This window comes from Perognathus longimembris, chromosome 11, assembly GCF_023159225.1.
Source record: "Perognathus longimembris pacificus isolate PPM17 chromosome 11, ASM2315922v1, whole genome shotgun sequence".
NCBI lineage: Eukaryota > Metazoa > Chordata > Mammalia > Rodentia > Heteromyidae > Perognathus > Perognathus longimembris.
The window spans coordinates 13,077,101-13,149,189 of NC_063171.1; positions in this window are offsets into that span (position 1 = coordinate 13,077,101).

Consider the following 72,089-nt stretch of genomic DNA (forward strand, 5'->3'; position numbering starts at 1 on the left):
GCTTTTCTGTGCACTGCAAATTAAGTGTCATTAAGCTTTCTCTGACATCACAAATCTCGAGTTCTATCTCTTCATAGTAATTGTTACAGAGCCTCTGTTTATACCCTGTTTTTCCTTGTCACTTGAGAGAATTTTGCCTTGTTCTTTGGGTTGTACATAAGTCACAAAATGTGAAACCCTGTGTGGTAAATTATTATAGAGATTCTTGATCTTGCTCTAAGTTGGTGCTCAGCGTATGTCCTCCATATGCAAATTATAGACTCTATTTTTCCTTTGGGTTGTTATATAATTTACTTTACATAACTATGCATTCATTTTATGACCTTCGTAGTCTCATTCAAAATCAGTATGTATGTTATAATGGCTAGTGCATTAGTACATACCTTTATTTTATGAAAAGTCAAATGAAAACCTTGGATTTGACTCTAATTTAATAAGAACGATATGTTTTCACATAAATTTGTTAGGACTTACACAGACAGAGACAGCCATCTACAAACCAATCAGAGAGAGCAGGACAGAACTAAATTTATCAACATTTTATTTTATATTTCTACATTCCTGAGAAGTGAAAACATTAATTTTTATAATTTAAGTCAGAATAGACTTCCCTATGGGAGAAAACAAATACAGTTATACTAATATATTATTTTTTCTTCTTTATTGTCAAAGTTAAGTACACAGGGGTTACAGTTTCATAAGTAACAGAAGTATATTTCTTATCCAACTTGTTACCTCCTTCCTCATTTCTTCAGCAGTCCCTCTTTTGGGAATCTACACAAAAGCTTACAAGCAAGACCACACTAAAGCCACGAGCACAACCATGTTCATTGCAGCACAACTTGTCATCGCTAAAATATGGAACCAACCCAGATGGCCCTCAGTAGAGGAGTGGATCAAGAAAATGTGGTACATATACACAATGGAATTCTATGCCTCTATCAGAAAGAATGATACTGCCCCATTTGTAAGGAAATGGAACGACTTGGAAAAAAATCACACTAATATATTATTACACAGGTATATAATGAACTCCTAGATATTATTAATGAAAGAGCTCAGGTGAAAGCACATAACTGGCATCCAGATTTCCTATTTTATTGATGAACAATGTGTGAAAAACTTGCACTAGGATCTCAATAGTTAATTTAGAAACATGCCACATATATGCATTAAAATGTATTTACAGTAATTAACATTAAAATAAATTCCAATTTTAGACCATTTCAGTTGTTTCATATTGATTGCTTAATATCAAATATCAATTTGTTTAATATTTAAATATTCCCATTGGTTATTGTATCAAAAACATAAATTTGTAGTTCTAAAATTGTTAAGCTACAGAGAACTAAGGTAGCCATTCACAACAGGACACAGATTTTTTCTAAGGTAAAAGACAAGGAAACAGCCTGACAAGCTTGATTCTACATAAGAGTCATTAAAAAATATTTCTACAGAGGTGCCATTTTACAAATCAGCACATGAATACAATGCATCTCAATCAATTTCATTCACTTCAACATTCTTATCCCCCTTAGAATCACCACTTACCTTACTTTTCTTAATCTTGAGTTACATACAATGAATTGTCAACTTCCTTTCCACCCCTTCCCCCCTTATTCCCTTCATTTGTCTTCTTCGCCCATATAAGGGACCGATTTTGAGAGTAGATCACCTATTTCCTGTTGGTAAATGCTAGTCATTTCTCTACTATTCACAAATTAAACAAGATATTACACAATTGGGACTAGAAATAATATTGGGACATTCATCTCAACATAGGTGATACAGTAGGAAAAATCACAGGCTCATGAGATCATGGAACTTCATGATCCACAGGACAGACAACAAAGTACTTATATTTATATTCTCACTGAGTTCTTGTGTTGTATTAGGATAAATAGCCAAGTTATTTTGATTAGACTTTGACAAAAATAAGTTATAAAATTTTCTAATTCAAAGAAGGGAATAAGCAACTAAATTGGAAAGCACATTCTTCATATCAAAAAATGCCTTTGTGGTAAAGAAGTACTTTTTTACTGTTACCTTTCTTGGATAATTCAGTTATATTATCATCTGAAAAAGATTCAGAATGGGTTCATGTCATGTTTAACTTAATTTAATTGTAAAAGTGTAAAAGTGATATGTAGAGGGATTATGGTAAGTAGGTAATTAGCATATTTCTTTTTTTTCTTATTTATTGTCAAAGTGATGTACAGAGAGGTTACAGTCTCATACATATAACTTTGGGTACATTTCTTGTACTGTTTACGTCCTTCCTCATTCCCCCCTCCCCACTCCCCCTTTCCCTCCCCCCCATGAGTTGTTCAGTTGGTTTACACCAAACAATTTTGCAAGCATTGCTTTTGTAGTCATTTGTCTTTTTATCCTGTGTCTCTTGATTTTGGTATTCCTTTTCACTTTCCTAGTTTTAATACCAGTATATACAGTTTAAAATGTACTCAGATAAGATACAGTGATAGTGCAGGTACAACCACAGGAAGGAGATACAAGAGGATCATCAACAATAGAAGCTGCGGTTTCACCTGTCATGTTGAAAGTAATTACAACAGTGATATAACACTCATTTCCATAACATGGAGTTCATTTCACTTAGCATTATCTTATGCATTCATAGGGGCATAGCTATTAGGCTCTTGTGATCCTCTGCTGTGAGTAGCCTAAACTTGTGCTAATTATTCCCTATGAGGGAGACCATAGAGTCCATGTTTCCTTGGGTCTGGCTCACTATTTCTTGACAATAGTGCTACTGCCTCCATCGTTTTCTCCCATTTCCCTCTCACATGACTCCCCTACCGACCCAGTTTTAAAGTTTATTTCCAGCATAGTGTCTTGTGAATATTGCTGTTGTATTGGTTCACCCTATGTCCTTTGTCTCACCATTTTCTTGTTCCAATTCCCTTCCCCAAAACAGATAAATGTATATACATGACACCGGGTGTTAAACTCAAAAACAGTGATAATGGGGATAAACTAAAGGGAAAAAGTGAAAGAAAAATAATTTCACACAGTACATCAATTACAACAACAACAAAGAAAAACTTATTTTTTTGATTTCTTGGAGTTCATTTCTATTAGCATCACTTTATATGGTCATATTTACATTGGCTCTTGAACTATGTGATACTCTCCTAGGACGATCCTAGACATATACTAATTATTACCAATGAGGGAAACCATGGGGCCTGTTTGTTTAGGTTTGGCTTACTTAACTTATTATGAGTTTTTAAGTCTTTCCATTTCCGTACAAATGGGGTAATGCCATTCTTTCTCATAGAAGCATAGAATTACATTGTGTATATTTATCAAATTTTCTTGATCCATTCATTCACTTAAAGACATCTGGGTTGATTCCAGTCTTTGCTATGGTAAATAATGCCACAATGAACATAGGTGTTATAGTAGCATTAGTGTGGACATTTTTTAGATCATTTGGGCAAATGCCCCAGGCTGTGATTGCTGGAGCATAGAGGAGCTCCATGTTTAGTTTTTGAGGTACCGTCATAGTGCTTTCCAGAGTGGTTGAACCCATTTACTTCTTTCCAACAGTCTAGTAACATTTATTTTGGGCCATGTCCCCAGCAGCACCTGTTATTTGTTGTTGTGTTTTGTTTTCATTTTTTTAATAATGGCCACTCTAACTGAGATGAGGTTGAATCTCAATATAGTTTTGATTTCCTTTTCTTTGATTGCCAAAAAGTGTTGGACATGTTTTACTGTGTCTATTGTCTTTTCTTTGGCAAAGTTAGCAGCGTATGAAATTAACCCACAAAACTCAGTAGTTTATCTGTAGACCATAAATGAGAAGAGCAAAGTTGAAATCAGAAAAAAAAACATCTGTTTTTGTAGTATCCCTACAAACAAATACCTAGGAATTAACTTAACCAAAGAGGTGAAGGATTTCTATGATGAAAACCTTAAAAACCTAAAAAAGGAAGTTAAAGCATATTTAAGGAAGTGGAAAAACCTCCCATGCTCCTGGATTGGAAGGATTAACATAATAAAAATGGCAATATTGCCAAAAACTATCCACAAATTCAATGCAGTATCCATCAATATTGCAACAACATTCTTTAACAAAATAGAAGAAGAAATCGAAACACTCATATGGAATATTAGAAGACCCCGGATAGCAAAAACAATCAATAGCAGGCAAAACAGTGCTGGAGGAACATCAATACCAAACTTCAAAATCTATTATATAGCCACAGTTACAAAAACAGTTTATTACTGGCATGTGAAGAGGCCTTTGGGCCAATGGAATAGAATTGAAGACCCAGATATGATCCCACAGACCTATAGCCACCTAATCTTTGATATGGGAGCCAACATTAATAGATATAAGAAAGATAGCTTCTTCAACAAATAGTTCTTTCAGAATTGGCTATACACATGTAGAATACTGAAGTTGAGTCTTTATATGTCACATTGCACCAAAATCAAATCCAAATGTATCAAAGTCCTTAAGGTAAGAGCAGATATCTTGAAAATATTACATGAAGGGATAGGGGATACACTAGGGCTCTTTGGCACAGGTCTATACATCCTCAATGAAGATCCAGAAAAACAATAAATCAAAGAAAGGCTGGATAAAAGGGATCACATTAAACTGCAGAACTTCTTCATGACAAGGGATATAGCTGGCAAAATAACTAGAAAGTCCACAGACTTGGAGAAAAACTTCACTTACTATAAAACAGATAAGGGCCACATATTAAAAATATACCTGGAGCTCAAAAAATTAAACCATCAAGTATCAAATCCTCAAAGGAAAAACCAGTCCATTAATAAGTGAGGTAAAGAAAAAGAGACATCTCTGGAGAGGAAATAAGTATAGCCAACAGAAACATGAAGAACTGTTCAATACCTCTTTTGTTTTTCAACACAAGCTATGGAGCTATAGTATATCTAAATGTTATTAGATGTTCAAAATTGATTACTAATTTAATAATTCTTATTTAATCTCCCTAAAAAGAGGATATTAATGAAATTGTTATTCATCACTTAATGAAGAATAAAAAGACAATATACATTTTAAAAGAAAAAAGAGGAGGAGGAGGAGGAGGAGGAGGAGGAGGAGGAGGAGGAGGAGGAGGAGGAGGAGGAGGAAGAGGAGGAGGAGGAGGAGGAAGAGGAGGAGGAGGAGGAGGAGGAGGAGGAGGAGGAAGAGGAGGAGGAGGAGGAGGAGGAGGAGGAAGAGGGGGATAGCTGAAGTCAATAAAGAGGAGGGATGTGCTTGAGAAGAAATACCCTAAGAGAAGTGTGTGTTTTGAGACTGGGAAATAGTCATGGCTTTGGACACAGATATCCTGAACTTTAACATTTAATTTAAACATAATAGTTACATTTCATTCCAAGGGAAAAATAACCATTTTAATTGCTTGAACCCAGAGTTTTATTGGTCATCTGATGTTAATTTTCTAACAAAATTTTATAGATAGCTTTTGGAATTGGGCTACCAAATTTAGCAGTACTATTTGCTTCTACAGTGTTTTGGAGATAATATACTCTTCAGTGAATATTTCCAATTCTAATTTGAATTTGTTTTCTTTATTTTATTGTCAAAGTGAAGTACCAGAGGCATTACAGTTCCATCCATAATACAGTGATACATTTCTTATCCGATTTTTTAATCTCTTCCCTCATTCCCCCCCATTTCCCTCTCCCTCCATTAGTTGTACAGTTGGTTTACACCATAAAGTTTTGTAAGTGTTTCTGTTTCATTGATTTGTCTTTTTACTCTCTGTCTCTTGATTTTGATGTTCCCTTTCCCTCTCCTGTACATATATATACAATATTCATGGTATTAAAATCAGTTACAGTGCTTTCAGGGGTAAAACCACATGAAGATAATATGGAAAAAGAAGAACAAAAAGAAAAGAAAAGGAAAAGAAGGGCACAGTTACACATGGCATGTCGAAAGTAACTACAACAGTGATATAGCACTTGTTTTTATAAGTTGAAGTTCATTTCACTTATGATCATCTTATGTGTTCATACTGGCATAGTTTTTGAGCTATTGTAATTTTCTGCTAAGACTATCCTAGACGTGTACTATTTATTTCCTATGAAGGGGAACCATAGAGTCCATGTTTCTTTCCAATACAGCCACAAGTTCAATAATAGAAACTGAATTTCCAAATGGCTTTGAACTATTTATTCTTCATAAGGTAAATATTGAAGGTCAAAAGTAGCAAATTACTCTACCATTAACCTAAATTATTTACATAAATCTTATGATTCTGTTAAATATTATTAGCTTATTATTATGTTTATTTATTATAGTGAGCACAAGAAATATAGCAATAAGCATAATCAAACTCATTTACTATGAAGAAAATAATTCCATGTACATCACCTAAAACAAAACAAAAAAAAGAACATGTAAATTAAATAAGGGTCCAAATCCATATTTTTGGATTTTAGGAAAAAAAAAAACTACAAGAAAAAATGAATAGCATATTCCAATATCTAATCTGGTAATAGTAACAATTCTGGAATTGTGGAACTTTGAAATTTAGTTTGAAAACACTAATTTATTATTTACATAAATATTTTGAAATATAAATCTCAAATATCTTGGCCTATAAAATTATAACAAATTTTCAATCAGTTCATATACACATAGCATACTTGAAGATATAACCATTTCAGACAAAAAGTATGACAGAATAAATTTTTGACAGCCATAGCCTGATTAATAATTAATCAAAAATCAGTAAAAATTTCTGAAAATAATGGTAAAAGCAAAAATAATATTATGGACAGATACAGCTTTTACTATGTGCTCACTTTCATCTCGATGTCTGTATTATATTTTCTAAAGGTTATTTAAGGTTTATTTCCTAATTGTAATAGCTAAAAAAACTTTTATACTTTTCTCTTTCAAAAATTTTATTTTACATATATATGTATATATGTATACAAACACATACATATATATGTAGGCACACACACACATATATAGGCACAAAGTGATACTATGGCTTATCAATATTAAGTGGGTTGATTGTTAAACTATCTCATATATCCATTACCTGAAATATTTAGTCTTAAATGTTTTACAGATTTAAAGCACATCCTCAAAAAAAAAAAAAAAAAAGGTTTCTTCTTTCTGAGCTCTATCCTTCTGTTATTATTTACCTATCTGTCTAAATCACTTCTACTGTTTGGTCTATTATCATGTGCATAACTATTTACATTGTCTATATAAGTGAGAAGATATGGCATTTGTCTTTTCTACCTGTGTAATATTTTTCAATTCCATATTTCTTATTGCACAAAAACAGAATTTTCTTTTTTTTAAGTTATATTCTACCATGTATAATTAATAAATTTCCTTTGTCTGTTCTTCTGTTACTAGCTACTTGGATTTACTTCATCATTTAGTGATTTTACATGCCACCACGAATGGGCAAATATAGATCTTTTTAAAAATTGATTTGAAACTTGGATAATTACTTGAAAATGATATTGCTGAATCATGCAGTAACTCTCCCTCATTTTTAATTTTTAGGATATTTCATACATTTGTGTACCATAGTTGTACTGATAGACACTGTTTTTAATGTTGGTCCTCGGGCTTGGTCTCAGTAGCTAAGTGATCTCCTTAAGCTTTTGCACTCAAGGCTAGAGCTCTATCACTTGCAAAACAAGCCACACTTTCTGCCTTTTGGGGTGGTTAATTGGAGGTATTCATTTCACAGACTTTGTTGCTCAAACAGGCTTCAAACCAAGATCCTCATATCCCAGCCTATGAGTAGCTAGGATTATACGTGTGAACCACTGGCACCTGGGGCAGTATTCTATTAAAGGATGAAGCTTCTCTTTATCCACTTTTATAAAGTGTGACTTGTAAGACATTTTATTCTGCACTAGCCTATTTGATATAACATATTGCAAAATAGACCAGCACAATGACTTACCATTTATCCTCCATTGTTGCATTGTTAAATTGGACATTTATCCTTACTTGCAAGAATTAATTAAATGGTAATTAGGGAAAATGTCTCTGTTTGGTGCAATGCTGCTTAAATGGAGATTTGAGATTCAGCAATATATTTGTAAATAGAAACTGGAAATGTGACATGGGCTTTTAGTAGATATTTTTCTCCTCTTGAGGGAAAATCAGTGTTTTGAAAAATACAAGCCAAAGGGGGGAAAAAAAGAATAAAATCTATGACAATTATAGACTCACTGCCAAATTGTGAGGATAGTGCCCAGAACTCTTATATACTGGACATCCAATATCTTATTATTATTAACATCATAAGTTTGTGTGATTCACTTGGTGCAACTAAGGAAACACTCATGATTTTTTTTTTCTTTTTCCTCTTTTTTCCTTGTAATGGGCCTTGAATACTGGGATTTGCCCTCGAACTTGGCCTTTTTGCTCAAGGTTGGAACTCCACCACTTCTGGATTGGCTTTGAACATTAATCCTCAGATCTCAAGTTCCACTTTAAGTGGTTAAGAATAGTAGAGTGAGTCCCATTGCCGGGTTTATATTTTCTTGGTGAAAATCCGCATGTGGTTCTGGTGTTCTTAGCTTTTCTCCTTAGGTTTAACCTGATGTTTGTATTGTTGCATGATTCTGCTCGCTCCCCCCCGCCCCCGCCCCTGTCCCCTTTGGCGACCAGTCAATAAATATTTTTATTGTAGATTGAAAAAAATACACGAATGTCCCTAGATATCCCTAGACTCCTCTAACCTCCCCTTCCCCAGGCACAGGGAGCAGCAATTATGTTGTTCTTTATAATTACCATTCCCCTCTTTTGTTTTATTTTTCTTTAATTTCTTTACTGTGCTGTACAGAGGGGTTACAGTTTCTTATGTAAGGCAGTGCATAAATTACTTATCCAACTTTTTCCTTTTCCCTCATCCCCCCCTTCTCCCTTCCCCATTCCCTTCCCCCCATGAGTTATGCAGTTGATTTACACCATATGGTTTTGTAAGTACTGCTGTTGCATTGGTTTCTTTTTATCATTTTTCTCTCGATTTTGATATGGTCTCCCTCATTGGGAATAATTAGTACACGTCTAGGATAACCCTAGCAGAAGATCACAATATCTCAATAGCAATGTCCATGTGAACACAAAAAATGATGCTAAGTGAAATGAACTCCAACTTATGGAAACAAGTGGCTTATTATTGTTGCTGTTATTTTCAACATACCATATGAAACTATGCCCTTTTTCTTTTGTCTCTCTTTCCCATGGTTTTACCCCTGATGTCACTTTAACTGATTTTGGTATCCTGGATTTTGTTCTAGGATTTGATACAAAGTGCCACATTAACTTTCTAACGTCTTAGATATCTTTTGGTTGTGATATGATAAAATTGGAATTTTGCCACAAATTTGGCACTTCTGTCTACCTAAATGATATGAAATACTTCTGCAAAAGTATTTACATCTTCTCCATTGATTTAAGTAAATGCTTGTATCAGTGTGGATTCACGGATATTTATTTTATACTGTGGAGTAGAACCAGATGCTATTAACATCGTGTTGTTGCTCAGATTTGACATGGAGTGCTATTTCAGTTCTAATGTCCTTTTGATATTTTATTTTTGGGGCCTGAGCACTGTCCCTGGCTTCTTTTGGCTCAAGGCTAGCACTCTACCACTTGAGAGCCACAGCGCCACTTCTGGCCATTTTCTGTATATGTGCTGCTGGGGAATTGAACCCAGGGCCTCATGTAGATGAGGCAAGCACTCTTGCCACTAGGCCATATCCCCAGCCCTCCTTTTGATATTTTCTTAACACATATACTTATTACCTTTTTTTACCATTGAGAACTTGAAAATGTTCAATAGTTTCATATTTCCAGTCCTATAATCAGTAGATATATAAGAAGTTTTATTTTCCTTTTACCAGGAAGTAGTTTAAAAGCCAAGAACTTGTTGCTAAATGTTCATTGCAGTTGTAGTTATTCTTCTTTTTAAACCCTGTTATTGAAAACGAAAGGCACTACACGTGTATACAAGTAACTGTGGAAACACTTGAATTATTAATTACTTCTATATGACTCCCATAGAAATTTTAATCAAGTGAAGAATGATATTTTTCTATTATTTTCAATTATTTCATTAACAAATGAATTATTTGAGCTCCATTTTTTTTTTTTTTTTGTGCCAGTCCTGGGCCTTGGACTCCGGGCCTGAGCACTGTCCCTGGCTTCTTCCCGCTCAAGGCTAGCACTCCGCCACTTGAGCCACAGCGCCGCTTCTGGCCGTTTTCTGTATATGTGGTGCTGGGGAATCGAACCTAGGGCCTCGTGTATCCGAGGCAGGCACTCTTGCCACTAGGCTATATCCCCAGCCCTGAGCTCCATTTTTGACTTATCTGTAAACAGTGAAAAACATCCCTTCATACTTTGGTATTCATTTTCTGCTATCCAGTATAAATGTTTATCAGTATCACATTGGTGACCCACACTGCCATGATAAATAACAGCATTCAATAAAGTGTAATATTTCAGGGCACTTTTCTCTTTCTCTGTAAGGATTGGAAATACTTCTCATCTCAGACTTCCTTAGACCCCCTACTGTTTTTATTACACACACATACACACACACGGGTACATGCACACACACACACACATACACACACTATATTATAAAAGTTTTAAATTTTTGTATACTATAAAACCCAACCTTTAATACCTAGTGTTTTATGGGTTCAGCAAATGCATAATATCTTGTGATCACCATTAGGCTATTGTAAAGAATAGTTTTGCATTCTTAAAAATCCAACATTTTCCTTACCCACAAACCTCTGGCAGCCACTGATTCTATAAACTCTTTTAATTTGCCTCTGTCAAAATGTCTATACCTGGAGTAATATAATGTGAACCCTTTGAAACTCGAGTATTTGATTTAGCATTCTGTATTTAAGATTCATCCATGTCTATCCATGTCTCTTTGTCTTTTGAGGCAGATTAGTTTTTATTTGAAAATAATATGTCATTGTATGAGTATAGCACAGTTTATGTATTAAGCAATTGAAGGTCATCCTAGTTGTTTCCAATTTGTGAAGAGTAACAGTAACATTTCTATAAACATTTGAATGTAGATTTAGTATGGACATAATTCTTCAAATCAGTTGGTTAACTCACCAGGCACAATATTGGATCTGATGGTAAGAATGTATTTCACTATGTAACACAATGCCAAATTGTTGTCTAAAGTTGCTGTTATATTTAACTGGCAATGATTAAGATCTCCTGCAGTTCTGCACCCCTGCCAAATTGGATATTGCCAGTGTAATTTTCATTTCAACTAGTCAAACAGATATATACCATATTCTGAACAGATTTTACACAATTTTCCAAGGACCAGTGATAGCCAGTAACACTTCACATGTTCTTTACATGTATGTCCCCTTTAGTGAGGTTTATATTCAGATATTGCCCAGTTTTTAATGATGCTGTTCATTTCCTAATAGGCATGAGTAAAAGATTCTGTGTGTATTTTGGATAAGAGGTTTTATCGAATATTTAATTTTTTCTCTGTCTCCACACATTTTTATTCTCTTATCAGGACTTTTGGCAATTTATGAGTTTTCAATTTGGTAAAATCCAGTGTACCATTTTCTTTTCTGACGTGTACCTTTATTTTATAATTATATTTTAAATCTTGTTGAAGAATAAAGCTACTTATATTTTTCTCTTTATGTCTTCTAGAAGTGTTTAATTTTGTAATGTATTTTAATCTACAAATCTACATTTACTCATTTTCAGTCAATTTTGTTTCTAAATGGCCTATGAATAAAGTACCTCAATTGTTTTGTATCTTCTTTAATTTATTCTATTAGAGTTTATATTTTGCTGTGTGTATGTGTACACAGGCACATGCGCACACATGCTTGCATGTATGCTTGTACATACTTTGTATGTCTGTTTTCTTTTCTTTTCTTTTTTTGGCCAGTCCTGGGCCTTGGACTGAGGGCCTGAGCACTGTCCCTGGCTTCTTCCAGCTAAAGGCTAGCACTCTGCCACCTGAGCCACAGCGCCCCTTCTGGTCATTTTCCATATAGGTGGTGCTGGGGAATCGAACCCAGAGCTTCATGTGTTGGAGGCAAGCACTTTTGCCACTAGGCCATATTCCCAGCTCATATATGTCTGTTTTCTTTTGTGTGTGTTTCTTTGGAGTTATATAGAAAGCCCAGTCCCAGTAAATCTATACTCATTTAAAACAACTTCTCTGGCTTTCATACAAACTTTTATTTTATTTCTTTCAATTATTTTGCTTTACAATTATAGAAATACAAGATGACTATAATAGAAAGTGTGTCTTCTAGGTTCTCAATACACATCTTTAACTGTTTTTAATAGTTTGCTAGCTATGTCTACTTACAAATATTTGAATAGGACTATAAGAAATTGTACCCATAAATCTTTTTTTTTTCCATTTAGGAGAAGCCTACATGATTCTGTTAATCATAAATTCTTTATTAGGTATTCTTTATGTTCTTGGGGATTTACTCCTTTTTTTCTTTATCCCTGTTATACTTAGAGTATTTAGTTATTTTATTTCAATCATTCAATATCAAGGTTTGTCATATATATATATTCATAAGGTTATTGTTCATCTTGTTGATGAGTGGTAATTTATACTGATTTTCAAATGACAATCCAACCCTATGTTTGAGAACAAATCACAATTGTTGGAAATATACACATATATATATTGTGTGATGCAACATGTTATCATATTGAGTAACTCTGCATTAATATTATTCAGAATTCCTAGACAATGATTTTCATTCCTTACAATTTCTCTCTTGCATTGGTACTCAGGAAATACTGGACTTAGAGAATCAGTTAGCAAGCACTCCATCTTCTCTCTCCTCCTAAAAGAAATTGTGAAGGATTTGGATTACTTTGTTTAAAATTTTGATCATCTATCAAGTATAAAATACAGGTTAGGTTTGGGGGAAGATTATTAGTTATTAACTCATTTTAAAAGAAATACAAGTCTACACATATTATGTAATTCTTGTGTCAATTCTGATAGCTATGGCTTTCAAGGACAGCATTTGTTTTGCTGAAATAATCAAATTTGTGACCTCCTAGTTGATATTGATACACATTCATTACGTGTCAGTCAAGTTAGTCTGAGTATAGACTGCTTTTGTCACTCCAGACAAGATGTCTATGAAAATAGTGATATTGGTGATGCATGTTTTCTGGGCTTTAAATTTTTATTAATAGTTTTTAAGTGGTGTAGTTGCTATTGCAGTTGTTTTTCTTGAATTTCTTTCTTCCCTCCCTCCCTCCCTCCATTCCTCCTTTCTTCCCTTCTTCCGTTCCTTCCATCCCTTCTCATTCTCTTTCTTACTTTCCTTTTTTCTTCATTTTTCTTCCTTCCTATCTTCTTCTCCTTCTCTCTCCTCTCCTTCCCTCCCCTCTCATCCTCTCCCCTTCTTTCCCTTCTTTATTCTCCTCTTTCCGTTTTTTTTCTTTCTTAATCATTTCAACACTTTCTGTCATCCTCTCTCTTCAACTCACATTATTACTTTCCTTTCTTTCTTTTGTTCTCTTCCTTCCTTCCTTCCTTCCTTCCTACATTCCTTCCTTCCATCCTTCCTTCCTTCCTTCTTTCTTTCTTTTCTTTCTCTTGGCCTTTGAACCTCCACAACATGAAACAGTTAGACTTATTGACTTAAAAAAATGATATTTCATTTTTATCTGTTTTTTCTACATTAGCATTTATTGTTAATATTTATGTTTGAGTGTCATTTTCTCCTCATTCTCTAAATGCTTTATTTAAAATTAAATGTTTGAGTTTAGTTTTTTTTGTCTCTAGTAGATGCATAATAAATTGCCTCTCCAATTTTCCTGTAAATAATATTTTTAATTTAATGTTAAATTATTTTGATTTATTTACTACGTAGGGATATCTTCTTTTATTTTTGATAATGATGATATTTTGCAATAACAATGGGGTTTTGGTTATTAATTTTGTAGTTAAAATATTTTTGGTTCACTAACATACTTTGTGTGGTTTCTGTACTCTCTGGCCACAAAATACAACAGTCTATGTATTACAATAAGACCCAGTATTATCATTCTGTGCATATATCTAAAAAATATACACATACACCAGACAGTTATATATACAATATAATTTTAACTGTGGGGCCATTTAGAAGGACATACCAGAGGTTTAGAGAGTGAAAGAATGAAGAATATACCTTGTGTAAGGAAACTGATTGAGAGCAGATGATTAATACAGGGCTTAGAAGGCTTTGGGAAAAGAAAGAAATACGTGAATTTGACTAAAGTATAATAAATTCATGTATGAAATACTATAGAGAAACCCCTTTATACAATTAATATGCACAAAGGAAAACAAGAACAAGTTATAGAAATGAGTAAGAGTATGTTTGGATATGGGTATAAGTGGCAGAAGAAGGGAAAAACAGGAGAAAGGAGGGAGAGTATTGTCCAAGTAGTTTATAAGTGTGGATGCAAACAGAACAATGAAACTTAATGAAATGAGAGAGAGTGATAAAGGAGGTGAATTTAGTCAGAAGATATAATATGCACATATGGATATTGCACAGAAATCTCTTGGCCATTTAAATTATATATGGTGGTGTGTTCTGGTAGATTGTGTGTGATGTTACACAATTTTAAATAAGGCTGGTGAATATCTACTGGTTTAGATGTCCTCATGGGATACTGCAAACCACTCCTGTGTGTATAAGTGCATTAGAAAATCTGGGATAAAAATATTGATATGAAAAATTTTAATGATCTTTATTTTTGGTTAGGCTAGAGCTTTTGGTTTTTTTAAATTAAATTTTATTGACAAGGTGCTGTATAGAGGGTGTACAGTTACATAATGAGGTTGTGAGTACATTTCTTGTCATATTTGTTACACCTTCCCTCATTTTTATTTCCCTTTGCTAGTTCAGGTAAGCATATATACAATATCCAGAGTACCAAAATTAACCACATGGGGTATGCCAGAGAAAATTCACCTAGTACATTAAGCATAACGACAACAATAAAATCCTCCTGATTCCATTCCTTCTCTTGGAGTTCATTTTGCTTAGCCTCATCTTATATATTCATATATGCATAGCTCTGGAGCTATTGTGATCCTCTGATAGGTCTATCCTAGATCTTTTATGTTTATTTAGTAATTCTTTGGGTTTAGATACATAATGCAAAGTTGCTGACCCAAACATGTGGAAATAACATTTGAAAAGAAGTTTGTAATTTTACAGACATGATTTCTACTTCCCTCTCCCCAACAATCATATATCAAGGAGACCATGCGCCTTTGTTCTCTGTGTTCTAGGCTTGTCTCGATCAACATTATTTGTTCAATATCTGACCATTTCCCTGTGAATGCAATTATTTTATCATTTCTAATCGCTATGTAGTATTCCATTGTGTGCAAGTACCACATGTTTTGGATCCATTCATCTGTAGTCGAGCATCTGGATTATTTCCATATATTGGCTATTGTGAACTGTGCAGCAATAAACATGAATGTGCAGGTGTCTTTATGGTATCCTGGATCCTGTTGTTCAGGATGGATGCCTAGGAGTGAAATGGCTGGGTCATAGCATATGTCTATGCTGAGTTTTTTGAAGTACTTCCATATTGTTCGTCAGAGTGGTTGTACTAGTTTACACTCCCACCAACAGTGGAGAAGGGGTCCTCTTTCTCCTCAGGTTAGAGCTTTTGTAATGGCATTAATGACTTGAAATGCTGGAGTACTTTAAACTCTGAATTAGTAAAGTTCTTTCCAGAAATACTAAAGTTATTTCTAATTTCATCTACAGTGTAGAAGTTATCAGAGGTAACATAAAATTATTGTTCTAGGTATTCACTTTACCCTTCCCTATCATTTCCTTGCCTTATGTTCTGTCTTGCTTATCACTTCCTTGCCTTATGTTCTGCTATGTCCTTGCTTATTTGCCCTTCTACCCCACATAAAGCAATATGTCTATTTATTTACACTTACTTTGTATTACTTTAACTTTTTTCTTGCTATTATTTGCATGTATGTTTACTAATTTTTACATTGGTGATTAATAATTACTCTCTCCTTGGTATTTATATTCATAGTATTCTATCCTTTATAATTGTATCATAAAATCTTGGTCACCAGCATGTGATGCTATCAGAAGGTAGCAGAACCCTCAGGAAGTAGGGCCTAGTGTGAGAAAACTGGGAATTTCATGTTGCGACCTTGAAGAGGAAATTGGGTACATGGCCTCATTCCTTTCTCTCTACACCTGTGGGTCACTAGGAATTGGATAGTTTACTTGTACCTCACAGTTCTTCCTGGGTGTATTACCTTTCTGAAGGTCTATTCAACAGAAGCAAAAGGCCAACGACTCTGAAAACATAGGCCCAAATAAACCTTTCTTCCCATTAAATTGATAATTTCAGGAATTTTGCCACAGAAATTTGCCTAGGTGGGTAATTTTAACAGGAAGCTCAGTTTGGATACAATATGTACTCCTTTCGTTTAAATTATGATACCTGTGACATGTGCCATAAGTTTTGTTCTTTTTGATAGCATGTCCCTGTCAAATGGCAGTACATCTCACAGGCTTATTCTTTTTTTTTTTTTCTTTTCAAATTTTTATTATCAAACTGATGTACAGAGAGGTTACAGTTTCATACGTTAGGCATTGGATATATTTCTTGTACTGTTTGTTACCTTGTCCCTCACAGGCTTATTCTCCACCTGGCTACTGAAGTAACTACAGCTGTGTGCATTTGGGACCCCACAAAATAAGTAATTGCCTTTGGAAATGGGAGGTGCTCTGTAATCAAAAAGTTTGTACATCAAAGTGATGAGATATGAATGATCGCTCAAATTTTAGCTTGACTTTTGAAGACACATTGGCACTGAAGCAGCTGAAGGAAGTCTGTACAGGCTCGATTGAGCAGCTGGGAAGCCTTAATTGAAGCTAATTGCTGATTGGAGACTGTCAGTTAGTAATTACTCTCACCTGTAAAATTGGCCTATAAAAAAACTTTAGGAAAGTTAAGTAGAAGATCCAATTTAAAAGCTTCTTATGTTGCATCTTGTAGTAGACAAAGCAAGTGTTGAAGCTCTCGGATGAGAGAAACTAAAGCCAGTATTAAACTTGAGCATTCTTACTTAACAGATTATTACCTGAGTTTACGATTATTGGGGTCTTTGGGACAAACTTTTGTTTACCCTGAAAACTGGTTTCCATTATGTCTTCATAAACACATATATTCTCCTAGTTTAAGAAAGGACCTCTCAGAAAAAAATAATTTAAGTATATTTTAGAAAACAGGGAAGATGATAACATTCCATAAGTGTGAGAGAAAATAAACATGATTTGAAATATATATATATATACATATATGTATATACATATTATATATAAATATATTTTATTTGCATAAATATATACATATAATTATATTTTATTCTTATATTTTATTTTATTTGCCTAGACAATGGCCTTTGATATTGGATTTTTAAATTTCTTCCTTTAATGCAGCTTGCAAAAGAATGCTCTGTTGTGGTAACTACATTATTTGAGGTTTTGAATATTCAGAGAAATGAAAATATAAGACATTCTGTAGAAACAATTACTGATTAGAAGTTTTTCTGTCCTGGGGAGGAGGGGAGTCCTGGGGCTTGAGCTCAGGGCCTGGTTGCTGTCCCTGAGTTTCTTTTGCTCATACGTAGCACACTAGTACTGGAGCCACAGCACTACTTTCAGTGTTCTTTGGGTAGCTTATTGGAGGGAGATAAGAGTCTCACAGACTTTCCTGCCTGAAATAGCTTCAAACCATGACTGTCTGATCTCAGCCTGATGAGTACCTGGCATTACAGGTGTGAGCAAACAGTTCCAGGCATTTACTAAAATTTTTTATTCAAGTCATACTGAATAGGAAATTATCCAATTGGAAAAAAAGACATAATACAACCATAATTTTTTTCATTTAATTTTATTGCCAAGGTGATGTATAGAGGGATTACAGTTACATAGGTAGGGTAGTGAGTACATTTCTTGTCAACCATTTTTTATTCACTTATGAACTAATGAGTGTCAATAACTGTCACATGTGGAGTAAGCAAAATTCAAAGTGCTTTTATAAGCTAACATGTTTAATATCCACCACAACCATTCTAACTGTGTCAGATAAAGATTAAAGAGAAATAATTCAATATCACTGTTGCAAGCTGATCACATTTAGAAATTCTGAGTAGATTGACTCTATAACAAACAGGACTTGAAAAAAAATGAAGTAAATTAAATTTAAATGAAACCCTGAACATGATAAAAGTTAGCATGAGGATATGAAAAGACTATAAGAACTAGCACAGAAAGAAGGAAAGGTAGAATAAGAAACTAGGTGAGTGAAAGGATAAGAATAAAATTTGAGCTCCACCTATCCATTCCTGTTAACCAGTTCCATTTATCTTTTTCACATATCTACATTAAATATTATGTGTTTATTGGACAACCCTTCCTCTCTCCTTTTATCCACCTCTCACTCCCCTTAATTCCTACCCCTACCAACAAAATATATTTCAGCTTTCTGTTTTTCCTTTTGATAAACTGTAAGTTAGTTGTTCAATGGAGTTATACCACTGGAATGATAGGAAGAGTAACACTAATCACCTTACATTGTACTCATAAATTAAAATGTCAAACTAAACCTTCCACAACTACTTAAGGATAACAATTAATAACAATAATCATCAAAATAAAGTTTTGAAAAGAATAAAAGTTTTATAAGTGATACGGGTATATTTACATAGTTCAGAATTCAGACGAGTAATATATATATATATGTAAATATTCACACTCGTGTAAATTGATATTCTTACATAATACATAAGTACATTTACACAATTCTTTCATTGAAAGCTAACTAAAACTTATGCCTCCTTTCTCTCTAATATCCAGTCTCAGACAAAACATAGCACTACTAAAATATTTTTTAAAAATACTAAAATTTTAAGAAATTATTTTCAACATAACCATCATTTGTTACCTTGCTTCAGTAGATACTGTACCAAGAATTAGCAAAAGCATGTAAAACATGGGTACATATTTTCAAACATGTAAATATTTTGCTAAATGTATGAGTAGCTTAAAATACTTTAAGGTATCTATTGGTGGTTTATGCAAAATTAAAAATAATAAGAACACTTATTTTCCTGAATTGGTTGAAATATCTAATGAAGTATAATAAATGCAACTGGAAGATCTATTATGAAGTCCCAAGATCATGTGGTAGCCAGTTTGCTATATTAACATTTCAACATTAAATGAATGATTTCTGAGGTTTCCAGGGAAGTATCATTTGCACATGTTATTTGTCACTTACTCACATTCTAACTTAAAATTCTTGTCCCCCCAAAAAAATCTTAAAAACAATTTCTTTTCCCTTGCCATCCCATAAATATCATAACTTCTTATCATAATTTCAAGCAATTTTATAAAATTTCAGAAATACATTTTTAAAAACTGTTTTGAGGATGTTATGGAATTTCTTTATTTTTTAATAGAAGAATTTAGCAATATATCTACCAAACTATAGTGCAGCATGAAGAAGCTTAAATATGGAAAATCATTGTTTGATCAGCATAGGTTCATCCTTTTACATACATGATTGGCATTTTGTTGCTTTAAGAATTATTAAAATTTTACACATAAAAACACTTATTTTTATTAATAATATATACAAGTGAGGTCATTAGTTTCCCTCACATCTTATTCTTTTCCAAGATGACTTATTTAACAATGTGTTATTTGCTAATGCAATAGATGGACACAACCCAAATCTATCAAAGATACTTAGTCTATTTGTTCTTATATTGTTGTAAATTTATTTGCTAAGTGAATCTTGTAATTTCTGTCATCTAAAGTTAATTTCTGAAATGTTTAGTTTATTGTTTTCCACACAGTAGTGAATTTGCTAATGAAGGAAAGAATAGTATTTTAATATTAAATTTTACTTCTAATGTTACATTTAATCTTAATATTTTATTTTAATGTTAATATTAAATTTTAATTTATTTTTGATTATATATTTGAAATTTAATTTTTAACATTGATGCTTACTATTATTGTAAGAAATCTTTAGATCTCAGACTCCCAAATAGCTACAACCCAGGTATGAGTCTGTAATAAGCATCTGACTGGTTTTCCAAATATTTTCTTCTAGTTCATTTTTGTGTTTGTGTTTTTCTAACACTCACCTTGAAGAGAAGTTTCATTTAGCTTTCTTGATCAAATGCCAGAATATTCATTCATTATTTATACTTTTGTGTCCTATCTAAAACATTTATCCTACCTCTAAGCAAAGCTTTTCCAATATTTTCTGCAAGTTGTTTTAATATTTTAGCTTTTATATTGAGATCATAGGTCCTTTTTAGTGACTTTATGAATAACGCAAGAAAACAACTTTGGTTACCTTTTTCTATGCCATTTTTCTTTTTTCATATGTACAAACTTGTGTGGTTTAAATTTGATCATTTTGTTTGCTTGTTTGAAGTAAGTTAATTGGCTTATACTGTCCTCAAGTAGAAAGACAGCCCAGTACAAATTCTTTATTGAAAGGTAAAGATGTGAGACAGGAAAATAAGACAAAGCAGCCAGGTAAGGGTCTTTAATAAGGGGTTTTAACTTCCTCCTGAAAAGTAGAGAGCCATGGAGAGTTTTACAACAAGTACTTTGGACATATTTACACTGTAATACAACCTCTGGCTTCAATGAGCAGGAACAGCATATATGACTGTGCTATCTCATTCGTAGTACTGAATGTTTATTATTTCCCCACAAGCTTAACAGAGCAATATAAAATCAGTCAAGGAATAGTTGAAGTTATAAATCCAACCTCTTTTTTTTCTAAGTATGATTCAGTTTCATGTTTGTTTCCATGTTAAATTTCTAGTAACTTAATTTAAAGTATTATTTTATTCATAAGTTACATTGCCTAGGATGCTAAGCTGAAAAGAACAAATGAAAACAGCATAACCGAGAACATAAAAGTTGAAGCTATATTTTTGTTATTGGTAAGATTTTAATTTAATGGAGAATGAATATATGTGAATATAAAACATACATCCTACAGCCATAGGAGTAAATATAGCCCAAATTTGTTATGTATTCATGCATGGTATATGGAATCAGAGCCAGAAAGGAAGCACAGATACAGTGCTAAAATGCAGACAGAATCATTCTATATTTCTATAATGGATTACTACAAAACTACTTTCAGAAGTAACCATGTCATAATGTGAAAGAGAGAGAAAAGAGAGAGAGAGAGAGGAGATAAAATTATGATAATATAGGAGGTTCATTATATATGATTTCCTTGACTCTAAAGGAAAAGAAAAGATTTAAAGCATTGTAAATATATTTTGATGCTCTCAATTTACATTCTGAGAATCATTTGTACTCTTACAGAGGCAGGGCACTTTAATTTTACCAGATAGATAAGTAGATGGAATATGGCACTGTTCAAATATAAAATCTCTGATGCTATTGAACATTCTGAAGAAATTTTACCCAACATAAATTGACTGTCATGAATTACAGTATATATTCATTTAAAAGAAAAAGAACTAAAAATATGAGTTGATCTCTCATAAAATTGTAAAGGAAGCTTTGAAGACTATTACAATAATCATTTTTCTCATAGGCTGACCATGCTAAATGTGAGTCTCTACTGTGTTTTAGTTGTTTCTTATTATATTAAGAGACCTTGCATATTTAAAATGTCAACTCTGTACTTTCTGAGGTTTCCTAACAATATTACTAAGAATCATAGAATGTGGGTTTAAGCTCTGAAAAAGGACATTGATGCAGATGTAAGGAAATAATAAAAAGACAAACGACTCCAAAAGCAATACATACAAAACCATTTGGTGTAAACAAACTGAACATGGGGGGAGAGGGAAACAGGGAAGGTGAGGGGGAAATGAGGGAGGAGGCAACAAATTGCACAATAAATGTACCCATTGCCATACATATAAAACTGTAACCTCTGTGTATATCACTTTGACAATAAATAAGTAATTATTCAGAAAAACAAAAAGAAATGGCAAAATATCCCATGCTCCTGGTTGGGAAGAATTAACATAATAAAAGTGGTAATGCTGCCCAAAACTATATACAATTTCAATTCAATACCCATAAAAAATCCCGAAAACTGGGGCTGGGAACATTGCCTAGTGGCAAGAGTACTTGACTCATATACATGAAGCCCTGGGTTCGATTCCCCAGCACCACATATATAGAAAACAGCCAGAGGTGGCACTGTGGCTCAAGTGGCAGAGTACTAGCCTTGAGCAAAAAAGAAGCCAGGGACAGTGCTCAGGCCCTGAGTCCAAGGCCCAGGACAGGCAAAAAAAAAACCAATCCAGAAAACTTTCTTCAAAGAAATAGTACAATCAATCCAAAAATTTATAAGGAATGATAAAAGACCTAGAATAGTAAAAATCAATCCTTAGCAGGAAGAACAGTGCTAGAAGAATACTGATATCAAACTTCGAACTTTATTACAAAGCCAGAGTAATAGAAACATCTTGGTACAGGCATAAAAACAGTCCTGAAGACCAATGGAAATGAATAGAAGACCTAGAAATAAGCCCACAGACATATAGCCACTAAACATTTGATAAGGGAGCCAAGAATACAGGTTGCAAGAAAGACAGCCTCTTCAAAAAATGAAGTTAGCAAAATTGGCTATCTATGTGCAGAAAAGTGAAACTAGATAACCAAATATCATTTTGTACCAGAATCAACTCCAAGTAGCTCAAAGTCCTCAAAGCAAGGCCCACCACTCTGAAAAACACTACCAAAAGAGGTAGGGGAAATCCTAAGCCTTCTAGGAAAAGGGAAAAACTTCCAGAATCACAATTAAACAAAGAAAAACTGGAGACATGGGATTATATCACAAGGGGGAGTTTCTGCTTAGCAAAGGACATAACTAACAAGATAACTAGAAAGTGCATACAATGGGAGAAAATCTTCACTAGCTATACATCAGACCTCATACTCAAACTATACTTCAAGTTAAAAAATTAAACCCCTGAAATATGCCCTCAAAAATACAATAACCCAATCAAAAAAGAAAGTTTAATAAACATATGAAAAGTATTCAACATCTCTGACCATAAAAGAAATGCAAATAAAAAAATAGTGAGACAAAGGATAAAGTGCAAACTAAAGCAACAGAGATACTTGCAAGATACTATGTTGGAAATTAACTGTTCAACTTGGGGGTGGGGGTGACTGGGAAGAGGGAAGGTGGGAGAAAAATAAGGGAAGGTATAAACAATATGCCAAGAATGTATTCACTGCCATACATAGGTAAGTACAACACCTGTGTACATCACCTTGACAATAAAATAAAATAAAAACAATAACAAAGAAAAAGAAAAAATAAACATTAGGAGAGAAGAAGGAAAATGGTGGCAGTTCCAGAGGTAAATTTACTAGGTGTCTCTGACCAAACAGAGATTTAGTGTCACAGGACACACTATAACTTGAGAGATCCACATCATTTGAACTCAAAATAGTTAGACTTATCATACTGGAGCAGAATTGAGTCCCTTAAAAGGCAAAAGAAATAAAAATGAATCAGGGAACAGATCTTGTCGTGCAGCTACAGCCACAACAAGCAGATCCTCAGCTTTTGCCACCCCAGAAAATCTGGAGAGGCCCAGAAAAACATGCCTGAAATGCCACCAAGCAAATTTTAAACACAGAAGCTCTCAAAAACTGAAGAAAGGGTGCAACACCAGACCCATGGAAACCGAGGATGGGAAACAGTGAAGGGCGAGTACATTCCCACTCTGAGTCAGCCCACTGTTCTGTTACTGAGGACTCATGTGCCACTTCCCCTGCTACCACTACCAACAGGACTGCCTCAAATCAGCACTAGCCAGGAAGTGTCCCCAAATCACTGGTTCTTCCATCGTGGGAGCACTCCTCGTTCAGGCAGGCATCAGCACACTGCTCCACTGCTGTGGCAGATTTACAGAAATCTATAGATTTCTCAGGAGAGACCATAAAGCAGGATGAGCCTGCAATGAGGTACACTGTGACCTAAAGACAAATAGCTACCAACCAAGAATTCTGTACACAGCTAAACTCTCATTCAGACCTAAGAGACTGAAAAACAAAAAGTTCCACGGTAAGGAAAAATGGATACAATATATCGCCACCAAACCAGCATTAGAGAAAATTCTCAAAGATGGTCTATATCCTGAGGCTAACAAGAACATGATATTGGCAGCAAAAGGGTGCCAAACATAAAATCATGTGACCATAGAAAGAATATACATGGTAAAGCCCCTAAAATAGATGGCTAAAATGGCAAGAACTAACAGCTCTCAATCCCAATTCTCAACATCAGTGGACTTAATTCTTCAACTAAATGACATATGTTGGACCCGGATAACTACAACTGTAGTCAGGACACGGGAGATGCAGAGACGAGTGGACCAATGTACACTTTATTTCAGGAGGGCCAGGGTTTATATAGGTTAGAAATCAATTCACAACTTCAAAAGTAAAATTAATACAGTAAGATATCCTTTTCAATACAAAAGTCGTGGATGTCCTACTGCAAGGGATGTCTACTTACTGCAAAGGGCTTAGCTACTACAAAGATTGTTGATATCAAAACAAGGGATTAAAACCTAGTCAAGGCAAGTCTAATTATCACCTACCTACTATTTCCTCTTTGACCATGACTTCTCTATTTACTGTGAAAAGACTTCCCAATCTACAGTGAAAAGCTTTCACTAAAGGCAGCTGGTCAAACAAGTCTCCCCAGGGAGGCTCTGAGCACTGGGGAGGAGGGGGAGGAGGGAGGGAGGTGGCAGACAGGAAATCTCATGACAAAGGTGTGGAGATTCCCCCCCCCCTTCCTTCACAAGGTCTATTTGTTTGCTAATAAGGCATCAGAACTTCTGTGCTAAGTTTTCCACTGGTCAGAGAAGTTATTCTCCCACAAACATTCACTGAATAGTGGATCAAAATGCCAAATCCACCTTTCTGCTGACTTTAAGACACACATCTTGCCCACAAAAACAAACACATTCTGAAAGTGTAAGGTTTGAATAAAATATATCGAGCAAATGCCCCCACACTGGGAGGTGGAAGATGTAATCCTAATATCAAATAAAATAAATTTCAAGTTAAAACTACTGTGAAGAGACACAGAAGGTGATTACATATCAATAGAGGGATTGCTCCTACCAGAGAATATAACAATCCTAAACATTTATACACCAAATGTAGGATCACTCACTTTCACTACTTGTATTGAAAACACACATAGGTTCAAAGACAGTGATCATTAGTGACTTTAACACACCACTGTCACCACTGGATAGATCAACACAGCAAAAACTTAACAGAGAAACTTCAAAAATTAAAAAATAATTCATAGACCAATTAAACTTAGAATATTCCACTCAGCAACACCAGAATATACATTCATCTCTGTAGCACATGGATCATTATCTAAAATATACCATACTTTAGGGTACAAAGCAAATCTAAGCAATTCCAGAAATAATAAGTATTCAGAAATATTAGAATTACAATCAACAAAAGGTTGATTCTTTGAAAAATTAACAAAATTAGCAGATCCTTAGCAAACCTCACCAAAATAGAAGAGAACACACCCAAATAAAATCAGAGATGAGAATGGAAACATCACTACAGAAACTAGAAAGATTGAGAGCATCATAAGGAAACACTTTCTGAACCTTTGTGCTAACAAATTCAAGAATTTGAAAGAAATGAAATTGTGTCTAGTAAAAAACTAAACCAAGAAGGGTTATACCAACTAAATAGTCCCATATCAAAAATATTAATAGAAATGGCACTAACAGACCTCCCATCCAAGAAAAGCTCATGTCCAGACAGATTCACATGTGAATTCTGTAAGACCTTCAAAGGAGATGTCATTCCAATACTCCTAAGATTCTTTGAAGTAGGAAATGAAAGCTCACTACCAAACTCATTCTATGAAGCCTGCATAAACCTCATCCACAAACCAGACAGGAACTCATCAAAGAAAAAGAAGTATAGACCATTCATTTGATGAACATCCATGCAAAACTTCTCAATAAAATTCTGGCCAATTGAATTTAAAAGCTCATCAAAATTATACACTATGATGAAACAGGATTCACTCCAGGGATGCAAAGTTGGCTCAATATACACACGCCAATTAATGTAATTCAGCACATCAACAGGAGCAAGGACAAGAACCAAAAGATCATCTTCATAGATAAAGAAAAAGACCCAACAACCTGTATGATGAAAGCTCTGGAGAAACTAGGAATGCATGGAATATTACCCAATATAATTAAGACCCTGGCCTATGGCCAGGTTTATACTTAAAGATGAATTGTTAAAGCAATTTCCTCTAAAACTGGGAATGAGAAAAGTATGTCTGCTCTCTCCATGCCTCTTCAATATAGTATAAGAATTCCTAGCTAGAATAGTAAGGCAAGAGGAAAACATAAAGGGGGTACAAATAGAGAATGAAGCAGTAAAACCCTCCCTCTTTGCAGTCACAATCTTGTATTTAGAAAATCCATAGCCTCCACTCCAGAATTAGTTGAGGTGAAGCAAAATGTTGGCAAAGTACCAGGGTATAAAATTAACCCACAAAAATCCGTAGCTTGTCTCTATACCAACAATGAGATGGGGGAGGATGAAATTAGGAAAGCAACTACTTTTGCAGTAGTCTCAAAAACTACCTAGGAATCAACTTAACCAAAGAATCAAGTTAACCAAAGTGAAATATTTCCAGTATAAAAAGTACAAAAATCTGGAAAAGGAAATTAAAGCAGATCTAAGGAAGTGGTAAAACCTTCCATACTGTTGGATTGGGAGGATTGACATCATGAATGTGGCAATACTGCCAAAGACTATTCACAAATTCAATGCAATACCTATCAATATCCAACTATTTTCCTTAATGAAATAGAAGAAGCAATCAAAAAAATTAAATGGAAAAATAAAGGACCCTAAATAGAAAAAAAAAAATCCTTAGCAGGAGGACAGTGTTGGAGGAATATCAGCACCAAATTTCAAACTCTATTACAAAGCCATAGTAATAAAAACAGTTTGGTACAGACACATGAATAGGCCTGGGGATCAACGGAATGGAACTGAAGTAAAAAAAAAAAAAAAAAAAAAAAAAAAAAAAAAAAAAAGAATGGAAGAAAAACAAAAACAACCTCTTCAACAAAGGGTAGTGGCAAAATTGGCTAAACACGTTAGAAAACTAAAGTTACATCCTTATATATGACCTTGCAACAGAATTGATTCCAGACGAATCAAATACCTTGAGGTAAAAGCAGATATCAGTGAGGAAGAGGGAAACACTAGGGCTCCTGTGCATAGTTAGAAAAGTTTTAAAATTTTGAAAAACATGGGACTGCATTAAACTTCAGAACTTAGGCACACCAAAGGCCTAATCTAGCAAGATATAGAGAAAGCTCACAGACTGGGAGAAGATCTTCACTAGCCATGCAACAGACAAGGGCATCATATCTAAAATATTCCTACAGCTCAAGAAATTAAATTCCTCAAAAACAAGCCCCCAAAGAAAGAATACCCCAATAAAAAGTGGGCTGAAGACTTATAAAGACTTCTCTCAGGAGTAAATATGAAACCACAGAAATGGCATTAGAAATAATGCATCTGAAATGTAACTGCTTTCCATGAATGAAGAACATTTTCAAATAATTCAATGAAAATTATTGAATTTACCAACAATTTTAACTGCAACAGTATATGTCCTGAATGTTTTCTGTGATTTAAGGCAAAGAATACTGAGTAAATATTGATTACAATGAATTGAATGATAAAAATTTTGATGAGTGTTTATTGAACTTAAGCTTCAAGAAATTTATGGTACAATTAGGTTAGTATAAAAGTTAATGAATTTAATGTAGGACAAGTGATAAATTGTATATACAGAACTTGGTAAAATAATTTGCTTAATGTAAATATAGTCATAATGAGTAGATACTCATCAGTATATTTTTGATACATTTTCATGTATGGTAAAAGTTAAAAATGAAAACAGATATTCTGAGATAAACTTCAAAGTTGGAAGAGTCAGTATGGAGGAGCTTTGTAGGCTTTCTTAAAAAAAAAAAAAAAAAAAAAAAAAAACTTTGTTAAAATCCTAGGAAAAAATTTCCTTGAAGTTGTTTGATATAACATCACGCTCTTTGATAACGCTCTTTGATAATGTTTTAGAATGCGTGTAATCAGATTTAGTACTGTTGCCTGTGTTAACCTGTCCATTCTATGTTTGAAATGTTTCATTATGCCTGTGCCTGTCTTGGCCCAAACTTATGGAAAAATCATGTGTTGTCTTTTCCCTCTTTGTTACTTTATAACTAAAATGACTTTGTTATTAAAGTAGAAGCAAATATTAAAAAAAGAGGAAATATGAATAACCAGTGATACAGTGATACATGAAGAAATGCTCAACATCTCTGGCCATAAAAGAAAGGCAAATCAAAACATTGAGATCCCATTGTCAAAAAACACCAAAAACAAAAAACAAACTTTTAATGACAGAACATGGGCAAAGGGGAATGCTGACACAATCTTGGTGGGAGTGCAAACTTAGCTGCCCACTCCTCAAATGACTAAACATATAATCTAGCAATCCCACTCCTGTACATTTACCCAAATGACAACAAACAAGGCCATACTAAAACTTCCACTACAACCATGATCAGTGCAGCACTATTTACCATAGTTAAATAAAGATATGGGCTCCTTGGAAGAAGATGGCAGAGGCGCAGCAAAGTCCTATCTAAGCTCTCTCCAAGAACCTAGTTTTTCTTCTACAGGGAAAGTTCTTACTCTAGAGAGATAGCCCAAGCAAGGTATAACGGTAAAGAGATTCAAGTCAGGAAGGAAAAAAAAAATGAGACAGTAGATCCAAGAATCCAGATTTCAGCTGCAGGCAGTGGTGGCACCGGCAGCCCAATGCTTACCCGGTGAACCAAATCCACACCCAACTCCAGCATGCACCAGCTCTGAGGGGAGAAATCCTCCAGAAGGCAGAAAACAATGCAGTCTGCAAGCAGAGCGTAAAATCTCCAAAGAACCAGAGGAAGCATGAGTACTCCACAAAAGACAGTCTTGCTTTAGTCTGCACCCACAGAATGCCATTCAGAAAGTAGCCCTCCTCCCCCATCCACCATAGTGAATCTCCAACTTTGTCTCTGACATAGATGGCCAAAGAAAACCAGAAATAAAGGGTGCCAGAAGAAAGTAAGGTCAAAGGGGCCATCTTTGAAAAGGACAAAGGTGACAGAGTAACAAGTCCCAGCTCTGCCAAGGGGAAGAAGTCACCTACCAGACTGGAGGAACCCCTGAGGGGTGAGCGGCCCTGAAAGCAGCCCTGCAACACTAGTAAACACAGCAACAGGCCAGCCTCCAGGCTGCCATCACTGCTGCTACCCATGAGACAGCAACAGACTGGATTCCCAGGCCAAACATTGTCCACAAGTGTCTAGGGGCACCCAGCTTCTATACAGTCAGCGCCACCCAGGAGGAAGGAACTTCCCTGCACGCAGCTCCATGGTTCCAGCCAGAGCCCTCCACCGTGCCCTTCAGGATCCCCAAGGTCCGACTCAGGGCCTACCACAGGGCAGGCAATTCAAGAGTCACAGCCAAAGCGTCACACAGTTCCGGAATCAGATTCAGGCCTTCATAGGCAGTTCAGGGGTCTAACCTGGGGCTCTGAAGGCAGTTCATGAGTCTGGGCCGGGGGCTCCGCAGGTAATTCGGGGGCCTACCCAGGGCTCCACATGCAGTTTAGGGGTCTGAGACGGGACTTGGCAGGCAGTTCGGGGTAGGATTTGGGATTCTGAGCAGGAGCCATGCAGGCAGTTCAGGGGTCTAAGCTGGGGCTCCTCGGACAGTTTGGGGATCCCACGGGACTCTGCCCAAAGTTCGGGGGTTCCACCAGGGCTCCACCGGCAGTTCGTAAGTCTCACTTATGGCTCCACAGGCAGTTCGGGAGTCCCAGCCAGGGCCTCCGCAGTTCCTTCAGGGGTCTCAACTGGAGTCTACCACCCTCGGTCACCAGCCCCTAGGTTTCAGCCAGGGCCTCTGCAGTCAGCTCAGGGGTCTCACCCAGAGTCCACCACCCATGGTCACCTTCCGAGGGGTTCCAGCCAGGGTCCACCGCAGGCAGCTCAGGATGCCCAGCCATAACCTAATGCCTGCCCTAGGTAGTCGAGAGGTCCGAGCTGGGCACCACAGGCCCCACTGCCTCTGAGGTAGAACCGCTGCCACTGCCAATGCCTTGGGAGTTACAGATTGGTTCCCCAGGCCGACCACAGTCTCCCAATTACTGAGGGCACCTAACCTCTACCCACAGTCCTCAGAGAACCACCACCGCCCAAAACCTCCAATTTCCACTGAGCCCTGGTTAAGGGTAGGCAAGATAATAGGCATCTGGGGTCAATCTGAGTGAGTCAAAGGGGTTCTTGAGCAATTGTATCAACTCAGAAAGAACTAACAACAAGATTGCAATGGCATACAATACAGCCACTGAATTCGGGGCTCAGGTTTGGTCTTTACTTCCAAAGTGTAATTTGTGGGGATACCAGATCTGCTGCTATACCCCATAAAAGAAAGGGAACTTAGCTGTCTAGGTCTGTGTACCTATAATAATAGCACAGCGGTACCTGATAGGGTCTGGTTCAGGTCCTATACAGCACCAAAGGTGGCTAGCAGACTAACCTACCAAATCCAATGGGCAGAAGAAACACAAAAAGTATGGCAAGACAGGGAAAATCATCTCCCATGCAAAACAAACAGGAAACAACATTCAATTGAAATCCCAGAGGAGATTCCTCAAAATGCTCTACCAACTATGCTACTAAAAATAATAAATGAGGGCTGGGGATATAGCCTAGTGGCAAGAGTGCCTGCCTCGGATACACGAGGCCCTAGGTTCGATTCCCCAGCACCACATATACAGAAAACGGCCAGAAGCGGCGCTGTGGCTCAAGTGACAGAGTGCTAGCCTTGAGCGGGAAGAAGCCAGGGACAGTGCTCAGGCCCTGAGTCCAAGGCCCAGGACTGGCCAAAAATAATAATAATAATAATAATAATAATAATAATAATAATAAATGAAAAGTTTGAGTCTCTCCAGACAAGTATCCTAGAGCATGAGGAGGCAAACCAAAGAATAATGCGTGAACGTGAGGAATTCAATCCTAAGTTAATAGAGGACTTTATGGTGTCCACAAACATAATAATACATGAACTCCAACAGAAAAAAATAGTCCTATGAAAAAGATAGCTACTCAGCTAAAATACATTAGAGACAGCAATCCAGAACCAAATTAATGAAGTAAGGAAGTCCCTATAGGACCTAAGAGAGAATTACAGAGAGATATGGAAGCCATCAAGGAAGATCAATCAGGGCTGGGGATATAGCCTAGTGGCAAGAGTGCCTGCCTCGGATACACGAGGCCCTAGGTTCGATTCCCCAGCACCACATATACAGAAAACGGCCAGAAGCGGCGCTGTGGCTCAAGTGGCAGAGTCCTACCCTTGAGCGGGAAGAAGCCAGGGACAGTGCTCAGGCCCTGAGTCCAAGGCCCACGACTGGCCAAAAAAAAAAAAAAAAAGAAAGATCAATCAGAGGGTAGGGAGATAAGAAACCAAGTTGTAAGTTTAGGGAGCAGACTGGATGATGTGGGAGACTGAATCTGAGGCATTGAGGACAGCCTAGACTTTATGGAGAAAGAACAAAAGACAATATAAAATCAATCCAAAAAGCAAGACAGATCACTTCAGGAACTCCAAGACACAATCAGGAAGCTCAATATATGGCTAATGGGTATTGAAGAAAACCTAGAAAAAGAAGTCAACAGAGTAGGCAATTTATTTAACAGAATATTAGCTGAGAAGTTCTCAAACATCCAGAAGGATAAGCCCATCCAGATACAAGAAGCATTTAGGACCCCAAACAGATCAGACCAGAAAAGCACTTCGCATCAACACATTGTAATCAAAACAGTATCAATAGAGGCCAAAAAAAAAGAATCCTTAAAGCTGCTAGGGTAAAGAGAACAATCACATATAAAGGAAAACCAATCAGAATTACCCCGGATTTCTCAGTGGAGACCATGAAAGTAAGGACAGCCTGGAATTATGTTTACCACATCCTAAAGAAAAATAACTTTCCACCAAGAAAAGTCTGTATCCAGCTAAACTCTCATTCATAGCTGAAGGTCAAATAAAAGTCTTCCATAGCAAGGAAAAATTGAACCAATATATCTCCACCAAACCAGCACTGCAGAATATCCTCAAAGATGTCCTCCACATCGAAAACCACCAAGACCACAATCCAGATAGGGAAAACATCCCTAAATAAAACTCCAGATTACTAGAGCAAAAAGGGTAGGCACAGCCCCTACAAAGATAGATATGATGAAAGCGACAAGCAATCACTTCTCAATCCTAACTCCAAGATCAGAGAAGTAACAGGTAACATCACCACTGAAACAACAAAGATCCAGAGTATAATAATGAATTATTTGGCAAACCTCTATGCCAACAAATTTGAGAACTCGGAGGAAATGGACAAATTCCTAACAAAAATCAATATACCCAAACTTAACCAAGAAGACTGAAATCTACTGAACAGACCTATATCTAACAATGTAAATGGAAATGCAGTATGAGATCTTGCCTCCAAGAAAAGCCCGGGTCCAGATGAATTCACAGTGGAATTCTACAAGGCTTTCAAAACTGATTACACATCAATACTCCTAAAACTCAAGGAAAAAGAACTCTAGACTCATCTCCTTGATGAACATCAATGCAGAGGTCCTCAACAAACTTTTGGCCAACTGACTTCAAGTCATCAAAAACATCATATATTATGATCAAACTGGGTTCATTCCAGGAATGCAAAGTTGGTTCAATATACGCAAGTCGATTAATCCACCACATCGAAGGGAGCAAGGTAAAGAATCACTTGGGTATATCCCTAGATGTGGAAAAGAACTGAAGACCCAGAAATGAACCCACAGACCTACAGATACTTAATCTTTGACAAAGAAGCTAAAAATATAGGTTGGAACAAAGATAGCCTCTTCAACAAATGGTGCTGGCAAAATTGGGTCAACACCTGTAACAAACTAGACACCATTTCATCACTGTGCATCAAAATCAACTCCAAGTGGATCAAAGACCTGGAAATAAAACCAGACACCCTGAAAACTCTGCAAGATAGAAGTGGAGAAACACTAGGCTCCTTGGCACTGGAAGAAACTTTCTCACCAACGGCCCAGAAATCCAAAAAAATCAAAGAAAGGCTGGACAAGTGGCACTGGATCAAACTGCAGAGCTGCAGGCAAAGGATATAACTTCCAAGATAAATATAAAGCCCACAGATTGGGAAAAGATTTTTACCAGCCATACAAAGGACAAAGGCCTGATATTTAAAATATATACAGAACTCAAAAAGTTAAATTCCTCCAAAACAATCAAATAACCAACATCCCTCTCAATAACTGGGCTAAAGACCTCTGAAGAGGAAATGAGAATGGCCAAGAGTCATATGATAAATTGCTCTACATCACTGGCCATAAAAGAAATGGAAGCCAAATCAATCTTGAGATTCCACCTCACCCCAGTAAGAATGTCTATTATCAGGAAATCTAATAGTAACAAATGCTGGAGAGGATGTGGCCAATGGGGAACTCTACTACACTGTTGGTTGGAATGCAAACTTGTTCAACCCCTCTGGAAAGCAGTGTGGAGGTTCCTAAGAACCTAAACAATAGAGCTCCCCTATGACCCAGCAGCCCCACTTTTGGGAACTATGCAAGACTACAAGCAAGACCACACTAAAGCCACCAGCAAAATTATGTTCATTGCAGCACAACTTGTCATTGCTAAAACATGGAACCAAACAAGATGCCTCTCAGCAGATGAGTACATCAGGAAAGTGTGGTACATATACAGAATGGAATTCTATGCCTCCATCAGAAGGAATGGCACTGCCCCATTCATAGGGAAATGGAAGGACTTGGAAAAAAATCATAATAAGTGAAGTGACCTAGATCCAAAGAAACATAAACCCTATGGTGTCCCTCATAGGGAATAGTTAGTACATGAATAGGCTAATCATAGTAGAAGACCCAAATACCCCAAAAGCTACACCCATATGACCACATAAGATGATGCCAAGTGAAATGAACTCCACATTACAGAAACAAGAGTAATACAACTGTTGTAATTATTCTAAACATGCCATGTGAACTCATACTATTTTTTTTTCTCTTTCTCCTTGTCTGTTTGTTTGACTAAGTGGTTTGTTTAGTTTTGTTTCTCTTGTAGTCCCTTCCTGTGGCTGTACCCTCCGTACCACTGAATCACATCTGAGTACCCCGGATACTGTTTGTATGGGTATTAGCACTGGGGAAGGGAGAGGGAATATCAAAATCTAGAGACAAAGAACAAAAAGACAAATCATTCAAAAAGCAACATTTACAAAACCATTTGGTGTAAACCAACTGCACAACTCTTGAGGGAAGAAAGGAAGGGGGGAGGGGGAAATAAGGCAGGAGTTAACAAGTAACAAGAAATGTACTCACTGCTTATCATATGAATCTGCCACCCCTCTGTATCACATTTTGACAATAAAGAATTTTTTTTAATTAGCAGATACAAAAAAAAAAGGTAGATATGGAACCAACCCAGATTTCCCTGAATAGATAAAAAAATATTATATATATATATACATATATATATATGTATATATATATATATATTTCCATAAGAAAGAATGACATTGCCCTATTTGTAAAGAAATGGAAAAATATTAAGTGTAGTAAGCCAGATTCAAAGAATAGTAGGTTGCATGGTATCATTTTTAATAACTAGAGTATGTCTATGGTATTTTTAACAAGGGTCTTAATAACACAGCTGCTTTGTGCATAGGACCATATACAGTTATGTGTATCAGCATGAACTCCATAATATGGGAACTGGAGGGTCTTATTTTTTCCAGTATGTCTTCTTCTTCTTCTTCTTCTTCTTCTTCTTCTTCTTCTTCTTCTTCTTCTTCTTCTTCTTCTTCTTCTCCTCCTTCTCTCTCTCTCTCTCTCTCTCTCTCTCTCTCTCTCTCTCTCTCTCTCTCTCTCTCTCTCTTTCTCCATTTCTGTTGGTTTTCTGTATCTTGTGTCTTATATACAAAACCATTTGGTCTGTGGAAGGGAAAGAGAATCACAGAAACTGCAGAACAAAAGATGAGTAAACTAAGTCACATTGATACTCACTTGTCTCTATGTTGGATATAAACCTTACAAGTATGGGAGGAGGGGAGTAGTGAGGGAGTAAACAGAAGAAATGACTGGTGCAATAACAATATTGAAAAAGAAATGAACTCATTACCTTAGTTACATGAATGTAACTCCCCTGATCATCAATTTTTCAATAAAAATCAGGCAAACAAACAAACAAGCAAAAAACATTGAGCGTCCACCTCACTCCAGTTTGAATGGCCATTACTAGGAAATCTTACAATAACAAATGCTGGCAGGGATGTAGTCAACAGGGAACTCTATTATGCTTTTGGTGGGCATGTACATTTGTTCCAACATTCTGGAAAGCAGTATGGAGTTTCTTTAGAAGAATAAACATAGAGTGTCCCTATGACAGAGCAATTGTACCCCTGGGCATTTATTCAAGGGACCACAAATCAGGCCAAACTAAAGCTAGCAGCACAACTATGTTTATTGCAGCATTGTTTACTATAGCCATGGTATGAAATCAAACTACATGTCCCTTGTGGATGAATAGATAAAGAAAATATGATATATATGTACATATATATATACACACACACATATAGATAATTATAATATAATATATACATAATGAAATTCTATTTATCTATCATAAAGAATGATAGTGTACTATTTCTAAGGAAATGAAAAGACTTGGAATAACTTAAGTGAAGTAAGGATAACCAAGAAACTAGACTGTGTATATAAATCTACAAGTAAACACACATAATGACCAAAACTAAATAAAACTGGGGTATGATAAATTATATAGTGTTGGAGAATTAAAGTCTCCAACCAGTGGAAAAATTTAGCCCCAGCATGGTTACTCTGATGCCTCATTAGCACCCTAATAGGCCCTTGGGAACACATTCCCAGTAAGGAGTTCCTGGTGTTTGCAGGCCAAGGGAAGCCACTTGTTGTTGTGAGAATCTCCTTTCCCCCCCTGATTAGCAAGTCTCCCCAAGGAGACTAGCTTGACCAGCTACCTTTAGTGTTAGATTCTCACTGTAAACATGGAAGTCTCCTCACTGTCTCTTCACAAGTATTTGGAGAAGTCAAGATCAATGTTATCTAGCCTTGAGGAGATAGTAGCTAGGAGATAATTATAGTTCTACCTTGATTGTATACAGTTCCTTGTTTTGACATCAACAATCTTTGAAGTCACTACCTCCTGTAATAAGAAAAGCATTTGTATCAAGTTCCTGCCCTCACAGTAGTAACTTCCTCCACTTTTGTATTTGAGACAAATGTCATGCTGTGTTGATCTTTTACCCTGTAGTTGTAAAATTGATTTCTAACCCTATATAAACCCTGGCCCTCTTGGAATAAAGTATGCATTGGTTCACTCGCCTTGCATCCCCCATGTCCTGATTACGACTGCAGTTACCCAGGTTCAACAATATAGGACCCTAATCATTAACATAAGGAGGCCAAAGGAGGGTAAACTTAACAGTAGTGGGCCAACGCTCAATAGCCATGAACAGATGACTATATAAAAAATATTCTGAGAAATGAACTCCATAAAAAAGGAAACAAGAAACCCTCTTTAGTTGCCATTGTTGCTGTTTTTGTTCATTTTTATCCTTTTGTACTGTTAATGTATTTGTATTTAGGAGTGTAAGTGAGAGCACACAAAGGATAGAACTAGGATGAAGACACAATGTAGAATAGGAGCTGACTATTTTGTGGGTTATGACTAGAGGGAAAGATTGGGAGAGAATGACAGAAGGGGAAAATTGTTCAAAAATGATTGTACAGATTGTACCTGGTTCATGTAACTGTAACTGCTCTGTATAACTTCCACACTGAAACAATGTTTTTTAAAGCACAGAAATGTTTGCCATGCCTAAAAAAAAGGGGGGGGGGTTAAGTTTTAAATTCCTTTAGAATGCTATTTAAAGAATTCTTCTTTAGTTAAATCATATAGCTAAGTCGATTTGGCTCTTCAATACCCACTAAAGGTTGTTTGCTAAGGTATAACTCAAGATTTCTGACTAGCAAGAAATGATGCCACTTTGTGTTTCTGAAGGGTTTTCTTTGAATACTGGTTCTTCTGTTTCTCTTTTGCTGTTTCCCTGTCTTATTTCAATTCATATTATTTCTTTCCATTTTTTTCTAAGGTACTTTTGCTACTTCTTTCAAAGAAACCTTTTCATTCTTTACAGTTTAGATGTATTTTATATGCTTTGTCATTTGCTCTTTTGCATCTTCATTTACTTTTGAAATAACATACATTTGTCATATGAAATATTTTCATTGTGATACTTATACACATTCAAATAGGGTACTCTGAAAAAATTTCACAGTCTATTGACCATTATTCTTCTCTCCCAATGTTTGCCAGGTTTGATTATATTGTCACAGAAAGATAAATGATAAATAGCTAGATTGATTTGAAAGATAAATAGACCGGTACCATTTTGCTAAGTCATCTGGCCAAAATTTGTTTCCACATTCTTGGAAATTTATGAAAACATTAAATTAATAATAACAAAGACAGTTCACTATCAACTTTCACACTTTACAAAGCATAAAACATGACAAGTTTCTTAATTGTGTCCTGTCTGCCTACAGTAGAAATCTTCACCCAAACTTTGCTGCAAATACTTGCTGTTTCCATTCCAACAAACTTTTTTTTTTTTCCTGTTATTATCTATTCACATTTGTTTGTGCACTGATAATGCCAAGGGCAACCATGAGGCAGGTATGGAATGGATAGAGTCAAACATATTTACTGAATTCAATATCTTTGGTCAGGCTTTGATGAGAAATAGCATTTAATATGGCCTTAGAGTGCACAGACATCTGGGAAGTACTTGGAAATAAAATCAAGCAACAAGACATGGACAGCAGGAAATCTCCAATAACTTTCTGGGAAATTGCTATAATTCTCAAGTATCAGGAAAGAACTTCAACTCTTATTTATCAGTAACAACATGAGAGATTCCCCATGTTATGCAGAAAGCTGACATGTCTGTGAAAATTGAATGATATGCCTACTGAAAATTACCATTGTACACGATTTTTCCACCTTACTAATTTTGTCTTGGTAACTTCCATTGGCAACCCCTACCTTATTTTTAAAGAAACCATAAGATAGTGTGGAATTGAAAAAAAACCAAACAAGAAAAGAAGGTAATTAGTTAATTGAAAATAAATGTTGTCAATATCAAATTCTGTTTCAAAATATTAGAAAATTTAAGTCAATGTTGCTATTAAAATAATATTTTCAAATTAATAAATTTATCAGTATAAGAATAATTGCATGATTAATAATAAAATGAGAAATTAATTAAAATTATTTTGCATATTTCAATTTCAATAATATAAATACTAAACATTTTTACTTGACCACATTTCATAATGCATTTTGTTCTGCTTTCTTTTTTTCATCTAATCTCTACAATACTTCCCATCCCCAAATTCACTGCTTATATGTGTTTGATCATGTTTGCTTCTATTTCAATTGCCCTAACAAACTAATTTCCAATTTCAAATGCTACAATTCACTCTGAATAATTGGATGGAGAACAGTGAGATGTCAAATCAATTACTGATTTAGTGGCTAATATGAGTTTAATATGTAAATTCTAGAATTTTCCAAATTTGTCTTTTCCATCCTTGGTAAAGAATTTGAATCCATGTTTATTGAATCCTGATTACATTTTAAGCAATCAGATTGACTGAGCTCACTGGACCTTAATGTAACATCTGGAAGACAGTAATGTAGTGCTTTTTGTAGTGATTTTGGTAAATGCCTCACCAAAACAATTACTACCAAAAAATCACATTTTTTTTTTAATTCTCCATTAGGTTTCCATTACAAAACACCTGTCTCTCTAAATGAATTTATATTTTATTTTCTTATGGACTGGATGTGATAAAAGGCTGTCAGGAAGTTTTTGCTTGGCAGATAAGAAAAAAATAGTAAGGTCTAGATCTGAAATAAAGTGAAGCTGATTGGTGCAGATATATAGATGGTATAAGTTAAAGAGGTAAACAGAAGACTGATATAGATAGAGCAATAAGATAAAAATACACAAACACATACACATACAACGATATCTAACTTGTTTCTAAATCATCATTAAATAACAGCTTCATTTCTTCATTTAAAAAAAAATTAAAGTTATCTAGATCCTGCCTGACTGAAACAGACTTTGGCAATGGAAATTAACATGACAATTGTTTAAACTGTAGAGTGGAGACTGTATAGTTTAAGTATTTCTACTTGGAGGTTATACAATGTTGGCTTTATTTTTGTTTTACTTCATTTCATCATTTTGTTTTATTAAGTGTTTATTATCAAAAATGCAAAATTGAGTGATTTAATTTTGTAAGAGTTCCCTTAAAAAAGTACAGTAAACAGAGTGGCTTGTAACAATACAATCTTACTCATGCAAATTAGTCTGTTAGCTAAGCCTCTCAGATGAGGGTGTTGGCAACATGTTTTGTTTCTGAAGGCTGAGGGAGAAAATCTTTCTTCAGCCTTTCTTTTAGCTTTGGATTGTAGCCAACAATTTGCTTCATTTGCTGGATTGTAGATAGATCAGCTCATTTCTTTGTAGAGTGTGTTCACAATGTCTCTGCCTTTTTATAAAGATACTCTACTCCGGTAAGACTCTATGTAACTAATGTTGTGTATATTAAACTTATTTTGAACCAAGGACACACATATTTAGCAGTATTTGGCATTGAAAACTTTTTCATATCATTACTGCATTTATACTCTTATGCTTCTTCCATGGGAAAGCGGGAGGACTTTGTGAGAGATGGAAAGTATATCTGGCTACAAGAATCTGTGGTGTGTTAAATTTTCTCAGTGATCAAACCCCAACTAACCACCTACCTTTATTCAGCATCTACTTTTGTGTTGTATTCAAATCATATGCCTAGTTTTTTTCACTTGGAAACTGCCTGATATATCATGTTTTGATGGGAAATATTTGTTATTCATATCTACCTAACTTTCCACTTCTTCCATCACTTCTATAACCAAATATGACATGTTCAGCTGCCCTCATATTTTCCTTACATTTTGCCCAGTCATAAATTTCAGAATAATTTTCTACTTATTCACATTCCAATATGATTCAGCAGAAAAATTCATATCCAGAAATTTGTAGTGTATCTGTATCTTTCAGTCAATTGTAATAGTTTCAGTAGCATTGGCTTTGTGCTCTATCACTTTGACTAGGTATTTGGGTATGTTTTATAAGATTTAAATTGTATTTACAGTATTTTTTTCTAAATACCAAGTACTCATGAAGAAGAGAGAGAGCGATTATGGTTCAAGGTAAATGTCGATCAAAGTTAGCATGACACTATTTCAGAATTTTAAAGAAACAAGGTCAGATGGTACATTTCTGTGATCTTAGCTCCTACTTGTAGATGGACATAGAAGGATTATGATCATGATCTGTCTGGAAATGATGGATATAAGACACTCTTGGAATAACAAACTAAAAAGAAGGAAGACTTAAAAAGAATGTCTTGCCAGTGACAGGCTCTTTTGAATTGGATCTCCAGATCCAAGAGAAAGAGGCAAGAGGGGGAGAGAGATTTACAGTCTATAGGTTAACAAAGAGTTTTTGTTATGCATAGATGTAAATGGGAAAATCAAGGTCACATGTGTTGGGGTCCATCTTCCCCCCTAGATGGAAGGGGCCTGATGCACCTCCCCCAGCTGGGGAATGCGGCCCTTCCATCCTCTCTACATTGGAATCCGGAGAAACCGGTTGGGCAAAGAGACCCCCGACTTTGCTGGCAGCCAGCCTGGCGCCTACCAGCCCCGCCCTGGTTTGGCGCGCTCAGAGTGACGTAGCCCCTTGGAGGTCAAGTGACCAGCCCCTTGGAGGTCACCTGACAGCTCATGGCCTATGGGAATCCTGGCCAACCCCCTTCGCCCGATCATCTCCCCTTGTCCCTCTCTCAATAAAGTTAGTTCGCTCTCAGAAGCTGACTCCGTGGTCTATGTACGTTAGCTCCCAGGATAGGATAGCGGTCACATTGCCACGTGGGTCGTGGGCACGCCAGACCGGAGCTGCCCCTACGTCTCACCCTGACAGACCTGCAGGCCGAGGGTTAGGGGAGAGGACGATACGAGGGTAATAAGAGAGAAAGGAATAAGCATTTGAGCCGGAGCAGAGAAAGCAGACCCAACAACATGGAGGTTATAATGTTAAGAAAAGATTGCCAAGTTGTGGGCTCCTTGGCGCAGGACGGAACTTCCTTAACAAAGACCCAGAAAGGCTACAAATCAAAGAAAGGTTGGACAAATGGGACTGCATCAAACTGCAGAGCTTCTGCATGGCAAAGGACATAGCTCGCAAGATAAACAGAAAGGCCACAGACTGGGAGAAGATCTTTACCGGACATTCAACAGATAAAGGCCTCATCTCTAAAATATATGCAGAACTAAAAAAATTACCTTCTTCCAAAACAAAACTGCAAAGAACCAATAGCCCCCTCATCAAGTGGGCTAAAGACATACAAAAAAAACTTCTCTGATGAGGAAATGAGAATGGCCAATAGACATATGAAAAAATGCTCTACATCACTGGCCATAAAGGAAATGCAAATCAAAACAACATTGAGATTCCTTCTCACCCCAGCAAGAATGTCATATATCAAGAAAACTAATAATAACAATTGTTGGAGGGGATGTGGCCAAAAGGGAACCCTACTTCATTGTTGGTGGGAATGTAAACTGGTTCAGCCACTCTGGCAAGCAGTATGGAGATTCCTCAGAAGGCTCAATATAGAACTCCCCTATGACTCAGCAGCCCCACTTTTGGGTATCTATCCAAAAGACCACAAACAAAATCACAGTAATGCCACCAGCACAACAATGTTCATCGCAGCACAATTTGTCATAGCGAGAATCTGGAACCAACCCAGATGCCCCTCAGTAGACGAATGGATCAGGAAAATGTGGTACATATACACAATGGAATTTTATGCCTCTATCAGAAAGAATGACATTGTTCCATTTGTAAGGAAATGGAAGGACTTGGAAAAAGTTATACTAAGTGAAGTGAGCCAGACCCAAAGAAACATGGACTCGATGGCCTCCCTTATTGGGAATAATTAGTACAGGTTTAGGCAAGTCATAGCAGAGCATCACAAGGCCCAATAGCTATACCCTTATGAACACATAAGATGATGCTAAGTGAAATGAACTCCATGTTATGGAAACAATTGTTATATCACAGTTGTAACTACTTTCAACGTCCTATGTGTATCTGTAGCTTCTATTATTGATGATGTTCTTGTATCACCTTCCTGTGGTTGTACCTACACTATCTCTGTAATCTTATCTGAGTATATTGGAAACCGTGTTTACTGGTATTGGAAGTAGGAAATTCAAAGGGAATACCAAATTTGAGAGACACAGGGTAAAAAAAAAGAGAAACAACTACAAAAGCAATACTTGCAAAACTGTTTGGTGTAAGTGAACTGAACACCTGGGGGGGGGGGGAAGGGGGGAAGGAGGGGGGTATAAGGGACAAGGTAACAAACAGTACAAGAAATGTATCCAATGCCTAACGTATGAAACTGTAACCTCTCTGTACATCAGTTTGATAATAAAAATTTGAATAAAAAAAAGAAAGATTGCCAAGTTGCAGCTGTAAAAGGCAGCTCTCATGCATGAAAGCTATGTGGTGTTAATTAGAGCTCCTGTATACCCTGTTGATTTTAATAAATTTAGTGGTCAAATATATTGTCCTTAGTCACCTTGTGCTTGACCTCAGCATGAGTACTGTGAGTGAATAGTGGCCTGGGGTTGATAGTCCAAAAGTAAAGAGGGCTATGAATTTTAACAATGGTATCTGAAAAAAAATACACACACACACACACACACACACACACACACACACACACACACAAACAAAGCAGGACAATTGGAAAATAAAACACTAACACATATAAGGAAGAACTCCACAGTTATAGAAAGGAAAGGAATAATAGAAATATTTATTTACCCACATCACTGTGTTGCAGCTGCTGCTCCTTTCTTTTTTTTTATTCCAGAGCCTATGCTTTGGGGAGAATATCACATCCCTGTTTTACTTCTGTCTGCAGAATATGTATCAGTGCCTCTGTACTCTCTCCTCAATGTCTTGCTATACAGCAATCTGTCCTGGAATAGAAAATTACATCTGCTTTGTACACAAGTATGTTCCCAGACACACACCAGGAGCAGTGTTTTTTGAAAAGATATAAGAAAGAAGGAATCGTTTTAGGTTTTGTTGGAGGATGGGTAGAAGCAAGGGGTAGAAGACAAAAGGAAATTGTTAGGGGTAAGGAATAACATCAACACATTCATGAAAATGCAACAAGGAAACCTGTTGAAATTGTTGTGAAAAAGGAAGAAGGCAGATAATAGGAAGTGACAGAAGGGTCAAGGTTTATTTTGTGAACATATAAAAACATCACAGTGAATAGCCTTCGTACAACTAACATGTATTAATATAATATAGGAAAAAGAAGCAATTGATGTATGACTTTCCCTAGACTCTAGAACAACAATGACTCATGATTATTGTTTTCTTAAAATCTAATAATTTCCTTGTTCTAATAAGTAAATGGTGGGCCAGGCACTGGTGAATCAGGCCTACAATCTTAGCTACTCAGGTAGATGAGATCTGACGATTTTTGAATGCCCTCCAAAGCCAGCTCAATCATGGAAGTCTATAAAACTTATTTTTTTTATTATCTACCAGAAAATATGCAGTGGAATGGCTACTGAAAGTAGGAGAGCACTAGAATTGAGCAAAAGTGCTCAGAGACAGAGCCAGGGCCCTCCATTCAAGACCCACCCCGACCCCCACTGCCCAAAATGGTGTTATGTGGAACCAAATAGTGATCCTTTGGTGGATTTCTAGAATTCCTGAAAACAATTTTCTCTGTTAAAGTTTGAAGGACAATGATGAAGTATAGTTCAAAAGGAGAGATAAGTGAAAATGATGTTGAAGATGACATCAGAGATAAAATGGCACTCATAAGATCATTACAAAGGCAGATTATGTATGATGAACTAGGATCAACACAGATTAATCTTCGTCTGATGGGAAAATGGTAAATGTAAGACCCCCTAAGCACGCTCATAGGCAAAATGGACAGCTAACATGTTGCTATTGAAGAAGGTCACCCTGAGCTCAGGTGGGAAGCTGTAAGAGGTCCACACTCTTGCAAATCTTAGAGGTGCAAATTAGTTGACCAACCAGCCTACCCACCCAGGCTGGGGTTACGCAACACCATGGGACACCAAACTCAACTGCACAATAGGTATGTCCTTACAAACATGCCTGTATTACACTTTAGGGTGTCTGGAGTGTGTTCATTTCTGCACAGCCCCAAAAGATGAACGAACATTAGATTTGCCAAACATGTTAACAAGAGCATCACGAGACTGATCAGTGTGTTGTGCTATGCAAGTATGTATGCCTTGAGACTATGTGATTTTCATCACACTCTCCAGTACCAATAGAGACCTTTATATATGTGCCCGCCCTATGCTACAGCTGCCAAGGAATGCAGGAATGATCCTTGCCATTCTTTTTATTCCCACAGTATTCTGCTTTTTGAATTAGGTCATCATCCACCTTTGTTACTAGAATGTTTCCAGTCTGTGGAGCTCTTGGCAGTGAACCAGCACTCTGATTTTTCTGTCACATGCATCACATGCAAAACCACTAATGCAACCCAAGAAGTGAAATGGGAATTAATTTTGACACACAACTACATATAATGGCAGAAGTGTCTACATAAACAGTAACTTAATACACATCTTAGATAAAAAAATTATATTGAAACCTACTCTATAAAATTGGTAGAGATAATTTATCTGCTATAACTATCATTCAGAGAATACACACATTTAAAAGACAAGGTGACTTTAAAAGCACAAATGTTCAGAGTAATTCTCTATCAAGTGAACCCAGTGGAAAGAAAATTGGTGAAATACCTCTGAAAGAAATGAAAAAATAATATGAAATTCCATGAGGTACTACAGCATAAGACAGACAATTCTAATAAGTCAGGAAAATAATTCAAAAGTGAATATGATATTCTGCAAAAAGACAGTAACCATGAAGAAGAACTAAATAAATGTTGATACGGAATAATTAGTGAGAAAAATTAGAAATACAGTGTAGGGCCTCAAAAATAGATGTGATAAAGCAGAAAAATGAATTTCCAAATTGTAAGACAAAGAGTCAAATAATCTATTTACACAAAAACTTGATAAATACATTAATAAATAATTAATTGAAATGTAGAAAGCTGCCAAAACTTTTGATATTCCAGTAAATAAAAAAATACTCAAGTTATGGGCAATCCCAAAAGCAAAGAGAATGTTAAAGTAATTAAAATTATTCAATGAAATAATAGATGGAAGATTTCCTAAACTTGGAAAAGGTATAAAAATCTAATCATGGGGCAGAGGTTTCAAAGAATACATATTTCAAGACAGTAACATTATAATCTAGAAAGGAGTGAAATAGCATATTGAAAGCAATATACTATATGTAAGTATATTATATATATATTCTCTCCCACATACAAAAAAGCTATCCTTTAAAAGCAAATTCGAAATAAAGATTTTTCAAGCAAAAATTAAAGGAATTTGTTACCCTAAGTCTACCCTTAAAGAGATGCATATGGGATTTCTGCCATTAAATGTATTGTAAAAACTAGTGAAAATATAAATTGTGTTAGAAGAATGTGCTCATGAAAGATTAATAGAAAGAAATAAAAAAATTATCAATAGAGAATGCTAGTAAACCACAAAGAAAAACAAGGGTAAAACAATACAAAAAGGTGGAAATTCGACAAAACTGTTATAAGAAGTTAAAAAAGACATTTAAAAAAGGCTGAAAAAACGATGTTTTGATGCAAGTTCCAGTACTATAATAAAAGCCTGCAGTACTTAATTTAGGTCAATTTAAGTTTCCTATTTTGGAAATTTCTTCCTTAATGAGCCAATCTTACTTCCTTTACGCCTGTGGCAAGGCAGCTACACATAACAAACGTAAGTGTCATAACAAAACTACATACCTCATCACAAGCCTGTGACAAAGAAAGAAAGGAAGGAAGGGAGAAGGGGAGGAGGGAGGGTGGGAGGGGGATCCTAAGGTTCCTGTGAGGGTGTGCTCCCAATTTCCCAAGGGCTTCTCCTAGGTCTCACTTTTAAAAGTTTCCAATGGCTCGAAATAACACTAAACTTTACCATGTGGAATTTGGGGCCAGTAAACACTCAGATTGTATCAACTTTTATGATCAAGGATGAAGAATTATTGTCAAATCATCAACACTACTCAAGCAATATACAAATCCAGTTCAATATAAATCGAAATACCTGTATCATCACTTAAAGAACAAGAAAAATAATTAGAATTTAAATGGAAGTACAAAATCCCAAGATAATTTTATGCAGGATATAACAAAGCTGGGGGCACTATACTAAGATATACAACAGACCTATAGTAACCAGGATATTATATTACTAGCAGAATAACAGGTACATAGACTGACAGAATAGAATAAAGATAACAGGAACAGATGTATAAATCTAGACCAGTCTCTGCGGGAACCCACTGTGGAGCCATGAGGTCTGCCAAAGAGAATTGGAATGACATTCTCTGACTCTCAGAAGGCTGAGTGGCTTGAAAAAGATATTTTACTCTTATCATCACAAAGGCCACAGATTCTCCCCTAGGTGGAATTCTGCTTCCAATCTTCCTTGGACCTTGGAGCCAGGCAGGGGACTGTCTAAATTTTGTTTGTTTGCTGCTCATCTGCACCTCCTGTTTACTGGAATTTACTAGACCTAGGATTGTTTTCCCTTACTATGGTGCCTTCAACTTGAAAGAGACTGCTACCTTGTTTTCTGTTACTTACTCCTCTGTTTGATAATGAAAAAAAACAATGGGACACCTCTGGAACTGTTGGTGGCATCAGGAAGCAGATCCCCCAGTACTCCAAAACCAGTTCCAAGGCCTGGTCTCCATCATTTCTTTGTTCCCTGCCCCGCAGCAGGACAAAGTACTCAAGTCAGTTTGCAACAAGTCTGTCTTTGATGAAATGACAAAAAAATTATAAATTGTGCTCAAAACACTGCACTGCTATATACAGAAAAATTAAAATTGAGCATATCCCTCTGTATATATCTAAATATTAAATCAGCTTACTTCAAAGAGCTGAATGAAAAGGCTAAAAATATCTCTGAAAAATTTGACTTTATGACATTGTCATAGGCAATAATTTTGGAGTAAGAGCCTACCTAAGGAACGCAGGAGAAAAAGTAAATAGAACAAAGTGATTCTACAAAGCTAAGAAGCTTCTGTACAGACAAGACAAAAGTCAACAAAAGGAAGACATAGTAACTCACAGAATAGGAGACATTTTTGTATACACATACATATAATATATGGAAAGACTAATAGTGGGAATAAGTCAATAATGAAAAACAGGAGCAAAGAAATAAAACAGTGAACTAAAACATTGGAAAATATGCTTAATGTATGTTTTCAAAGTAAGAAACAAATATGAACCAAAGAATGGCATATAAATGGCAATGATAAAGCTAAGAGTAATATGGTATAATGAGGAAGCAGAGGAGAGATGGGTCTTACTCAGGCTGGTAGAAATGTAAAGCATGAGAGCCACCATACAAAATAATGCAGAGATGCCTCAGGAAATATGTAGGTATACCAAGTTATATTGCTTTGGGGTATATCTTGAAGAAAATGAGTTCAGTATATAAAACAGATGCCTGCAGACCTGTTTTTATAAAGCATTATTACATAAGATAGGAAACATAATAACACTCAATGTCTGACAAAGGATGGATGCAGGCAGAATAGATAGCATAGAGTTTTACTCACCCACTTAGAGTGAAAATACATTATTTGCTGAAAAATAGGTAGAACATCCTGTTAAATGAAATAAGTTCATATATGTTATAATATATATGTATATATATACATATATATATATATACATACATATGTGTAGATATTACTAAGTTTTTGACTATGCTAGCCTGGAAGAGCATTCTCTTTGACCTCCTGAATAAGCTATAATGTAAGGTGTGCCACTATTGTATTTTTATACTGTAGAACTAGAAGAGACAGTTCAAATGCTCTGAACCTAACTGATAAGGAAGTAGAAAAGCTAATTACTCTGATTAGATCACTATAGTAAGGAAATACCTAAAATATACAAATATAATGAATTACTTAAAGAGGATCAATAAAAGAAGAAGAGGAAAAAGAAGGATAGAAAAGGTTAGAAGGGAAAGAAAGTAAAAAGATTAAAAGACTATGCCTAGCCAGCATGTATGGACTGAAACCCTGACAAATGCAATTACTATCAAATGAGTCAAATTGTAAAGAGTGTGAAAACCTTATAGGAAAACTATATTTGTGGTGCCTTAAGCTGAGATATGTGTATAATATTAAAACTATGAGTTTAGACTTGACAAGAGCAAATTTGAGGGTGGTGAGATCAAAATCCTGGAACTCAATTATTAGTGTAGATAAAAAAAGGAGGAACATATACTGAATTTCTGAGTAGAAGCCAGATATAATTAGTGAAGATTCAAAATCAGCTTTATTAGACCATTATATTACCTTCATGGAATAAAGTGGAATGATGTGAGGCATTGAAAAAAATAAATATAAGCAATGTCAAGCAAATGTATAAGCAATGTTTACTGTAAGCAGAAGAAAGGCTTAGGAAGCACCTATCAAAAATATGAATAGTACATTTAAAAAAACAAGAAAGTAAAGATTATAAAAATAAAATATGACTATGTACTAGAGGAGGAACACAATCAATGATATTGATTATAATGGAAAGATGGCTATAATTATTTAAGGTACATGGTGTAACCTAATTTGACAAAAAATGCAGTTTAAGTAGAAAAATGCATGTTGATCCATTGCAAAGTAATAAGCAAACTGTGAAGGAAGACATGGGTCTTCCAGAATATGAGTTGATGAGAAGATACAGATCTATGGATATTTTTATTATAATTTTTCAGGTATTAAAGTAACATCAAATTGATTAATTATTTCTAGGAGTAAGTAGATGCTTGAACTTGGGAAGCAAAGTCAGGATTCTGATAGTGCTACATAACAATTGGGATTATGGTCAGCATTTTTGTGTGTGTGTGAGAGCAGAAGTTGTAAATCAATGTGGCTGTTTCTGTCTCATCAGTTTTGCCTATGCTGATGCAAACACACAATGGTTAATTTAGGCATTGAAACTTAGAGGAGATGGACAAGCCATGTGAGAAAATGGCAGTATGCTTGAGAGTATAAGAGTGTTTATGAGGAATAATTGTGAAATATTAAATAGGAAAATCTGAAAATAGAGAATTAGTAATAATTATAAAAATAATGAATATAAATCCTATTACTTTTGAAGTTTGTTTGAATACCAAAACAAAGAAAACTGATATTGAAAGAAGTTAGTGCTGATCGAAATAAAGTCAGAATTTCTTCAAAATGAGATTTTGATAATACAAACAAGCAGACAATATCGAAGAGAGCAGAGGATTAATTGAGGAAATTTTGGCAAAGAAGGTAACATGATTATGTTGGAAAAATCAATAATTCTTAGATAAGTTTTATGAGAGGATTTCTACAGATTTATAGAAATAATCACAAGTTAAGACCAGATGAGAGGAATATGTTGATGAGAGGAATATGAAAAGATAAGTAATTAAATTCATTGGGTAGTATGCAAGCGTATACAAATGTATTAACTAAATATAGTTGATTCTAAAGAGAATTCAAATAGTTTAATTCCTTAGAAAGGCAAAGGCAAATTTCAGCAAAATAAAAAACTAGAGAGCAGTACTTGAAAATAGTAGGTTGGGGTCAAAAGAAAAAGATTAGACCAATGAAGAGAAGGAAAATACAGCCAACAACCCAATGCATATCTGACAAAATGAAGAAAGTAAGGGAAAGGGTACGTAGGTACAGGAGGGATGGTGAGACTGAGATCATTGAAAGTGGTGCTTATAATGATCAGAATGCATCCTATTTGTAAACTATTAAATTGTAATTCATTGGTACAACTACTTAAATATGCTTTTAAAATGAAATAAAAATATCTTCTTCACAGTTAGGGCAGGAATCAAGGAGTATTCAAAACTGAAAAAGGGAAAGAACTTTTGCTTTCAGTGGATGTCAATATCTTCCTACCTTGTTTGGATTAGAAACACCTATATAAGTAAACTGCATATCGGAATGTGTTTGGTGATATTCCCAGAGATTATTAGGTGAGGAACATGAATCTCTTACTTACTGGATGGCGTAATGTCTTGATGCATTCACAAAATAATGACATCAACGGGTCATAATGATAAGACAGGAGGTTTGCTTTTAGGAAGTAGAGTAATGAAGGTTCTTTCTTGGCCTGTCTCCTTTCTGTATTCTCTTCTTCTGTATATATGCTGCCATTATGTGAACTACTCTGAGAGACATGCCTTCCCCACCTTGGTGGATGGAACTGTCTGAAATGATGAGCTAAAATAAGTAATTTTCACTTGCACTTGCAGGTAAAAGGACACAGTGATGAGGAAACTACCTAATGTGGAAGGGCAGAAAATGAATTGTCCTAAAAGAAAAGTCAAAAAAGGATGCAAGTGGTTTCCATTATACAGAGTATCCAGAATCACAGACAATTTAAAGTAGATAGAAAATGTGCAGGTTTGGTGATTAAGATAAGGGATGAACAAGAGGACTGTAATTTCTCTGGCAACAACAATAAACAGAGCAAAGAGCCTAATAAAATTGACCTTGGAGAACCCAGTGCCACTAGTTTGTGGAATTACAACTATTTTCAAGATAGGGAAATGTGTAGCTGCTTTATTAAAGAAATCTGTATAAATCTTCTGTCTCTGCTACAAATTAAAGTACACAAGTTATAATCATTGTTAAGGGAATAAACAATTAAAAGTTGTTAAGATATGTTTAGCAATGAGTTTTCTTAAAAATCATTCTAAATTTTTAGCACATTGTTCCCGAACATGGCTATCTAAAAAAAATTGCAATTGTTTGCTGTAAAGATAAATAAAGCATAGTAAACAACTTTAAATTTTGCTTATAGGGAACATAGGCAAAACATTTTAATTCCAAAGTAAAATCATTTCATATTTTACTTTTTATGATGCTTTTCGTTCTTTTCAAAATTCAAAATCATCCTGATTCTTCAAAGTAGTTACTCTGCTTTCTCATAATCAAAGTGCACTAAAATGTTCGGAATATTTTACTTTATGTATTTTTTTTAATTAAAGGGCATTCTGTCGTCAAGAGGTTCACAAAACATAAGATCAGTTATGGTGGTCTATGTCTATAGTCCCAGCACTCAAGCTGCAGAGGATGTTCTCACAATTTAAGACCAGCCTAACTACATGTAAGAGACTCTATCTCAAGAATAAGTATAAACAAATTGATCTTGAGTATCAAAATCCAGAGATTGCATAAACACACAAGCCCAAAAACCCTTACTTTCAATTAACCATCCAAAAGCCAGAACTAGAGGTTTGTCTCCACTGGCAGAGTGCCTGCTCCGAGAAAGCTAAGTGACTACAGGAGGCTCTCAGTTCTAGCCTCAGTGCCAGTGTGATGCCTTTACACACACACACACACACACACACACACACACACTCACCAAAACATTCAAAACTAATGAAATATCTATTGAGAACTAATCATGATAACTTTTCTTCATACCTTTATTTCTTTTACAACCTTTCTTTATTTCATATGAAAAAAACTTACACATGCAAGATAATAATTGAGATGCTTCTGTTTACAGAATTAATACAGAACAGTGCAATTAATCTTTGTTTTTCTTTTTAATTCCTTTTTTCTTTTTTAGTAGTAGAGTTAAGACACAGAGTCTCACAGTTGCTAGGCTGATGCACTCTATTATTTTAATTATTTTTTATTGCTTTAAATATTATTTTTCTTCCCACTCAAGTGAAGTCCTGAATCACTGTCACCTACTAAATTTAGTCTTCCTTTCATTGCGGGGATCACAAGTATGTAACAGTGCATCCGAGTTTCCTCTATGGAGACGAAGTCTTTTGGACTTTTCTGCTCTGAATGGCCTCAAACTATGATTCACCCAACCTCAGCCTCCAACATATTTTAGTACAATCAACATGAATCATTGTTCCTAGCTGTGGATTGAGAAAGACTTTTGTATAAAATTTACCTATAACATCACATCTCGAGGCATCTGTGGATCATTATAAATCTTGTTGCTCTCATCTGTGCTGAAATCTCTTAACTAATTAATGAAAATTTAGAATAATGTCAACAGTAATATCAATGTTACATTTGAGTCTGTGGGGCAAGATATACTTTTTATCATTTAATTTAGTATATCTGCAGTATTTGTTGGGAGTAAATAATGTTTTTAAAATAGTACTTAATTACAGGAGTGAGTAAAATAGGCACTTATTAGAAACCAGAGAAAAATATGGCCATTTTATTGTTTTTGATGCCTAGTGTACATATATAATTAAGCGCCTTGTGAAATATAATGTAATATTGGCTCAATCTTTTGTCTAAAAGGAACTTAAAATGAAGAAAATAAAATTTCTTTCTTGAAATTAAATATGTACTTATATTCTTCCTATAACCCATAATTACAGAATATAGGGATTTTGATAAATAAAAGTCACACAGAAAGAATGAAAGGCAGCCTTTACCATGAGGGAGCAGATGTTTTCTTTTCATACGAGACTCTAAACTTTCATCACACACTGCTAATTACAATCTGTACATTGGTATTCTTGCAATTCAAACCATTAACCTTCATCTGTAGCACTAGTTTCTACATAAGGTATGTTGTCATTGGAACACCCTTTCTCTTTCAAAGTCTGTGCTTGCTTGCAAAGTGAAAAGACTATGGAATGGAATCTGATTTCATTTGCTGTTCAAAGCACATGAAGTATTTCCAACTTCCTCTCACCAATGGCTGAGGATGAAGCAGACATTATTAAACCATGTACAAGAAGAAACAAAAATATTTTAATAACAGAACCAGTAATAATGTATAACTAAAATAGTCTAGCTAAAAGTGAAAAAAAATACAAAGAGAATTAAAGAAGTAATTTACCAGTTCCAAAAGGAAATGATGTGCCATTATAATGTACAATTAAATTCAAGGTTATTCTTCACAAAAAGAAAAGGGAAATGGCATGCCCAAATAACAGATGCTTTGTTTAAAATGTAGTTTTGGTTCTCTTAATTACTACTTAAGATGCAGACTTTCCTTTTAGTGTCAGAAGAACAAATAATCACTAGTTTCCCTCGTTTGTGTAATATAAGCATGATAAGATGGTATAATATTGCAAGCATTAGCTTATGCTTCGGGAAGAGTCTAAATAAAATTTTTAACAGAAAAACTGTTCATATGCTCTCTCAATTAACTATTTCACTTCTATTAGGAAGATATGATGGCAATGGAATGAACCATATATTTATGTTATTTTCTTTCTAGTAGAATGTATATGTGTGTATACTCAAATATTTGTATACAGAAAAATAAGTATAACATATAATTACAAAATATATTTTATATAATAACTGGTATAATACTCCTTTTAGTGTATTTTGTTCTCAAAATGAACATGATGCTTTCTCAACATTAATTCTTGAATAGGAACCAATATGGAAACTCCTCCGAATATAAAATAAATCAGGAATCTGCAAAGGAAATATAACCTTAAAAGCAAACCTCGGAATCCATCTAGGGCCATTTTCATTTCAATTACAATATTAACTAATATCTAAACATATACAATGATTTGTTATTATAACAAACAAAATGAATTTATACTTACATTCTCAGAATCAGTAATAACATATTTAAAAGATCCTATTTTGCCAAAGAAATAGTAGAGATATCAGAACAACAGGATTTAATGAACAAGTTTAACATTTTAAATACTAAATATTTCATTAAAATTTTGTATTCCATAGAAAAATTCACATATAATGACCCTCCATAAGATTTGACATATGCCATTTAAAACTGTATTTTATCTTTGAATTTTGATAACAGTTTTCTAAGTAAAAAGTGTAGTGAGATAAGCCTCCAGGGCTCATGCCTATGATGCTAGCTACTCAGGAGACTGAGATCTGAGGATACCCATTAGAATTCAGCCAGTTTAGGAAAATCTGAAAGGTTCCAAATAACCAGCAATTAAACAAAACTGAAGGTACAGCTCAAGTGATAGAAGGCTAATCTTGGGCAAAAAATTGTGTGAATTTATAAGGCCGTTAGTTCAGATATTAAGCTCTGTTTCTCAGTAGAGTTTAGAAAGTTGAAGGATAATGACCTAGAAGTTTCTCTGAAGAAACTTACCAAATGTCAAAGTAAACAATTGTATTACTTTCATTATTAAGTATTTGTGTCATCGTTAATTCTTTTCTTCAATTCCACAAATAATATTTGATTTTTTGTGAGATTAACTTTTTAAATGATTTAAATTTGTCAAAGTGATGTATAGAAGGGATATAGTTTCATATGTAAGGCAGTGAGTACATTTCTTATCAAACTTGTTACCTCTTCCTTCATTTTTCTCCCACCTTCCCCACTCCCCATTTCCCTCCTTCCACCCCAGTTGTACAGTTGGTTTACAGCATATAGTTTTGCAAGTATTGCTGTTGCATTGGTTCACCTTTTACCTTTTGTCTCTCTGTTTTTCTAATACCCTTCCCTTTCCTAATTCAGATAAATGTATATTTTTAAACAATGTTAAAAGCTATTACATTAAAATGCACTTGCAAAGAAATTTTAGTGTTAAATATTTTTTGACTTCTTAGTAAAGCAAATAATTTGGTAATATTTTTTTAAATTATTTTAAAGCATTTTAAGTAGTTACACAATCATCTTGATCAGTATTACCCTTTTCATTTTCTCCCATCACTCGCATCCCACCCATCCCTCCAGTTTACGGAGAACTACTCTCACATATATACCTTGAATATTGTGACTAAATTTTCTCATTCTTCTTTCTATTCATCAGTCTTATTCCTAACCTCTCTCTGTACAACACATTTTTTTCAGTTTACCAGTAGTCATTAATTCATAAACTAGTACTTGAAAGAAATGCATGCATATAAATCTTTTCTACTTTATATTCTTTCATATTTTACCCCAAACTTTAAATTGTAAACTGAGGCTTTGAATACTTAAGAATTTTTGTTATGCTTGCTTCTCATTACTTTATTGTAATACATTTTAACAAACCATTTCTCTTTCTTTTTGCATGTTCAGTAAAATCTAAAGAATATATTGCACATAAAAAGAATAGAGTGCATTTATTTCTGTTTTACATATTTTCAAGCACAATAGGTGCTGACAAATGCTGGGCAATCTGCGTTCACTTTTCTGTCCCTCCACCTTTTAACATATTTTCTCAAATTTGTCAGTGCTCCACTGTCCCATGCTAGAAACAAAGATCAGATTTTCTTAGAAATGTAAGATATTACTTCCAGGTAGGTGTCCATCAATTGCATTTACTTGTGAAGTTATTTTACCATCATGTCCAATCCCTTTTTATTAATAATTGCTTAATTTCATAACACTCCTGAAATCTGAATGAGATAGCCTCCTGAAGAAAGGAACCATTACTCTCAAATGCATAAATACCACCAACAAAGCATACCTCAAACAACCACATTTTTACCTAACTAGTTTTTAATAATTAAAATTTATTACAACCATTTCCGTGTACTGAATTAAAGGAAATTAATGTTTAATAAAAGAAGTCTAGGTAAGAAGAATTTGTTCTAATAATTTTATTTTTATTGTAATTCGAATTAGCTATTCTTTTTTCATTAGAAGAGTTTTGTTTTTTCCTTGTTTGTTCCCCAAAAAAATAAGTGAATAAAAGCATATCAAGACAAAAATATGTGGGTAACAATATAACTGGAGTGTTAGAGGAGCCTTTTTAGAAGGAATAATGAAGAGTAAGTAGTTTTCCCCAAGTGAGCCTCTTGCCTGGAGTTCCTTCTCTATCAACAAAATGATGTTTTAAATGTTCACTTGCTTCTGTGAAGAGGAGCATTACAGGAGTTAGACCTAAAGAGTAAGATGTTCATATTTGTTTATTTATTTATTTTTATTTACTCATTCTTTCATTCATTCATTCATTTTGCAAGTGCTGGGGCTTGGGGCTTAGGACTCAGAGTCTGAGCACTGTCACTGGATTCTTTTTGCTCAAGGCTAACACTTTACCACCTGTTCCACAGTGCCCCTTCTGGCTTTTTCTATATATGTGGTGCTGAAGAATCAACCCTAGGGCTTCATGTATACGAGGCAAGCACTCTAACACTAGGCCATATTCCCAGCCCACGATGTTTATATTTATATTCTCCTAACTCAAACTGGTAGCCTGCATAAGAGCAATAAGTGGGAAATATTAGTACCTGTCTAGGATAATGCTAGCAGAAGATGACCATAGCTCAATAGCTATGTACATACGAACACATAAGATGATGCTAAGCAAAATGAAATCCAAGTTATGGAAACCAGAGTTTTATCACTGTTATTCTTATTTTCAACATACCATGTGAAAACATTCCTTTTTCTCTTCTCTTTCTTCCCCATGGTTTTACCCCTGATGACACTTTAACTGATTTTGATAACCTCAATATTGTATATATGTGTATTGGAAGCAGGGAAGGGAAGGGGGGTATCAAAATGGATAAATAACAGATAAAAGACAAACCAGTACAATGGCAATGATTACAAAATTATAACTATATGCTGTAACTGTACAATTCATGTGGGGGGTGGGAAGTAGTGAGGGGGGACAATGGGGGGTATGCAAGCAGTTTGAATTTTTTTTTTTTTTTTTTTTTTTGCCAGTCCTGGGTCTTGAACTCAGTTAGACCTGGGCACTGTCCCTGGCTTCTTTTTGCTTAAGGCTAGCACTGTACTAGTTGAGCCACAGTGTCACTTGTGGCTTTTTCTCTTTATGTGGTACTGAGGAATTGAGCCCAGGGCTTTGTGCATGGTAGGCAAGCACTCTGCCGCTATGCCTCATTCTTAGCCCCTTATTAGAACTTTGAAAATTAACAACTAAATTAATTTTAAAAATTAAAAAAGTATATCTCCTTGACTCAGAAAGTAGGGTTCAAATTCCACAACAGTATGTTCAGTATTAGAACCCAGGAAAATTGGGACAACTCATCATCAGATACTTCATCATGCTAATTCCTTCAGTTCTGGATAAATAGTGAGTCTAATATTTCTAAAAGAAGATTCAAATCAGAGATTTGGGGCATAAGTGCAGAACGATAACATGTTATAGATAATAACTTCTTCCTTAAAATATTTACTGTAAATCAACTTTCTTTTGATCAATTACACAAAAGCATTACATCACCTTTGCTATTTCTATAAATATAATTAACTGATTACACAAGATGTAGCTTGTCTATGACTAGCTTATTATATATTTTTCATTCTTATGGTTTATTCAGAAAGAACAAAATAGATTGTAGAGGATCGGTCTTTCTTTAGTCCCAAGTCAACATTACATTCATTTGTGGCAATATCAAAAGAATAATTATATAATAATCATTATTCTTTGATCTATCTAGGGCACTGAGTTATCCTAAGGATAATAACAATATAATAAATAATAACAATTACTTGATTTATTCACATGTTTCCATATTGACTTGTCCTAAATTCCAATTAAACTGAAGTCCTTCTTACTATGCTTCATCCAGGTCTCTGCTGATGAATTTTTAAATAAAGGCTTTTATTTCATTCTCAAAAAGATGTCTCATACTTCTTTGGATTTTTAACATGTAATGTGTGTTCAGTAGAATGGGAAGAAATCAATGTCCAATCTTCACCCTGGGTAAGGACAAGATTATGAGATTCTACTTGTAAATCTACTCTTCCTACGCACAATTTCTAAACCAAGTGTACGTCTCATAAAACGGATGAATGTATTATGAGTAATAAATTAGAAAACTTTAAGATTATTTTACTTTACTATCTGTGTCCTTGTTCCTTCCAAAATTGCAAAAATTTAAACTGTTGAAACCACGTGAGGTCTCCTTGAAGAAATAGTGACTGTGAAACTTACACTTCCATCACTCACCAGGATCACTGAGCTTCCCTGTGTACGCACAAGAGATCCCATATTGCTGCTTATTTATTTCTATTACAGCAGGTATTTATTAATACACTAAAATACTGAGCACAAACATTTTTTTTCTGAAACCCCGATGTGTAGAGATAGTTGAAGTGCTTTTCAGGCAGAGTCAAGTGATCTTTGCATGAGTTCAATCCACTGAGTACAAGGTAGTCATACTGCACATTACAAAATAAACACGAATAATTATAAGACCACAATGGAGAAGAGAAAGGCTTTCTGTACACAAATTGCAAAAGACATCAAATTTAGAAAATAATTTATTTAAAAGAAGAAAAATTAATTTTGGTAGTGTTCCTAAATTCAAACAAAATAAAAATACAGGCCTATACTTTTTTGAACTAAATAGAAAATTATTAACATCAACAATTTGTTAAGAAAAGAAAAATCAGTAACATTTCAACCAGAGAAATATATCAATAATGTATTTCCCTAACAACAACGTACTTACAAATAAGGATTTCTTCTCAACTTTAAAATAACATTCTACAATACTGAAATTAAGTATTTCTTCAAATAGTTCAATAAAACCCTACTAAATTTAATTAAGAATTGTCTTTTTTTAATGGTTTTTTATTCCCTTTCCAAGATGTAAACTTTGCTATTTATTATACAGTGGGACTATTTGGTCCTGGATCTGTCATATTTAATGTTTACTAAGTTCACTTATAACAGCATTGCATATCATGTCTGCAAGCAGCAAAAGCCTCTTGGACCTTGGGTGGATTTAGATTCAGTAGCTATGTAGGCTTTTCTGGTGAAAAGCCAAATGAGTACAGGCATGCCTGTGGTATCACTGAGCTTCAAAAAATGGGAATCTAAATAACTTGTTTGCATACCAAAATATGTGTGTGAAATTTTAGTCAGGCACCACTTCTCAGCCAACAGTCTGGTCATATTCACTCATTATCATTTCAGTGGTTTGACTGTGGAACTGCCTGTGTGAATCGAGTTGCCTCAGGTGGTACAAACCTTAGGCAAGTACAGAATGACATTTACATTAATCCAGATTTTCTTTTAAAGCAGGGACATATCATTAAATAGAGAGAGAAAAAAAGTTTTGACAGTATTCATGGGAATACTAACTGAAAGAATGCCTTCTTTTTTACTGGTCCTCATGCTGAACACAAGATCAGAGGCTGTTTCTGCTATTAGATAACACAGCAAACAGTGTCAAGATGAAATAAATGGGAAAATAAATGAACCAAGAAGAGAAAACCTATGTGACCCTAAATCAAGCTGTATGAAGCCTCTACTACACAGACTTGGACTTTTATAATTTATCTATTCTTCTCTTACACACTTCTCCAAAACTCTTTTCTTAAGTAGTTTTTTTGTTGTTTTCTGTCAGTTGTGGCTTTTAGAGAGTCTTAAGTGATTAAAAAAGTGCCTGCTCAGCAACTTTCCATTCATTAGGGAATAATTCATCTCTTCTTTTCTCTTACATTGTAGTTCATACTTGAGTCAGCTATGTGAATCTAATCTGTCCTTTATTAACTTAAGGACTGGTGTTTCTTGGATAATCTGAAAACAATAACTGATTTTTATTGTGATCTTTTAAATTGTAACTAAGGAAGTCAAGAGACACTGATAGGATGAGTTATCAATTTAAATGTTTGAAAGCTAAATTCATGTTTCTGATTTGTTTTAGAAACCATTGCTGCTCTTGCAAATGGAATGATAGATGCTAAATAACTTTAGTCACATATAGGCGTATCTTCATAATATTCATTGTGGAAGATGAAAAGATTATTGTTTTCAATGTTCAGAAGAATTAAAGGGATATTAGAATTTATAGAGACTACAGAAATACAGACATGAAGTTCTCAAAGTTTATTTCAGAAGGCAGTTTCACACTAGTCTCTTATTTTCTTCCTTCCTTCCCTCAAACTTTCCTTCCTTCCTCCTTCACTCTCTCCCTTCCTTCTTCCGTCCTTCTTCTTTCTCTCTCTTCCTTTCTTTCTCCCTCCCTCCCTTATTTTCTTTCTTTCCTTTTTCCTTTTTTTTTGTACCAGTCCTGGGGCTTGTTGAACTCAGGGCCCTGGACATTGGCCTGAACTATTTTTCTCACAGGCAACTTTCCTGCCATGCCTGGCTATGACCTGCACTCCTCAGATTTCACCTTAATCATCAGTATCCAGCCTCATACTAGATCTTGATATGCAATTTTATGTGATGAGCACTGAAGTATTTACCTATCAAGGAGTTTATATATAATTTCAAAGGCTATCTGGGCACAGTAGTTCGAGCCATGGATCTTCATTTGATCACCACTAGGCATGAAAACAAGGATGAAATAATAATGAATGGAGATGTACCAAGGATATTTTTCAGTATTTGTAAAAAACGTTAAACTCTGAAAATAGAAACAGATTTGTTATTATATATATATATATATATATATATATATATATATATATTCTGTTTATTAGCCATAAATTTTCTGTTTTTGACAGTAAAGCAAAGCAGAATTAACCTATTTTCTATATTGTGTGAAAACATGATAAAAGAAGAAATAAAATTTGCAAGAAGAAATGCAGTATAGCTTATTGTTGCTTTAGGAGTGTGACTAACATATTTATTTCACATTCAAAGCTGTAAAAAATGATGGCAGCCTTGTGAATCATTTGAAGAATTGAGAAGTCTCTTAGTGATTTGAACACACAAGAAAAACCTACAGTGTTCAACCTATAGCCTAGCAATTCATAGTTCTCAGGTATTCTGTCCTCCATAGTCAGATGATCATTTACATGTTGACTTCCTAAAAATGGCAGAAGTATTTGTACAAACTTGTGAACTTAAACATGCATCCTTAAACATGTAATCCTTAATAAAAGTTTTATGATAAGTTGCTAATCCCATGGCAATGATTTCTAAGAATTAATATCAATCCATCACCATGCTCAAGTACTTCTTCCTTTATTACAGCAAACAATAAACTGGAAAGCTATATTCCTGTTAGGGTCATTATTTCCATTTTTAAAATTCTTCCTTGATAAAAAACTGAGTTCAGTAGAAAAACTATATCCTTTTAATTCTCACTTTTTTTTTTAAGAGTCAAGAAATTGTTTTGGTAAGAAGATCCATCAGTCCCTTCCTGGGTGACTGACCTTGAGCAATTTGTTTAAGTTTCATTTTCTGCATGACAAAAACATGACCAGCACTTCAACTGATCAAGAAATAACAAGTGGCTAGTCTTGTTCTAATTACTTGAAATTAGTATTTCTAAATCTCTGCTAAAAATCTGCTAAGCTTAAGGAGGCTGAGATCTGAGGATCACCGTTTACAGGCAGAAAGCCTGTAAGACTCTTATCTCCAATAAAGTACTCACAAAAAGCTGGATGTGGCACTATGCACCAAATGGTAGAGCACTAGTCGAGCACCAAGAGGCTCAAGGAAAGTGTCCAGGCCCTGAGCTCAAGCCCCAGGACTGGCAAATAAGGATGAGGGGATTCCTTATTTCATAGGATCTACATGCAAGTACAAAGCTTTTGGGTAGGACTTTTAATTAGACAGCTACATATATTTAAGAATATTCATAGGCTTATCATACACAACGTGAAATGACATTAATCTGCATTAATTTTAATTTTTTCTTAAATCTTGATTAAAAATTATAGAGTTTTCCCTTTTTAATCAGGGAGATTTTTAAAGGAACTCTCCCTCTCCTCTGTATGAAAATATGATGACAAAGCATACTGTACATATAAAAAGATATTAGATAGATATATACTCAAATACATCATTTTCACATAGATAACTTATAATTTATTTATCAATAATAATATATCATTTATAATATAAATGATATGTAAATAATTGTTATATAATATTTTTATTAATTAAGAAAAATATCCTGTATTTATTCACTTCAGACCCATTCCTACCCCCAAAACTTTTTCTATTTAAATTAAATAGCCTTGGTTAAAAAGAGTCTCCTGAAAATATCTATATCTGTCCATCTATCTATCTATCTATCTATCAAATGGAAAGTCTTTTGTGCAAATATTCAGTATATACACAATCATTTCATGGAAATGAAGACAGTGATAACTAGTGGTTTACATAGATAAAATATATACAATTCGCAGCGTTTTACCTTAAACTATCCAATCTGTAAGAACTTGAGCTTGGGCTTGTGTTAACTAATTTTATATGTCAGTTTTTCTGGCTATGGAATTTCCAGATATGAGGTTAAAATATCACACATGACTGCGGGGGAAGTTGTAGATTCGCATGAGATTTGCTGTATATGATTTTTTTCTTATTTCAAGGAATATTATATTATTTTTTAAATTTAATTTTATTGTCAAAGTGATATACATAGGGGTTCCAGTTACATATGAAAGGTAATGAGTCCATATCTTGTCAAACGTTTTACCTCCTCTCTCATTTTTCTTCCACCATCCCTTCTCCTCAACCTCCCCGCCCCAGAGTTGTACAGTTCATTTCAACATACTGTCCTGTAAGTATGCTGTTGCATAGGTTCACCCTTTGTCCTTTGTCTCACCATTTGACGTTCCCCTTCCTTTTACCAATTCAGAAAAACATATATACAATACCCAGGGTATTAAGGTTAAATACAGTGACAACAGGGGCTAAACTATAGGAAAGAAAAACACAGAAAAAATACTTTCAGGTAGTACATTAAAAATAATAACAACAGTGAAAAACAACTTGTTTGCATATCTTTTTTTTTTTTTTGGCCAGTCCTGGGCCTTGGACTCAGGGCCTGAGCACTGTCCCTGGCTTCTTTTTGCTCAAGGCTAGCACTCTGCCACTTGAGCCACAGTGCCACTTCTGGCAGTTTTCTGTATATGTGGTGCTGAGGAATCGAACCCAGGGCCTCATGTATATGAGGCAAGCTCTCTTGCCACTAGGCCATATCCCCAGCCCTTGTTTGCATATCTTGAAGGTCATTTCCCTTTAGCTGGTTAAGATTTGCACTTGAGTTGCTACACTTATTAAAGCAGATTGTCTTTCTTAAACTGGATGGAAAGCATCCAATATACCAAGGATCTACATTGAGCAAAAGGTACAGGAAAGGAGAACAATATTTTGTCTGACTACTTAAACTACGAAATGGGCCTTCTTCTACACTGACACTGGAATTTAGACTAGTGGTCTCTTCATGAAACTGAAGCTAAACCTCTAGCTTTCCTAAATTTTCAGCATGTAGACCTTCTCATTACAAGGAGTTTCATAAACTATTCTTGATAATGAACCTACTTATGGATAAGTAGAAAGACATATAAACATACAGCTAGGTGATAAGTTGTTGGGGTCTCTCTGGGACCACTCTCCCCACTTCTCCAGGGGAGATGCCTGAATGTTGGGGTCTCTAGGGCCCCTTTCCCCCCATCTCCCAGGGGAATGCCTGATTCCCAAACTGTGATGAATTACGCTAGGTTGAGGAAAAATGCCGAGACTTCCCCCCTCCCCCCCGTCCCTCATGTGTCTGGAGCGGCGGCGGAGGGAGGCATTGGGGAGACCATTCGGTGGTACATGAGTCTCAGCCTCCCAGAGGGCGGGCAGAAGAATTTATTACGGTGACAAAGGTGAAAGGGGAGGGACTTGGGGTGATTAACTGATTGGATGAGCTGGGCTGCCCATCAGGTGATGTCATGTAACTTCCTCTGTGGGCGGGGATCACAATCCCCCAGGGGCCGACACATGCTCGCCCCAGGGGCTGGGGCTTCTCTTCCTGTTAAAGGCTAAAGCCAGCTGTGGCCTATTGAAGGCACAGTTGTCCCCAACATCTGCTCCTTTTTTTTTCTTTAAATTAGTGGGGGATGTTGCAAACATTTGGCATATGTAGGCATAAGGCAAAATGCTGACATAAGATATATAAGGGGTAGGTAAAGTGGCCATACATCTGGCTTTGTCCAGAGAAGCTGGTCGTCACACCAAGTGCAGACATTCCTCTTTTGGCAGTGAAGTAGAAGTAGGCTTAGGCTCTGGCATCTCTGGTAATCCACCAATGGTGATTAGTAAAACATTCCTTCTTTCGTAAACACTGAGGCGAAGGCGCTAAACCTTTGCACTTACCTTTTTTTAAAACATTTTTTATCATGAAACATTGAGGTTGTGTGTCAAACCCTCAACTCTTATTTCCTTCTAACAGGGCTCCCTAACAACAGGTTGAAAGGCAAGGAAGAAACACGGAGCAAAATTACTTTAGTCTTGTGTGACGCTGTGGGGATTATGGCCACGGCAAAGCAATGCGCCATGAGATGCTCAAAAAAGACAAACATAACCTAGAAAGCAAACAAGGAAAGGAAGCTTGGTTGCCTCCTACCGGCCTCCTGCCGTATGCAGTCAGGCTTTCCATATTCCCATGGAAGAGCAGAAGAAGTCCAACATGGTCCTTGTTTTCCTGGGGAGAACAAGAAGAGACATTTCTCCAGAGCAGGTGCTCTGGGTTTAGTTTTCCAATCTGGCAAAACACATATTCAGTATACCCCATCCCACACTGATTCGGGATGATTTATTTTTTTTTTTGATATTTAACATAAGCATAACTATCTTTAATTAATCCTGGGGCTACCCCTAATTAAACCTGGGGGCCAGCCCCCCCTTTTGTTTTTTAAAATTATGACACCGGCGGGCACCAGGCAGGTAGTATGGGTGGAGTCCTCTTCTTCTGTAGCTACTTCCCGCTGAAAGGAGGCAACGTAATCAAGGGTCCCTGGTTTTAACCCCACCTGCAGCTGTACAAAAGCCGCCACTGCTGCCGTGTCTCCAGAGTCAGGCACTCACCACTCGTGAACCCTAGCGGGGGCGCCGGACCCAGGGCACACGGAGCAGGACTGACCCCAGCCCAAGGCCACTGCCTTTACGCTCCAGCCTCCGCAACCTGCTCCCAGAGCCTGGCCGCTGGCCGGTGCTCCCCTTGGCCTTGCCGCTCTACTGCCGCTCTTGGGTGCCAGGCCGCCCGCTGTGTTCTGGCGGCGCTTCTGCTGCACCACGCTCGGTGGCCCCAAAATTTTCACACTAGACACCCGGTGCCGCCCGAAGCTGCGCGGGCCCCAGCGCATGCTGCCACTTGTGAACCTGAGCAAGGGGGGCCCCCCGGCTGGTGACTCTGCACCCTGCCACCTGTTCAGGGGGCTCCCCGGCGGTTGGCGGCACCGGCTCTGGGAACCGCCTCCGCCTGAGCCGCCTCCATCCCCAGCGCTCCCCTGCTGTATCTCCGCAGGACGTGTGCCTTGCTCCACCTTTCCCAAAGCCATGTCACGGGTCTGGCAAATCCCCTCAAGCCCATGCCTGCTTTTCTCTATGTGTTTGCCCCCTCTCTGGGTGGGCACTTCCTCCTCTGAAAACCCACACACTTAATCTGTGGGGTTATTGAACCCCGAAATTCCCGGCCATGCATTCCTGCCTGTGCCCCACATTGGGCGCCATAATGTCGGGGTCTCTCTGGGACCCCTCTTCCCACTTCTCCAGGGGAGATGCCTGAATGTTGGGGTCTCTAGGGCCCCTTCCCCCCCCCATCTCCTGGGGGAATGCCTGATTTCCAAACTGTAATGGATTATGCTAGGTTGAGGAGAAATGTCGAGACCTTCCCCCTCCCCCACCCCCCAACCCTCACTTGTCAGGCGCAGGAAGATAATCCCGAGGAGACAGCTTGAAGGTTGAATGTGTCTCCGCCGCCCAGAGGGTGAGGAGAAGGATTTATTACGGTGATGGAAGCGGAAGGGAAGGGACTTGGGGTGATTAACTGATTGGATGAGCTGGGCTGACGATCAGGTGATGTCATGTAACTTCCTCTGTGGGCGGGGATCACAATCCCCCAAGGGCTGACACGGGCTCGCCCCAGGGGTTGGGGCTTCCATCCTGTTAAAGGCTAAAGCTAGCTATGGCCTCTTAAAGGCACAGCTGTCCCCAACAATAAATCGTATACATACATGTTTGGTTATATCTAGATATTCATATGTAAACAGAAAAATTTCTAAGGTTTGCAAATACACTAATATACACAAAAATATATTTACTAAGAAACACATCTTCCTGGTTTTCTTTCTCTTAGTAATATTGATTAATATAGAAGATTTAATTTTTCTTTAGGGAAAAGTAAGAATCTTTTGAAGAGCAGAGGATATATGCAATCATACCTATCACATATACATAATCCCTACATGTAATAGAAAATGTGATATGATTTACATTTCAACATGTGTGTTATGTTTCCTCAAAATGTAAAAATGTATAAATAGCGATCATTAAAATCTGTTCACTAGTAGAGCAAAAACATGCTTGTAGTTACTTCTTGGTGTAATAAACTAAGCTTTCTAGGCATTTTGCCAAATAAGTATAATAATGCTGATATGAAACATGATCTCCTGTGGAATGCTAGCTAAATGCTCATTTATTTACCAAAGCCTCCGGGAGAGGGAAATGCACCTTAGATATATCTCTTTCTGAACTTGTTAAATACTATGAAGCTATTAGGGAAAATCACCATCACAACACACCTCACTATTTTGGCCTGTGTTTATAGATTCTATTTAGAGGCACTGGGTGACAACATTTGTCAAAATTTTAATGGCTTATCAAGTTCCTAGTTAGTAGAGTGCTTTCAAACACCAGCTATCTGTAAGCAGTCCTAAAATCACCCAAAATGATATAGAGTCACACTGACAACTGGATAAGCACTACAGCTGCAACTGTTGGAACTCTTTTCACCCTTAATGCTTTCAGCTAAGAAGACAACATGTTTAAAAAGCTCTTCCTATTTCGTTGAGCCTCTGAGGTACAAAGGGCAGTTAAATTAAACAAGGTTTTAAAGACTGAAGAATGATGGTAACTAGAATTTTATAGAAAATGATAGACCCAACATTGTATGTTTCTAACCAAATGACAGAGGGAATAAGAGCCTCAGTATAAATATAAGAATCTGAAGTTTGATCAATGAAAAATCAACATACACATTCACTAAAAGCTTATTTCCATAATTTTCACAGCAGAATTACTATAGGGTTACATGTCAATAAAAACTTTTAAATTCTCCAAATAATCATTTACAATTGTACATTGGTTGGTAAGTAACAATGTGTCTGTATAAAAGGGTGCATTTTTTTGTTGTTGCAATCATATTGCTGATGATTTACTTTTATCTATTTTGACAATAACATATTTGTCAACTATTTCCTTTACTTATGTGAAGATCAGGAAAGATATTATCTTCTGAATTACATTATGTTACACTCAATTCAGTATCATTTAGTTGTGATTATCTTAATATATTAGGATAATGGCTTGTTGAAAATATATAATTATCATTAAATGAAAAATCCATGGTAATTTTCTTTTGAAAATGAAAATGTTTTGCATACAAATGATGTTTGGAAAAATACGTTTTTAAATAAAAATGAAGATATTTCAGACAGGTTTTATTCAGGTTTGATGCTGGGTAAATGACTTATATAAAGAGCTTTTGTCTTTTTCAATTTTACTGCCTGTGTGTCTCAAGATGGTAAGGATGGTATGCTCTCCACCATGTTATTTGATCTATTACTTTGTTTTGCTTCTTTTAGAGAGTGTCGTATTGTGTAGCCTAAAATAGCCTCAAATTCATGACAGTTCTGCCTCAATCTAACCAGTGATGGAATTGCAGGTCTGAATTAACACACCTGGCCTTTACTTGTTATAATGCAAAAAGAAAACTCTCACTACCTGCAGGAACAGTTATATTGAACTTCACCCTTCTAGAACTCTGGACCAAATGGACTGCAATTATTTATTGATTATCAAAACTATTTGCAATTGTTTAATAATTCAGTCATATTAACTAAAATAGACTAAAATGATCGAGAAAAGCAGACATAAAATATATAAACTCAAATTATTATTTTATTATTACTTATTTATTGTCAAAGTGATGCACAGAGGGGTTACAGCTATATATGTTACATTTGTTGTACTGTTTGTTACCTCTTTCCTCATTCCCCCCTCCCCCTCCCCCTTTCACTCTCCCCCCCATGAGTTGTTCAGTTGGTTTATACCAAATAGTTTTGCAAGTATTGCTTTTGGAGTCATTTGTCTTTTTATCCTTTGTCTCTTGATTTTGATATTCCCTTTCACTTTCCTAGTTCTAATACCAGTATATAGTGTATCCAGGGTACTCAGATGAGATATAGTGATAGTGCGGGTACAACCACAGGAAGGGAATACAAGAGGATCATCAGCAAAAGAAGCTATGGTTTCACATGGCATATTAAAAGAAATTAAAACAGTGATATAACAGTCATTTCCATAACATGGAGTTTATTTCACTTAACACCATCTTATGCATTCATATGGGGAAAGCTATAAGGCTCTTGTGATTATCTGCTGTGACTAGCCTAAACCTGTGCTAATTATTCCTCATGATGGAAACCATAGAATCCATGTTTCTTTGGGTCTGGCTCACTTCTCTTAGTATAATTTTTTCCAAGTCCTTCCGTTTCCTTACGAATGGGGCAATGTCATTCTTCATGACAAAGGCCTAAAATTCCATTGTGTATATGTACCATATTTTCCTGATCCATCCGTCTACTGAGGGGTATCTGGGTTGGTTCCAGATTCTAGCTATGACAAATTGTGCTGCGATGAACATTGTTGTGCTGGTGGCTTTAGTGTGTTCTCGTTTGTGGTCTTTTGGGTAGATGCCCAAAAGTGGGGCTGCTGGGTCATAGGGGAGTTCTATGTTTAGCCTTCTTAGGAATCTCCATACTGCTTGCCAGAGTGGCTGAACCAGTTTACATTCCCACCAACAACGAAGTAGGGTTCCTTTTTGGCCACATCCCCTCCAACAGTTGTTATTGTTAGATTTCTTAATAAAGGACATTCTTAGTGGGGTGAGGTGGAATCTCAATGTTGTTTTGATTTGCTTTTCTTTTATGACCAGTGATGTAGAGCCCTTTTTCATGCCTCTTGGGCATTCTCATTTCCTCATCAGAGAAGTCTCTTTGTAAGTCTTTAGCCCACTTTTTGATGGGGCTGTTGGTTCTTTGAGGTTTTATTTTGGAGGAATTTAATTTTTTTAGTTCTGCATGTATTTTAGATATGAGGCCTTTGTCCATTGTATGGCAGGTAAAGATCTTTTCCCAATCTGTTGGCTTTCTGTTTATCTTAAGAGCTATGTCCTTGGCCCTGCAGAAGCTCTGCAATTTGATGCCATCTCATTTGTCCAGCCTTTCTTTGATTTATAGCATTTCTGGGCCTTTATTAAGGAAGTTTCGTCCTGTGCCAAGGAGCCCAAGTGTTTCTCCTACTCCTTGTTGTAGTATTTTCAGGGTATTTGTTTTATTTTGAGGTCTTTGATGCATTTGGAATTGATTTTGGTGCAGGGTGATATATAAGGATCTAGTTTTAGTTTGTTGCAGGTGTTGAATTCTTTTTTTTTTTTTTTTTTTTTGACCAGTCCTGGGCCTTGGACTCAGGGCCTGAGCACTGTCCCTGGCTTCTTTTTGCTCAAGGCTAGCACTCTGCCACTTGAGCCACCGCGCCGCTTCTGGCCGTTTTCTGTATATGTGGTGCTGGGGAATCAAACCTAGGGCCTCGTGTATGCGAGGCAGGCACTCTTGCCACTAGGCTATATCCCCAGCCTATGGTGTTGAATTCTTAATGAAATAGAGGAAGCAATCCAGAAATTCATATGGAACAATAAAAGACCGTGAAGACCAAAAACAATCCTAAGCAGAAAGAACAGTGCTGGAGGAATTACAATACCAAACTTCAAGCTGTATTATAAAGCTATAGTAATAAAAAAAATTAAAAAAAAAAAAACCACCTTGGTATTGGCACAGGAACAGGCCTGAAGACCAATGGAACAGAACAGACCCAGTAATGAACCCGCAGAACTATGTCTACTTAATCTTTGATAAAGGAGCTAAAAAAGTAAGATGGAAGAAAGACAGCCTCTTTAATCAAATTATTTTTAAAGTTTTCAAGAATGTGTTCTTCAGTCTCATTCACTCCATTGCTTGACTCACCTATGATCTTTTCACCTCTGACCTATCAATATAAGATTATTTCTAAAGAGATAATTTTCATCTATGTCTGTGTCATTTGAAAATATATACAAACATAAACTAGGATTTATTTGTAATATAATTTCGCAAAAAAAAAAAAAACAATTTGAAATTTTCATGTTGAAAATGTGGCCCCAGTTGTTAATTTAAATAAGAAACTGAATTGACTTGATAGTAAACAAAGAGTTATTAAAGCCACTATAGGCTGTAGGGATTCTCAATGATCTTTCTTTTCAAACTCCATAGAAACAATTAGATTTAGATTGAATGATAACATAATTACAGCTTGCAGCCAAATCTGACACTTACCGAGAAGAGAGACAATATTAGAAATTTTGGGAATTTCTATAAGGTGTCTTATCTATGTATTCATGTTAGTAGTTATGGCAAATAGACTTTCTGATATCTCAGCCAAAATGAAATGCATGTATTGTGTACAGCATACATTCTCAATAGCATATCCTTCAATACTCTGTAGCATATCTATCAACACAAATGATATTTCTCCCCCAAATGGGTAACTGATTTTTATGAACTGACTTAGAGAATTTCCTCTAAGTTTTATCAGAAAATGTTATTCTTAATACTACATAGACATTAGAAATAGTTCATGTTAGTCCCAGAAAAACAAGCAAAGTTAATATCTAGTGAATCCTGATTAAATAGAACCAAAGGTTATAAAATTATATAATATGAAAATGATTATGGGGGCTGGGAATATGGCCTAGTGGCAAGAGTGCTTGCCTTGTATACATGAAGCCCTGGGTTCGATTCCTCAGCACCGCATATATAGAAAATGGCCAGAAGTGGCGCTATGGCTCAAGTGGCAGAGTGCTAGCAATGAGCAAAACGAAGCCAGGGACAGTGCTCAGGGCCAGAGTCCAAGGCCCAGAACTGGCAAAAAAAAAAAAAATGATGATAGGAATTTTGTTGTGGAGGAGATAATCTGCCAAGAATAATGAACAACAAAGTATCAATTTATTGGATAAATCCATAGAGTAATCCAGTTTCAGTTTATTCAGACTGCTTCAGTCAGTTCTCTAATAGAATATATATATATATATAAGTTTCAAAATGATTTTTTAAAAACTGTGTGCTGTAAATGGATTATTATTTCTAATTTTTGAAAATCCTTGCGTTTAAATGTTTTTTACTAGAATATCAATCAATATATCTGCTAAGTATTTACAAGTTTTACACTAGGGATATATATATATATATATATATATATATATATATATGAAGAAATGCTATATTATTGACAGATTATATTATTATTAACAATACTAAATGCTATGTATAAAAATTTAACTTCAATCAAAAAGTGCAGGACTGGGATGTAGTTCAGTGGCAAATGGCTTGTCTAGAAAGTGTAACATCTGATGTTTGATCCTCAATGCCAAAAAGCAAAAGACAAAAATGTACAATTAGAAACATACAAATCAATTAAAAAGTGCATATGGGGGGGAGGGTTGGAGGGATGAGTGAGAATAT